Genomic DNA, 62,968 nt, shown 5'->3' with positions numbered 1-62,968 from the left:
CAGGACAGGGAGTATCGGTACTCCTTTGATGGGTACCAGTACTTCCTTTGTTATTTTAAAATAAACTAGTCGTTACTAGCCGTTGGGCCTGACCAGTATCGATACTACTATGTAAAGTAGTATTGATACTCCTTTGAGTATCGGTACCTATTTTTCATTCTAGAATTTGAGCCATTTGACAACAACTGGTAGTATCGATACTACCTAGAGAGTATCGATACTTCTCTTACCTTTAGCATCGGTACCACATGAACAACATTGATACTGTTCATATAATATCAATACTGTAAGAACATTATCGGTACTACGTTCGTAGAAAATTGTTTTTGCTCAAATCCTAGTTTTGTGGACTTTGAATTATTTTGAAAACTTTGAAAAATTTCAATTAAGTTCAAAAACCTTTTGCCTTAATTTGTTATATCAAAATATTGTAAAACATGTTTCAACCAGTGGCGGATGCATGCACTAAGCCTCCATAGGGGCCAAGTGCATCATATTATTTTCGAAAAGTGGTTAAATTTAAGGAAAAAAAGAAAAAAATTACAATTTTTGCATACTCAATATTTTAAGAAAAGAAAATTAAAATTTTGGACCTCCATTCTTAAATTTCTGGATCCGCCACTGGTTTCAACAACTCAAACTGTCATCAAAATTTTAACGGATAAAGACAAGATTGAAACATAATTGTTGACGAAAACGGGTAAAGAAAACGAAAGAATACGAGAATTTTACGAGGTTCGGCAATGTGCTTACGTCCTCGGTGCCTAGGCGGCGCTAGAAGTTTTATTCAATGATCTTTTAGGTCTAGGTTACATCTCTATTTATAATAGAAAACCCTGGTACATAATTACAAAATCAACCCTGTACCGTACCGCGGGGGATGCGCCCCCACACCCCCAACCCACATAATTCGTAACCCCACAACGAGACTTTTTATGAGCCATACATAACAAATCTCCACCTTGGCGAATATCCTGCCCCTTGGAAACTTCAATGTGGGTTGGGTTACCTTGCTTCTTTAACAACTCGAAACATTCAACAAGTCCAAGCAATGCTTGAACTTGTCTGTCGTAACTGGCTTGGTGAACATATCAGCGGCATTCTCATCAGTATGTACCTTCTGAAACAAAACCTCTCCAGATGCAACCAACTCTCTGATCTTGTGGAACCTTACATCAATATGTTTAGTTCTAGCACGATACACCTGATTCTTAGCCAAGTGAATAGCACTTTGATTATCACAAAGCAACTGAACTCCACCTTGTTGAACACCCAACTCCTTCACTAAACCAGTAAGCCATAAAGCTTCTTTTGCAGCTTCAGCCGCTGCCATGTATTCAGCTTCAGTTGTAGATAGTGCCACGACAGATTGAACAGTAGACTTCCAGCAAATAGGCCCTCCACCAAGAGTAAACACATACCCTGTCGTAGATCTTCTATTATCCAAGTCACCTGCATAATCTGAATCCACATATCCTACAACCAAAGGATTATCCCGCTGACTCCCAAAAACAATTCCATGTCCCACAGTACCCTTTAAGTACCGAAAGATCCACTTGACTGCATCCCAATGTTGCTTACCAGGTTTAGACATGTACTTACAAACTTGACTGACAGCATGAGCTAAATCAGGACGAGTACATACCATCGCATACATCAAGCAGCCAGCAGCATTAGAATACGGAACCTTTGCCATATTTTCAGCTTCCTTATCTGTCTTAGGGCACTGTTCTGATGAGAGCTTAAAGTGATTCGCCAATGGAGTGCTAACTGGTTTCGCGCTGCTCATCGCAAACCTTTCTAGCATTTTCTCAACATAACCCCGTTGAGATAGCCGCAGTTTCCTTGAGTCTCTGTCCCTGCAAATTTCCATTCCAAGAATTTTCTTTGCAGCACCTAAATCTTTCATATCAAATTCCTGACTCAATAAAGTTTTCAAACCGATAACATCATCCATGTTCTTCGCAGCAATCAACATATCATCAACATACAGTAATAGAAAAATAAAAGAACCATCATCAAGGCTCTTAACATAGACACAACAATCATACTCACATCGGTTGTAGCCAATCTTGATCATATAGGAGTCAAACCGTTTATACCACTGTCTCGGAGACTGTTTTAACCCGTACAAAGATTTCTTCAATCTGCAAACTAAATGCTCGTTTCCAGGTTGAGTGAAACCTTCAGGTTGCCGCATGTAGATCTGCTCCTCTAAATCACCATGCAAAAAAGCAGTTTTAACATCCATCTGCTCTAAATGCAAATCCCAACTAGCCACCAATGCAAGTACTGCTCGGATTGAAGTGTGCCTGACCACAGGAGAAAAGATTTCATCATAATCAACTCCTTTCTGCTGTGAAAAACCCTTCGCTACCAAACGAGCCTTGAACTTCTCCCCCTCTTTTTCTGTTACTGCTGGTTTCTTCTTATACACCCATTTGCAACCAATCGGCTTCTTACCCTCAGGAAGGGGAACTAACTCCCATGTGCGATTGTGATTCAAAGACTCCATCTCCTCAACCATGGCTGCCATCCACTTGTCGTTTTCCTGACTAGTAACGGCATCATGAAAAGTAACTGGATCATCACTGCTAACAGTAAGTGCAAAAGATACCAAGTCTTCAAAACCCAATCTGTTCGGAGGCTTTATATTCGTCCGTCTCACCCTGTCTCTGGCGAGACTATAATCCTGCAAATCATCCGTAGTGGAACCACCAGAAGTCGGTTGAGAAGTTTCTGGTTTCTCAACTGGAAACTGCTCGAAATCTACCACTGTCGTGTCTTGCTTCTGCTGCAACATAGACTGTTCATCAAAAACGACATCTCTACTAATCACAACTTTCTTCGCAACTGGATCCCAGAACTTGAATCCTTTGACACCTTTCTTGTAACCCAGAAAAATGCACTCCTTCGATTTTGCATCAAGTTTGGATCTCTCATCAGCAGGTACATGCACATAAGCAGGACAACCAAAAATCCGTAAGTTATCAAAACTAACATCATGACCAGTCCATACCTCTTCTGCAACTTTCCCAGCCAGCGATGCCCTTGGCGATCTGTTGATAAGGTAACACGCCATGTTAACAGCCTCAGCCCAGAAGTGTTTGGGAAGCCCCGCATTCAACCGCAAACATCTGGCTCTTTCATTCAACGACCTGTTCATTCGTTCCGCAACACCATTCTGTTGTGGTGTCTTGCGCACTGTAAAATGCCTCTGAATCCCATGCTCCTTACAGAATTGTAGGAACCGTGAATCTGTGTACTCCGTACCATTATCAGACCGCAAACACTTGATTTTTCGTCCTGTTTGGTTTTCTACCTCAGCTTTCCACAGCTTGAACTTCTCAAAAACTTCAGATTTCTGTTTCAAAAAATACACCCAAACTTTCCGTGAAAAATCATCAATAAAAGTAACATAGTACCTAGATCCACCCAAAGACGATGTCGTGGAAGGCCCCCATACATCAAAATGCACATAATCAAGAATCCCTTGAGTTGTGTGCTTCGCAGTCTTGAAACGGACTTTAGTCTGTTTACCAAGAACACAATACTTGCAAAAATCGAGCTTACAGCTTTTGACACCATGCAACAAGTTTCTCTTGTGTAATTCTGCCATACCACGTTCACTAAGATGAGCAAGGCGCATATGCCACAATTTTGTCGTATCATCACAGGACTCAACAGAGTGAACTCCACCTGCAACGGTACTCCCTAACAATCTGTAGATATTCCCTGCAGTCATCTTGCCTTTCATCACAGTCAATGCTCCTTTAACAATCCGAATGGTTTCCCTATCCTCGTCAGCCTTAGGGATAAAACCATTCTTGTGCAAAGTGCCCAAGGAAATCAAATTCTTCTTCAAGTCTGAGATATGTCGAACACCACTCAACGTCCGAACGGAGCCATCGTGCATCTTAATTCTGACATCACCAATACCAACAATATTGCAACATCGATCATCACCCAAATAAACCGAACCAGAATTAACCGGCCTGTATGTCGAAAACCATTCCCTATTTGGCGTGATGTGATAAGAACATCCAGAATCAAGAATCCAAGCATCCGTCAATTGTGTCGTTGAAATAGAAAGCATATCACCCTCACTGCAATCAGAAGTATCATCCTCGACCACGTTCACAGACTTGGATGAGCCATCACGCTTCTCATCGGTCTGCTTTTTCAACTTCGGAAAGTCTCGCTTCATATGTCCCTCCTCCTTGCACTTGTAACAGTGAATCGTCTTCTTATCCCTGGATTTGGATCTGGAATTCCGCTTCCCGGACCCTGCCTTCTCTGGCTTCCGTCCACGATCTCGATTACCCTTGACATATAAGCTATCGGCTTGAGAGCTTTCCCCTGCATTCTGTTTCCGCTGGTTGTGAGCCAACAAGGCTGCAGTAATCTCCTCAACGTTGATAGTCTCTTTCCCATATGTAAGAGTAGTCACCATGTGTTCGTAAGAGGAAGGCAACGAACACAACATAATCATCGCTCTGTCTTCATCCTCAATTTTCACATCAAGCCGAGCCAGATCAGAAACGATTTGATTGAAGACATTCACGTGTTGCGCCAAATCGTGATCGTCCTGCATCTTCAGCCCATACAGCCGCTGCTTCAGATACAGTTTTGTCGTTAAGGATTTGGACATAAACTGACTTTCCAACTTCCTCCAAATTTCGTCTGGAGACGATAGATGCATGACGTGATACATGACCTCGTCCGCCAAGCATAATCGTATGGTTCCTGCCGCTCGCTGCTGCAATTCTTCCCAATCTTCCTCATCCATCGACGCCGGCTTTGTAGGTCGCAAAGCCTTCAAGATCCCTTGCTGCGCCAATAGATCCTTCACCCTCGTTTGCCATAATCCGAAGTTACCCTGACCATCGAATTTCGCGACTTCGAATTTTGCTCCTGACATCTGATACCAATTGTTGACGAAAACGGGTAAAGAAAACGAAAGAACACGAGAATTTTACGAGGTTCGGCAATGTGCTTACGTCCTCGGTGCCTAGGCGGCGCTAGAAGTTTTATTCAATGATCTTTTAGGTCTAGGTTACATCTCTATTTATAATAGAAAACCCTGGTACATAATTACAAAATCAACCCTGTACCGTACCGCGGGGGCTGCGCCCCCACACCCCCAACCCACATAATTCGTAACCCCACAACGAGACTTTTTATGAGCCATACATAACAATAATTAATAGTCGGATGATCATTTTATAATTTTTAATAGTCAAGGGACTCAACAAAATAATTTCATATAACCGAGAGATCATTTTATAACTTTTAATAGTCAATAGACTCAATAAAGTATTATCCTATAGTCAATGGATCATTTTTGTACTTTACCCTTCTTTTTATTATCAATGGAAATTAAAAATGCTAAAGATTGAATTCTTTGAAAAAGATTTCGAATTCGAATAACTGCGTTATATATACATTATTAATAATTAAAAATTTTTCGAGCGAATATCATTTTATAATCGATCCAAATTATAAAGAAATGTATATATAAAAATAGACTTTAATCATATCTTTTAAAACCGTATGAAATCAAATCTTCGACCAATAATTAAGGTAAAAGAGACCAGGGACGTATCTAGGGGTCTGCCATGCCCACCTCATGCCATATATATATATATATATATATATATATATATATATATATATATATAATAATTATTAAACATTTATAATTAAAATAAAAGTATGTATAATTATTTTTTAAAAAAATTATATTGGTTTAGTTGATATATTTGTCTAGATTCACTTTAAATATATAATTATTATATTTTTAAATTAAAATATATATACAAATTATGTTAGATAAATCTTTAGGTATAATGTTAAAATTAGTTCTTAATATTTATCAAAATGATCATTTTGACATCTATTCTATTTTTCTAAATATATTAGCTCTCAACCTTTCATTTCAGGGCGAAAAGGCTTCTAATGTTTGACTAAATAGTTATTTTGACCATTTTTTTGAGTATTTAAGCTTTCAATATTTCATTTTAGGGTAAAAAGAAACTTAATTTTAGGGTAAAAAGAAACTTAATTTAGAACGTTAATCATTTGTTAACTAATGGTTTCCAGATAGATTTTTTAACTCAAAATTAAAATTTTGGAGGTTAATTTTAATATTATATATATATTTTTATTATATTTATATTAGCTCATCCAATAATTTTTTTCTGCATTCGCTACTGGAAGAGACTCTTATCATCTCACTTATACCCGTGGTTGCTCTAATCATTGGCGAATGCAATAAGGGCTAAGGGTGAGCATGTGTCCACTCTAAAATTCAAATTTTGTTCGATTAATTATCTATTTTATTGATGGTGCCCATCCTGAAAATTTATTGTGACCACCCTGAAATATGAAATTTCTTCGATTGTAACATATTTTGTTGATGATGTCCACCCTGAAATTTTTTTTATGTCTACCTCGTTCAAAAATTTTATATCCTTAATATATATGCACCCACCCTCAAAAATATTTGTGAATTTGTCACTAACTCTAATGTAATAGAAAAATTGTTTTAATTTTGTGTGTTCGGACGTTTCTAATAAAATAGGAAAATTGCTTTAACCTTACGTGTGTTAGGTTTAGACGTTACAAAATAACAGTATGCTATATTTTTTTTACGTAGGTGTTAAAGACACGTAGAATTACACGTAAAATAATTTTTTAACGTAAATAATAGTTAGTATAAATTTAAATTAAAAAAATCATAAAGACGAGTTAAAATTAATTGAAAATAATATATATATTCAAACTTTATATTAAAAAACAATATTTTATACATAGCAAATGATATATAATATTGGGCCATGAATAAATGATTTTAGACGATATTTGTGGTATGAAACTTGAATTTTTAAATTTTACGATCATATATTGAATTATTCTTTGTTAGTAGTTAATATTATGTAAGTTTAAGTGATAAGTTGTGTTAGTATTATTGAATTGTTTAATGTGTAAAGTTTACTTAAATATTCAACCATAAAAAATGTATATAAATTTCTCTCGGTTATCATGTGATCTGACTCGATTATTTTGAGTATTTATTTTATGATTATCTGAATTCATAGGTTGGAGCACGAATCGTTTTTAAACTATTCAGTTACATGAATACTCATATTTTTAAGTATTTGAAATGCATATACCTAATTACAAACACCTCTTATTTTCCAAATATGAAAATTATGGAATATTTTTTAAAAATAATATATAAATTTTAAATATATATACTATAAAATAGAGGTGAGAAAAATCATGAAATTTAGAATAAAATGGTTATTTGATAGAAGTAGCTGCATAAATTTTTGGGTAAATTACATATTCAGTATCTAAATTATCAGTTTTGGTTCTTTTAGTGTCTAAACTTTCAATTTTTTCAAACCATGCCTAACGTTTAGTTTTTGTTTTATTTTAGTACCCGCTGTTAAAAGCTTAACGCGTTTAGTACCTAAACTATCAGTTTTAGTACCTAAACTTTTAATTTTTGCAAAACTTACTGTTAAATTTTGAACAATGATACTAAAATGAATAAAAACTAACTTTAGGCATGGTTTTAAGAAAATTAAAAGTTTAAACACTAAATCATATCAAGATTAAGAGTATAGATACGATAGGCGCGTAGTTTGCCCTATATTCTTTAGCATCTAATAAAGTCGAAAGGAATTGGAAAAAGCCAGTTTAGCGGGTTGCTGCCGATAATAGTAATCTATTGAATGTCTTTTAAGAAACTAAAAAAAACAGATAATATAGTTACTATTAAAGTCTAACACGACGGCGTAGAAGCATCGTCATCTTTCATATATATATCTCTGGGATTCAGTTCCTGTCTTAATTATTTATCTTTTGAGAGGCAAAATTTGAACTTTTATTACAGAAAAGGAGTTGAAACTTCTTTCCTTGGTTCTTGATTCAAGTATTGAAGATTCGGTGGTGGGATAAATTTGAAGACCAGGACAAGTTTTTGTTTTTGTTCTTGAAGTTGAAGATCATATACTTCTGTTGTCTTTTATGCTAATGTGGTTTTTGTTTTGAAGATTTTCAAAGTGTTCATACGCTGCAGTTTAATAGTGTGCTGAAGTTTGGGTGGAATAAGTTTGATGACTTGGAAAAAAATTGTCTTTTTCTAGAAGTTAAAGGTCATAGATTGTGTTGTCTTTGTGTTAACGTGGTGTAAGATTAGTTTCTAAGGTGAGTTTTAACGGGAGTTGTTTGTTTCCCAAGATTTCGTGGGATAACAGCTTAAGACAGGAAAATCGTGTGTCCTGTTTCTTCAAGTTCGAAAGAAAGGCTTCATAAAGCTGATAATACTGAATAGGGTTATTTAAATGGTGGAAGGAAGTGGGGAGAACGATGAAGGAACACGGACACTGGCATTAAAGCCGACATGGTCTGTTGCTACTGTGCTCACCATCTTTGTCGTGGTTTCTTTGATCGTGGAGCGCTCGATTCACTGTTAGTTTTCTCAAAACAGTAACAAACTTGAAAAACAAAACAAACACCAAGGATTTTTGCAAGTGACTTTGTCATAATATCAGCACACTGATCTTCTGTGCAAACATGTTGAATCTCAATCATTCCTGATTCAACACAATCTCTAATGTAGTGGAATCGGGTATCGATGTGTTTGCTCCTCTCATGGTGAACTGAATTCTTACTCAATGCAATTGCAAACTGATTATCGATCTTTAGAATCACTTTCTTAACCTCGGTCTTTAACAAATCTGCCAATAGTCGTCCCAGCCACGCTTCTTGACACACTGCTGCACAGGCAGCGATGCTTCACAGGAAGATAACGCAACCACTTTCTGTTTTTGTGAACACCAACTAATAGGATAAGACCCAAGGAAAAATATTAAACCTGAGGTGCTTTTCCTGTCATTAGTATCACCAGCTAGATCACTATCAGAGTAACCGATCAGCTCCAAGCTTCCTTCATTTTTCTCATAAACGCAACCGAGGTTTAAAGTTCCTTTCACATACCGCAATATGTGCTTTACTGCGGCCATGTGCTCCGCTGTGGGCTTCTCCATGTATCTACTCACCATGCCGACAGAGAATGCCAAATTTGGGCGTGTGTGCAATAGATATCTTAAACTGCCAACAATACTTCGATACAGAGTTGTGTCTACAGGTGGACTTGTGCTTTCCTTGCTCAATTTCAGACGAGGTTCCATCGGGATTTGTGAAGGGTTGCAATCTTTCATACCACATTTGTCTAAAACCTTTCTTGCATATGCCGACTGGTTGAGTGTGATCCTTTGAGAATTCTGACAAACTTCAATTCCCAGATAGTAACTTAGTAACCCAAGGTCACTCATGCTAAACAATTTCTTCATCTGTGATTTGAACTTGTCTATGTCTTGAATACACTCTCCAGTGATTATTAAATCATCCACGTAGACTCCAACAATTAAATTCCCTTTACCTTGATTTCTCATGTACACGGCATGCTCTAAAGAACACCTGTCAAAACCGAGTGTCCTCAATGACTTGTCCAGCTTTGAGTTCCAGGCTCTAGGTGCTTGACGCAAACCGTACAATGCTTTGTACATTTTTAACACCTTGTGCTATTCTCCTTTTATTTCAAATCCCGGTGGTTGAATGACATACACTTCCTCTTTCAAATCACCGTTGAGGAAGGCTGACTTCACATCCATATGATGCACCTCCCATCCTTCATGTGCCGCAATAGAGATCAACAAACGTACTGTCTCTAGCCGAGCAACAGGGGCGAAAACTTCATCAAAGTCTATGCCTTGTCGTTGAACGTACCCCTTTGCCACTAATCTCGCCTTGTGCTTCACAATTCTGCCTTGAGTGTCATTCTTTAACTTGTAAACCCACTTTAGACCTATAGGTTTGTGGCTGTCGGGTAATGGAACGAGCTTCCAAGTTTCATTTTTTCGAATAGAGGAAATTTCCTCCTCCATTGCTCTTCTCCACATTGGATCTGCCTTGGCTTCTTCGAAATTCGATGGCTCCTCTTCTCCTAGTAAGCACAGACTCGAATACTGCAACTCTATGGGGACTTTTACATCGTACAAGCTTTTGATGCCATGCTTACCCCGTGGTCCTACTGATGAACTCTCATCAGATGTTAAGGGTTGTAGTGTTTCGGTTGATACTGATTCTTCAACCGTTGCTGCTGGAGTATAAGGCGAGTTCGAAACAAATGTTCTAGATCTCGTGTTCATCACTGGTGTAGCATACTGGTATCGGTCACCAGTTTATTCCTGTGTCGGCTGTGGGAAATCCATGCCAATGCCAATTCCAGAATCGCTGACACCCTCTTTATCTTTCTGATTTGTCGTTTCAGATGTGCCTGCTATGGTAAAATAGTGTGTTGTAAGAGTGTTCTCTGCTGATTTTGTTTCTGGAAATTTGCTCTACTCCCACTTCTTCTCCTCTTCGAACACGACATCCCGTGTCACCATACTCGTTTTGACTTTGGATCAAACATCCGATAGCCTTTTGTATTCAAATCATAACCAATAAACACCATTGGCTTGCTTCGATCTGCAAGTTTTGAAAGATGAGGTGTAACATCTTTTACGTGTCCCACACATCCAAAGATGTGAAAATGATCAACAGTTGGCTTACGGTTATAGTATGCTTCATAGGGAGTTTTGCCGACGATGCTTCTTGTTGGTGCTCGATTTAGGAGATATACGGCAGTTGATACCGCCTCTCCCCAAAATTCGCCTGGGACTCCCATGCTTTTCAACAAGCTCCTTGCCATGCCGACCACAGTCTGATTTCTTCGTTCAATAATTCCGTTCTGCTGAGGAGAATAAGGCGTCGTGAGATAACGCTTAATTCCCAACAACTCACAGTAAGTCTTGAATTCATTTGAGGTAAATTCGCCACCACGATCTGTGCGAAAAGCCTTTAACTTACTGTTTTCTCCATTTTTGTTGATGCTTTGATCTTCTTGAATGCCTCAAATGCTTCGTCTTTGTTTCGGATCAGCACCTGCCACATGAATCTAGTACAATCATCAACTAACAGCAGAAAATAACTCTTGCCTCCGTGTGTAGCAGGAGTTATTGCCCACACAAATCTCCATGCCACAGCTCAAGAGGTGATTCTGCTCGAAATTTCACCACTGCTGGAAAAGGATTTCGGTGTTGCTTTCCTATCAAACAACCATCGCAGATGCGGTCCTCATGCTCGATTATGGGCAAGCCACGCACCATTTGTTTCTGAATTAGAAGCTTCAAGGCATGAAAGTTCACATGCCCGTATCTTGCATGCCAGCGCCAAGCGTCTTCTTTGCTCCTTGCAAGAAGGCATTCGGGTAGGGCTGGTACTATGTTAAACACATATAACCAGTTCCTTGACCTGTTCACTTTTGCTAGTAGCCTTTGTGATCTGTCGAAGATAGACATTACTCCTCCTTCAATTACAACCTTGCAACCATTCTCTTATAACTGACCAAGGCTTATTATGTTGCTCTTCAACTTCGGGATATAGTAGACATTAGTAAGTACACGATGTTCACCTGTGAAGCATTCAAATAAAATTGAACCTCTTCCTTGTATTTCTATAGCCGAGCCATCTCCAAATTTGATTGACCCTTTAATGGTCATGTCAATTTCAGCAAATTTTATGATACAACCGGTCATGTGGTTACTTGCGCCGGTATCTAAATACCAAGCCTTGTCTTGGGTGTTGTTCATATTTGGCACCACCTTGTCTTCGTGTAGTAACACATGTTCGTTCTGTATTGCGTGGCTGAGAACACAAGTTTCAATCATCAATAATGTCGGTTCATCATCGGTTTGTGTTGTAACAAGATTGGCCTTCTCTCTTCGGTTTGGCTTGGGACACTCTTTTGCAAAGTGACCATATTCATTACAATTGAAACACTTAACCTTGGATTTATCGAAATTGCGTGGCTTTCGGTCTTCATTTTTGTGTTCACCATTTCCTCGACCTCCACCATTTCCACGCCCACGACCACGTCCTCTCCCCTGACGTCTTCCTCTTTTGTTGTTGCAGGAACCTTCATCTCTCTTTACCTTTGGAATTCTTGCCTCCCACTCGGCCTGGGTAAGGAGTAATTGTTCTCCACTGCTCTTTGAGTGCAGTCGTCCTTTAAGCCCTTCCTTGAAAGTTCTGAGACGACTGATCGCCTCTGAAACTGACATCATCTCAATATCGCCAAACTGCTCAATTGTTCCAATAATCTGGAGAAATTTATCTGGAACTGCGCTGAACAATTTTTCAATAACTTCGCTGTCATCGAGCTTCGTGCCCAACGAGCGAATCTCGCCCACCAGTATGGTAAGCTTCATGGAAAATTCGTTTATTGTCTCTGAATCCTCCATGTGTAACTTGTTCAGTTGCCGTTTCAACACCTGTACGCGTGCCTTCTTAACGCGATCTTCACCAACCCGCATCTCCCTGAGTGCGTCCCAAGCCTCCTTTGCCGTCTGCTTCTCAGCGATTGCCATCATCACGTCATCTGGCACGGCTTGAGAAATGGCTACCATGGCGCCTTGATCTTTGTCGTCGTCTGTGTCTCCATCTTCGATCACTGACCATACTCCTAGCGAACACAAGATTATCTTCATCTTGACAGCCCATATACCGTAGTTTGTTTCGCTTAACGTTGGATATTGGATCGGGAATGAAGCTCCTCTTGCCATCGGTTTGACCACTGCTAGTGTTTTTGATTGGTCTCCTACTTCATTGTCCATTGCTTTGACAACCTGGCTCTGATTACCAAATGTTAGTTTTCTCAAAGCAGTAACAAACTTGAAAAACAAAACAAACACTAAGGATTTTGTGATGCTCTACACACTGCATCATTTTCTGGTTTTTTTATTATTCAAGCAAATACAAAATATAACTGCACCACTAACATAACAGCCCACGTTTTCTAAAAAAATACTAACCATATCAACTTCACTTAAATAACTGCTACCCTACTTTAGTAACTGCTGACTCTAAAATTCACCCACCTAAAATATGCTTAAAATTCAAAAAACATACAAAGACAATTCCTGGAGACAACTAGATTAACTCAACATTCACCGCCTAAGCAATGTCGATAGCTATGTCTGTTTATATCTGCAATCTTTAAATTTGGACAAAGAAACTATGTTCCGTGTGGGTTCTTCAAAATGCAATGATAACATCTTATGAATTTCCTACTGTTCTGTTTCAATGGTTAAGGAAAACTAATAGAAAGCCTCTGCTTGCGGCTGTCGAGAAGATGAAAGAAGGTATTTCCGATTCCGAATATTTCGACCATGTAATTGCTGCCTAATGAGACTGATGAAAATGTTATTTACTTTGTTTTCTTCAGAGTTAATGTTGCTTGGATTCATATCGCTCCTTCTAACAGCAACGTCGAGAACCATAGCAAATATTTGCATTCCATCAAGGTTCTATGACGGTACATTTGCACCGTGCACCAGGTCCGAGATCGATGAAGAACTCGAAGAGGAGTCTTCCGACAAACGCAAGCTTTTGATTGTCTTTCACTTGTTTAGAAGAATGTTGAATGGCGTGAGTCGAAATACCTGCACACAGGTACTGCACCAATCCATATAGAAATACTTATGCTCATGATCTTTCATCTTAAATGAACTCTCTTCTCTGCAGGGTCACGAGCCATTTGTTTCCTATGAAGGTCTCGAGCAGCTGCATCGCTTCATCTTTGTCATGGCAATCACACATGTATCGTACAGTTGCTTAACGATGTTACTTGCTATTGTGAAGGTCTGTCTTCTGGTTGCATAAATTTTTGCAAATGTTGATCTTCTGTCTGTCTTTTAGTAACTTGGTAGGTTGTTCCGACTTCCGATACTCGGCATTGTTCTTTCTTGCTAGAATACTTTGCATTTTCGATGCAAAACCTCTTATTCCAAGTATCCAATTAACTGCAATAAGTGAAAACGAGGGTGCATACTGGTTTTGTTATAGGCAATGGATCAGAGAAAACCTTTCCCTTCATATTTTTGCAGACTATTAAGCAAATATGGGCCATGATACTCCTTCCTAGGGTTGAATTAGATATTATAGAAGTAGCTGGTCAATAATGCTAAGCGAAATACAAATGGTGTTTACTTACTGCCAGAGATGCTAACATAGAAATGTTTTCATTTGTGATGAAAGCATGAAGTAATGCTTCTAAGATGCTGCTATTTGCTTATTGTAAAATTGTAACTATTTGGTAGATTCATAGTTGGAGAGCATGGGAGGATGAAGCTCATAAGGACCGAAATGATTCACTAAACGGTAAGTCCGAACATTATCTTCTTTGTATCTTCAGATAACAACGTTCCTTTAAGTTGATTATGGTTTTCTGATAGAGAACTCATGCTTTAACATATGATTACCGGATTCACTTGATACAGAGAAGGCAAGAGAGTCGATATTACGAAGACAAACGACTTTCGTCATGATCCACACTTCGAATCCGTTGACCAAAAATAGTCTTCTTATCTGGGTGGTAGGTACAAGATATCTGTTATCTCTTTGTTCACTAGGGGACTTCATTCATCTATTCGTTGCGAATTCGTTTTAATACATTATTATATGTGTAATTCATAACAATCCCGGAGTTCTTTTGTGCTATGCACAACTTATGGCATACTTCTCTAATGGATTTATAACTCATCATGGAAAGGACATATAATGAACTGGAAGGGATGACAAGAGGGATTTATCCTAGTGCAAATTCATTCTCATTGCAAGCTAAATGAAGATTGAATTGTGTTAAGTTGCTTTAAGCAGGATATGGTAGTTCTAAGTTTTTTTTTCTGGTGTATTCTTATTTTCAACTTGCAGAGATGTTTCTTTCGGCAATTCGGGTGTTCGGTGGGTCGTGCTGACTATCTGACTCTCCGCAAGGGCTTTATCACGGTACATTTTCTTTGGAGTCTTATTCGTTGAAGTATTCGTATGTGCAATCAGTTACTACTATAATGTTCTTGTATCGGTTGCAATGAACCAGAGATGTTTTCTGGTGGACTACATGTTTAGTTTATGCCTTTCTGTTTTCCCTAATGATGGCAGAATCACAACCTGACGTCGAAGTACGATTTTCACAGCTATATGATTCGTTCTATGGAGGAGGAATTTCAAAGGATAGTTGGTGTTAGGCAAGTGAATATCTTCATATAAACCTTTCATAGTATTTTCAGATCATTAGTATACTGTTATCTTGTCTTTGCTATTGACGTGTTTATGAGGCCATCAGGGCCGGCCCAGGACATGTGCCACGTGGGCCTGGGCACAGGGCATCATATTTAAGGGGGGCATCATTCTAATATTTTGCCTTCCAGTTATTACCTCTTTTGCTTCTACCAGACACGACGACGCCCATTTTGCTTGTAAAACTGAATCCAAAATTGAGTTGTTTTCGGTTTCCGGTTGTTCGAGATCCTTCACACTATTCTCTGATTTACTTCGTGTTTGGATGCATTTCTGCTTTTCCGGTTCTTGCAGGTCAGCTTTCTATAATTTATGTAGTGAGACAAATTTCTTGGATCTACCTGGTTGATCTATCCATTCCTCTTCGAAATTCCCTCCTTTGTCTATTATATAATTCCCATTATTTATGGATTTTAAAGATATTATGGGTTTTTGTTGAATCGATTAGATACCTTATTGTATGACCGAGATTTTTCTTATCTGAATTTTGTTTAAATCAGGGGTTATTTTTAAATGTTCAATATGAATTTCCTGTTTGGTCTCACCGTCTTAGCATTGAATCGAAATTCCCTCCTTTGTCTATTTTTAAATGTTCAAGGAATCTGGAATGTGCCTCAATGTTTTTTACTTTGGGGCCTGTTTGTCTAAAGAATCATGTTCACTTTGAAGATTTTGGAAATGGTATTAGTTTGTTCTTGTCTAATGGTTTTAAGTTAGCCATTTGGTTCGATCGGGTGGGGCTTAAACCGGTTCCTGTTTTTGGAAAACGAAATGCAGTAGTCCGTATGCCATTTGATTTTATTTTTTGAAACGAGGCTTGACTAGTGAGTGCAGAATTTTAACATGCAGCAAATTATAGTTATGGAACCCAATTATTTTTCAACCAACCGGACCCAAAGATTAAAAGCAAATATAAAAGCGACGGGTTCATAAATAATTCAGACAAGCGTGAGGCTTGTGGGGATGAATGTTTGCAAGTGTTGGCTAATGTTTGCAAGTGCTTTCTGGATCTTGGATCATGAGATTGCATTTTATGTTTTGCTAGCAGCCTAGCAGTAGATAGCTTTACTGTTTAATTTATCTTCTTTTATTTTCGTTCAATACATTTTTTAGAGTGGTTCATTCTGATTATTTTGATTTCATTATTAATTTTTTAGATCAATTGATTGTGAGAAATAACAAGTCAACAACATAAACTTCGGTCACCGGTCAGGTTGTATCTTTCCTTGCTAATATACATGTTTTATTGTTTACTTGCTACTATATTTATTTTATTGATTATTTTTAAATATGTTACCTCGAAAACAACCATCGGGTGCCCAAAATAGAAAACGAAAAAAACAAGAACAAGAAATAGCTAATTCTTTACATGGGTCTTTAGATAGATTTATTATTAGACCGGTTAAACCTTCTAATAATCCGATCTTCGAAGAACGATGACTCAAGATAGATTGAACGGATTAGCAATTCTAAGCATCGAAAGAAAATTTTTACAAAGTCTTGATTATCGTAAAATAATTGAGGTTTTTGCTTCAAAAAATGCACGAAGGCATCATTTTAGGTGATATTTGTAGCATTGTAGGTTTTGGTTTGTATTAGCATTGATATTGTTTGACGTTAATTTTTATTACATTTTTATTTTAAAAAAATATATATTTTGTCTATTATACATTACAAGTATATGGGCATAAAATTATTTTCTCGCCCAGGGCATTAAAACTCATTGGACCGGCCCTGGAGGCCATATATAATATCTATGATATATATACATTTCGTGCGATTGCATCATGAACGATCTCGTTTATCGAAGGTGATTATTAACTTAAATTTACTAGCTTAGTCATGTCTATTAACTGATTGTTCGGGTTTATGCTCTGCCTTAAGATCTTAGGATTGCAGATTGCTAAAGTTCTGTTTGTTTGATATCATGCAGTGGTCCGCTTTGGGGATTCGTTGTCGCATTCATGCTGTTCAACATTAAAGGTACCCTGCAATGTATATCGAGATCAAATTATTATGCCTGTCGTGCTCTTGGCCATACTTTTATCTTAACAATGATTCCAAGATCGTTACCTGTCCAGTGAAGCATTTTGCTGGTTGTTTAAAGCACAATCTGAACTTTTCGAATAGTGGGGTACATATTATAGGCAGTTCTTCCAATTCAGTAGATTGACGACTCACCGGCTTCTTTTTTCTTCTAACAGGATCTAATCTGTATTTCTGGATAGCAATCATTCCCATCACGGTAAGCCTTTCGTCATTCCTTCTATATATTTCCAGGATGGCCTTCTAATCTTTCTTGTCATTCTGATTTATATGTTCATAACTTCATATGCAGCTTGTTCTGCTAGTGGGTGCGAAGCTACAGCATGTCATCGCTACCTTGGCAATCGAGAATACCGGCATAACCGGCTATTTTAACGGGACAAAGCTAAGGCTTCGAGACGAACTTTTCTGGTTTAAGAAACCAGAATGGTTGCTTTCACTTATCCATTTCATTCTATTTCAGGTTGTGGTTTACTGCAATTCGGTCCAAGTCGAAGATTTTTTGTACATTTCATATTCCTATTGCCTGTCGTAAGAGAGAGAGAACTTATGTACGACTTCCATTTCATGGAACTAATGTTCTTGTCTCATTTCTCTGCAGAACGCATTCGAGCTGGCTTCGTTCTTTTGGTTCTGGGTACTTCCTCTTCTCCTGGGCTATATTTTGTGACACCAATTGAGTGCTCATTGTAATTTCACTCTCATGGCACGTTAGTTACTGTGTTGATATCTTTGCAGTGGGGTACGGATTTGTTATCGCTCATAGTTCGAGTTTCATCGATCATAGGTCGAGTTTCATCGATCATAGGTCGTTAAGTTATCGTCCTCGTTTCATAGATTTATCGGGCAATTCATCTGTAGCTGCACCACCCTGCCTCTCTATGCTCTTGTCACTCAGGTAACATTCCTTTCAGTTGCTGTACTTCGTAATGACTATCAACGTCTGCCGATTCTTCGAGTTACATTTTCCAAACCTTAACCCGAAACATGTCATGTTCAACATGTGCTTACCTCAAAGGTGTCATACAATCTTATTTGTGTGCCTTTGATCTCATTTACAAACGGTTTTCCTTTTCAGATGGGAACAAACTATAAGGCAGCCCTGATTCCAGAAAGGATAAGAGAGACGATCCACGGATGGGGTAACGCGGCAAGGAGAAAGAGGAGACATGGACGTTTCATTGATGATTCGACTATACATACCGACACAAGCATGGTTATGTCGGTCGAGGAAGACGACCACCAGTTGATTGATGTTCATGAAGCCGGTGATGGTACAAACACCGAGATAGAGTTGCAACTACCAACTACGGCCTGATGTTCCATCTGGTCCGGCCCCGGTTGAAACTTTGAGTAGGGTTGGCATGCCTATACTTAGAACATCTACTACTATTTCTGCACCGACTATATCTAGGCTTCAGCACGAAGATTTTCGAAGATCATCCTCTATGCCTGTTACAAGAAAAAAAAAGCAATGCATATAATTTTTAAGTAACTTCAAGATATCGTAAAAGAAAGTAACCAGAAAGAGTCTTTTGTGTTTATTATCTTATTGATGTTGATTCGACAAGGCTTGATTGTAAACCTATAAACATCATTACTTTTGTATATTAGATAACATTATATGGTCGTTAGGGCTGAGTAACTGTGCCAATAGTCTTTGACATCTCTTCGGCAGCTTCAATGGCGGATTGTACAAAGTTTCCATTGCAATTGCCTATGTTACATCCAGGAGTTGCACTTCCTGAACCGTACCCCACGCCAATTCCTGATCCAACTCCACCATTTCCTGATCCGATTCCGATACCATATCCAACGTTGTTTCCAGACTGACCTCCTGACTGTCCAACTCCATATCCAACGTTGGTTCCTGATTGACCTCCCGATTGTCCAACGCCGTATCCGATACCCTTTTCATTTTCATTCCCAACTCCAATGCCATATCCAATATTGCTTCCTGACTGACCTCCTGATTGTCCAACGCCGTACCCAACACCTTCTCCATCTCCATTGCCAATTCCAATACCATATCCAACGTTGTTTCCTGACGGACCTCCCGATTGTCCAACACCATACCCAATACTATTTCCTGATTGACCTCCCGATTGTCCAATACCATACCCAACACCTTCTCCATTTCCGTTGCCAATTCCAATACCATATCCAACGTTGTTTCCTGATTGACCTCCCGATTGTCCAACACCATACCCAACACCTTCTCCATCTCCATTGCCAATTCCAATACCATATCCAACGTTGTTTCCTGATTGACCCCCCGATTGTCCAACACCATATCCGACACTATTTCCCGATTTACCCCACGATTGTCCAGCACCATATCCCATACTATTTCCTGACTGACCTCCTGATTGTCCAACACCATATCCGATACCATTTCCATTTTCATTACCAATACCGATACCATATCCAACGCTGTTTCCTAATTGACCCCCAGATTGTCCAACGCCGTACCCGACACCATATCCATTTCCAACGCCATATCCCATATTATTTCCTGATTGACCCCTCACTTGTCCAACGCCATAACCAATACCTGTTTGTATCTTATTCCCGCCATTTCCAATGGCATATCCAATGCCCGTTCCCATAGTGTTTCCCGAGGCACTATCAACACCAAGTTTTTCATCATTAGGGTTCTTCATCGGTTCACGGACAACAGGGTCCATGTTTTTGTAGACACGGTCGGCTTGGTCCAATAGGAACCTATTACCCGAACTCAACCCCAAGGATAAACAAACTGAGAGAACCATGCACGTAAACTTTAGTGCAAAGGATGAGGATGCCATTTTGTTGGTTTTCTACTCTTCTTCAATGTGATTCAAAGGGTATCACGTCTTTGCTTTATATAGTGTTGAAAATGGCCGCAAAAGAGAGAAGATTCGAGGGAAGTGCATTGCGTTTGCTTGCTTGTCTTGTTCTTCTAATACAGGATCATGGACCTTACATGAGTAGCCGTTTATGTGCCTTAATTTGATGCAGCGCCAATCGTTCATTATTCAAAAAAATGGTAAATTACGGGTTTAGTACCTAAACTATCAGTTTTGATCCTTTTTAGTACCTCAACTTTTAATTTTTTCAAAACCATACATGACGTTTAATTTTTGATTCATTTTAGTTCCCGCCATAAAAAAACTTAACGCGTTTAGTATCTAAACTATCAGTTTCGGTCCGTTTTAGTACCTAAATTTTCAATTTTTTAAAAAACTTAACGTTAGGTTTTTAATGGGTGTTAAAATGAAACAAAAACTAAACGTCACGTATGGTTTTAAAAAATTAAAAGTTGAGGTACTAAAAAGAACCAGAACCGATAGTTAGATACCGAACATGTAGTTTACCCAAAAAAAAACACATAAACGAAACAAAAAAGAAAAGAAAACCAGGCTTTCATGTGACTCATGCCTTCTCAACCACCCTTTCATGTGCTTCATCAGCTCCTTGATTTAATGCATTAAGAAGGATAATTAGTTAAACTCTTGAATTACTGGAAATAATTTTTTATTTTCACTTCAGGGTCATGGAATGATAAGACTTGACCTTAACTAAGGCTTTGAGCTTCATCTATTGGTACGACTATGAGGGTGATTTTATTGGACTTCATCGTCATAATATTTAACAAATTAATTAATTTGGTGTTTTTTTTAATTGTTTTTGAAAAATAAGCATGATGAGATTTGAATCAATTCAATTGTATGTTTAATATGAAAGGGGACACCTATGGTTCTCGAATCCAGGACCTTAAGGATACTTATCTTAATTCCGTTGACATATATTGAGGGATACAATCTTTAATTGAATACTCTTTTGTGTATCGAGTTTTTTGTCCCAACTTTTTAAAATATTAGTTGGAACTTTCAGTATCCTTAGATATTGAAAGTTCGATGAGACCTTACATCCAATGTATTCGAGTTATAACTATGTTTATAACATCATATATATTATGGTAAATTACACCGCTCTTCACTGAACTATATACTCCATTCTATTTTCCTCACCCAATTTTCAATTTTTCTATTTTGCTCACTGAACTTTACAAATTGAGTCATTTTGCTCACTCTCCCATTAACTCTCTAATGTTTTGATGATGTGTCATTTATTATTATTATTTTTAAGTGTAAAATAATTGAGAGAAAAAAACAGAAGGTGGTTGAATGCCACTGTCGGCCACCATCGACCGTCGTAGATGGTGGTTGTTCGGTCTCAAATTTCATGGGTCACTTTGCCTTGACATCGTGATTTCAAATCCAACCTCCATTTTTTCGGAATTTGCTTCTAAGTCCATGAATTTGAGATTAAAAGTGAGGGAGCCGAAACGTTTCATTCGAGATTCATGACTTTTGGGACATTTTCCGGTGAAACAAACACCAGATTCAGACTCAAAGGGTCGAGATGAACTGACCCATGAAATTTGGGACCGAACGGCCACCATCAACGACAGTGGACGATGGTCGGAATGAAAAATAACGTGGTGGCCGGCGGAGAGAAAATGAAGAAGAAAAGAAAAAAGGGCAAATTACACCATTCCTCACTGAACTTTACCCTCTCTCCTATTTTACTCACCAAACTTTCAATATAGGATTCGAAACGATGTCGTTTTAATGATTGTGTCATGTCATAACACCGTAAAATAGTTAACGAGACAGTGAGCAAAATGATTCAATCTGTAAAGTTCAATGAACAAAATATAAAAATTGAAAGTTGGGTGAGGAAAACAGAAGAGAGAGTATAGCTCAGTGATTACACGGTGTAATTTACCGTATATCTTATTATACAGATCTTGATATGTTCATATATCTGTGTTTTTATTATGTCCAAAATTACGACAGAAATCAAAATAAAATTTTACATAATTTTAAGATACAATTAAAAAGTTCTTAAAGAGAATCGTGATTATTATTATCTTATTGATATAATTCAACAAGGTTTGATTGTAAACCACATAAGCATCATTACTTTTTGTAAATTAGAGAACACTATATGACAGCTAGGGCTAAGTAGTTGTTTTAATAGTCTTTGGCATCTCTTTGGCAGCTTCAGCTGTGGACTGTACACAGTTTCCACCACAATTGCCTACCTTACATCCAGGAGTTACACCACCTGAACCATATCCTACACCAACTCCACTTTGTCCTGATCCAATTCCGGTCCCAACTCCACCCTCAGGTCCACCGCACCCGTTGTTCCCACCTGACCCAATTCCAACACCATATCCGACATTGTTTCCTGATTGACCTCCTGATTGTCCAATGCCGTACCCAATGCTAGTTCCTAACTGTCCTCCTGATTGCCCAATGCCGTACCCAAAACTTTCTCCTGACTGTCCCCCTGATTGTCCAATGCCGTATCCGATACTTTCTCCTGACTGTCCCCCTGATTGTCCAATGCCATACCCCATACTATTTCCTGACTGTCCCCCTGATTGTCCAATGCCATATCCGGTACCTTCTCCTGATTGTCCCCATGATTGTCCAACGCCGTACCCGATACCTTCTCCTGATTGTCCCCCTGATTGTCCAATGCCATACCCTATACCATTTCCATTGCCAATTCCAACGCCATAACCAACACCAAGTTTTTCATCATTAGGGTTCTTCATCGGTTCATGGACAACAGGGTCCATGTTTTTGTAGACACGGTCGGCTTGGTCCAACAGGAACCTATTAGCCGAACTCAACCCCAAGGATAAACAAACTGAGAGAACCATGCACGTAAACTTTAGTACCAAGGATGAGGATGCCATTTTGTTGGTTTTCTACTCTTTCTTCAATGTGATTCAAAGGGCATCACATCATTGCTTTATATAGTGTTGAAAATGGCAGTGAAAGAGAGAAGATTCGAGGAAGTGCAACTCAGAAAATGCCCCCATTGTGTTTGCTTGTTTGATTTGTTCTTCTAATATGGGATCATGGGCCTTGCATGAGTAGCCGTTTATGTGCCTTAATTTGCTGCAACACCAATCGTTCATTACTCACCAAGCAAAACATAAACGAAACGAAAAGAAAACCACCCTTTCATGTGCTGAATCAAGAAGAACAATTAGTTTAAACACTTAATTAGCTGGAAACAATTTGTTATTTTCACTTCAGGATCATGGAATGATGCAACTTGGCCCTAACTAAGGCTATGAGTTCCATCGATTGGTTAAAGGGTGATTTTATCATCAAACTCCATCTTCATAATATTTAACAACTTCATATTTTTTTACCAACATATCTTTGATATAGTGATTATTGGAGATGTAACATGTGTTTAATGTAATTTAGTAAGTTATTTAATTGTTTTTGAAAGTTAAACATACTTATATTTGAACTCTAAATTTATAGAATGTACTGTTTTATCAGAATTGCTTCTTGTTGATTATAATGTAATTCATTATAAACATAAAGATCAGAGAATACAAAAACACGATATCTTATATATCTCAAAACCCGATATATATATATATATATATATATATCAAAATGTGTCCCGAAACATTCTCTCAATACCCCAACAAGATTATCTCTAGTATCCTAAAATGTATACTAAACATGGATCACCAAAACATTCTATTCCTACACAAATAGTTGCGAGGAAAACCGCAAACTAGTTAAAAAAACAGTAATCCTCGTAAAATTATATTCAACCTGGTACAAATAGAAAGACGACGGTAGATTCCTCCTGATACGATGGAATAATTCAAGATTGCACTGGCAAAGATAAAACCGACAGTGTATCCCCACCTCGAAGTTGCCGATTTTGTACAGGTAAGCCATTTCTTCCCGTAGCTGAGCTTGTTCTTTCATTGCTTGTGCCTGCAAATTCATATGGATGGAGGTCAGAAAACGTAACATGCCCGGGGTTCAACAGATAGGCAGCAAAATGGTCACTAAGTTAGGAAGCAAAATGGTCACTAAGTTAGGAAGCATAAGAAAGAGCTAACCATTCCACTCTGCATGGCACGTTTCAAAGCTCCGACCTCTTCTTCCTTCTGCTTTTCACGAGCCATAAGCAGTTCTTGCCTGAACATGCGGAATTGAGATTATGAGCCAACAAGAATATATAATGCATGTAATAGTAACAAGCTTATCATTGCTAAAAAGTTCAAATTTACCATTCAAATTCCCATATAACAGAACTAAAGAGAGCAGGCATTCACTATTACTTTGTCCTCCAAAGTAGCAAAATATATTTCATGGTAATGTAAGAGCACTAAACCAGACACTACACAGTTTTGTATAGCATTTTACAGTTGAGATTTACAAACAACTATTGTTTGGAGTCAATGACATCATCGTCATAATTTGAACATCTCAGATACGTTATATGACGATGTAGAGTGCGACGTCATCCTTGCTTTGGACGATCAAGGGATGTGTAAAGAAACAAGCCATAAACTATTACAAAATGCAAAATCAGTAAGTTGACAAGAACCTTATAGTAACGAAATTGCATCAAAGAAACTCCCTCCATTAGAAGTGAATCTAATAATGAGTAATAACAGTGCTAATGGATACTGCAAATGACAGTTTTTACGCAAATATACCAATCAATTGTGAACTTGATCTAGAATAGAGCTTAGAAGAAAAAGAATGCATGAATGGTCAAATATAAGTCTAATTCAAAGAAAGTTGTATTCAAGAAAGATGCCAAAAAGTATGGCATAAATGATGCAGAGTACATAGAAACATACCGACGTTGTTCTTCATCATTGAATACTGTGCGCTCTGCTTGGAGAACCTTTTTAACACCCTTCTTGCTCTCTTTCTCCATTTGACGCTTATAATAAGCATCAAGGTTATAATATCTGAAATTGCCAATAAATAAGCTATCATGTCCATGCCTCCATGGTAATCCAACATACATGCCAAATTATTGTTATTTTACATCTTGGAATGCAACAAATCTCCAATAAAGAAAAGCTTAACAGGACGTAAAGTTTGGTGGGGATAAAGGTCTACTGACATCATTAACAGGAAAACGACCAAAAACATGTCGGATAAGAAAGCACCAATTTCCTAAAAAAAAATAGATGGTATACTTTAGCTCTTTTCTATTTTTCTAGGACTATCATTATTTATTTACCTAAGTAGACAGTAGAATACATTCTTTCAAGGTATGTTACTTGGAGTGTCAGACATGGACATGTGCCCATCACTGATACGTTCAACTTCTTCCAAAATTTTCATATATTTGGAGGATTATTATAGGAAGTTCATGTCCCAGAATTTATGTTCAGAACTTCAGATATGAGGTCAACACCAGTACTTCAAGAGAAATAGAGTCGAAGCAACATAGATTTCATTTCAAATAAACACGGGAAATGCGTGAAACTGATCCAAGTCGCCTTTTTTCTGATTAAGAATCTTATCACGCACATCCTTGTTGAAACATAAGTTATAATTCCATATGTTACAAAGCCTTACTTTTTGGAAGGGAAGGTGGCTGTGTTGTGATCTTCCATGAAACTGCAAAAATAAACACAAATTCTTAGACGTGCAAATCTAATTTAAACAATAAACAATTACATTTGCATGCATAATCATAGAGATCGCGAGAAGAGAATCGGAAAACAATTCAAATACTCTTTAAACAACTGCTTCTCTTCCCAGTTGGGCAAACTTTCCAAGTTTATCTGTGAAGAGAAATCATACATTTACTGTCAATAAACAATGCAAAAAAACAATAATTCATTACATTGAAAACCGGTTTTCTCATCACCATGGAAAACAAAAATTGTAACATCAAAATGATAGTGAGAAACACCAAAAAAGCTGGGAAAAAAAGATACCTGTTTCACTTCAGCTAACCATGCTGTGAATTCAGGTCGCTTATTCCTACACATTAGAGGAACAGTAATCATTATAATGGAGAAAAAAGGCTCCAAATTCCACATTCATGGAGATAATTTTCAATCTCAACCATAATAAAACCATTGAATCAGCACTTTTTCTAATTTCTTATAGCAACAGCCATGGCAACTGAGATAGACATTATACAAGAAAAGTACTTCCAACTCAAAACTAAGCTACAATTTTGATTTCAGCTTTCACATAAGAAAAGTTGTCTCATTTACAACAATTTCTCCAAAAAAAAGGTGAAAAATAAATGAAATTTACCACATATCAGTTTCTCTGATAATCCCATATTTTCCCCAGGAATTAGTAAGTGCACCTCTCTTTCCTTTCTCTAACTTGTCCTCCTTTTTCTTTGCTTTCCTCTCTTTCTCTTTCCTCTTCTTCTCCTTTTCTTTTCCTTCTCTTTCCTCCTCTTTTTCCTTTCCTTCTCTTCTCTCTCTCTTCTCTTCCTCTTTCTCCTCCTCCTCTCCTGCTCCGCCGAATCCGAGTACCCTGATTCCGATTCCGAATGCTCGGACGAGGACGAGGGTTCTGAATCTGAATACAAATCTTCTTCGCTGCTACCGCTGCTGCAGTGTCTTCTTCGTGACTTGGTTGGCCTTTTCCCTTTTTCTCTTTTGTTAAGGCTCCCTGGGTTTGTATCTTCAGACTCCGACACGGATTTGGATTTCGGTCTAGATACTGTTCCCGTTTCTTCTTCGGAGTTTTCTGAGAGGGAAATGTTTCGATCTTTGCCCATGTCCTCGCGTATTCTTTGAGGTTTTGAGAGAGGAGGAAGAAAGCCGGGACTTTAAATACTTTCGTAGTGTAGGTCGGTAAGCTGTGTTTGGTTGCAAGGAAAATTTCGAGCAAGAAGACTGGGTTGGGCTAAACTATATTCATATTATTTTAGAGCCCATAAAGTTAAACTATGGATAAAGTACACAAATGGTCCCCGATTAAAATGCATTGCTTTATTAAGTCTCTCAATTATTAAAAATTATAAAATGGTCATATAATTATATGGTGTTGTTCTGTTGAATCCCTCGACTATTAAAGTTACAAAATAATCACTCGATTATTCATTATGTGACAAACTTGTCCATTTTTGTTATAAAATCGACGATATTTTAAGCTAAACGTTAACCTGTTGATTGTGATATGATAAAATCTGATCCAAGAATCTCAAACGACTATCGTATCTCGGTCATCATGTTAACGTCCAACTTATACAATTGTCATTTTTAACAAAAAAGTATGAGTTTTATATAATAAATAGTCAGGTAATCATTTTGTAACTTATAATAGCCTAGAGACTTAATAAAATAATATTCTATAATCGAAAGACCATTTTATAACTTTTAAGAGTCGATGAACTTAATAAAGCAATATTTCATAGTTGTGATCATTTATGGACTTAATTCTTTCGTATTTGCCGATTATTTACATTTATTTTCGATCATGTCAAAGATTATGCCACCTTGTTAAGATATTTTTATATATAAATTCAGTGATTGATGTAATGGTTAAGTGTTAAACCATTCTTTCATTTAGTTTTAAGTTTGAATCTCATTATTATTAAATTGATAATATTTTTTTACTTTGATGAATGATATATTAACGAATGTAGATATAAGTGGTTAAAATTTAAGAATTTGATTTTGTAAAATTAAAGTTCGAATCTTATTATTATCATTTTTTATGGGGTAATTTATAAATCTTAATTGGGTCTTAAATATGTCGTGTCCTTAGACTGGGTGAACCCCTTGACCTAGACTCTATTGTATCAATTTTGTTTTCTTTGAAGTGATATTTTTTGATGAAACGATGTAATGATATGAATATATTACGTCAATAATGTTTATTTACATCTATGTATAGAGTTATCTTCATACGTTGATTACGAAACAACTAATTTTTTTTTAAATTATGCCTATATGATTTTAACTTTGAGAGGTGTCATTTCCTTTAACATTGGATCAAATGAAATGTCGGCTCTTGAAATTAAGGTAACGTTTACCAAAAAAGAAACCAATAACTAGGGGTGAGCAACGAAACCGAGAAAACCGAAAAATCGACACGAACTGAGTAAAACGGTTCGGTTCGGTTTGGCTTTAAACGGTTCGATTTTCGGTTCGGTTTAAAGGTTTCATTTTTTTGATTCGGTTCGGTTCGGGTTTTCCATATGGAACCCATTTGTTCCATATTGAACCGAATAGACAATTTTTGTAAAAACAATTATAGTTTCAAGTGATTTTTTTATTGAAAAACCGAAAAACCCGAACCATTAAAAAATCCGAACCGAACCGAAAAAACCGATTTCGGTTTTTTCGATTTTTTAACTATTCGGTTTCGATTTAAATATTGAAAAACCGTTTATTTCGGTTCGGTTCAATTTTTGATAAAAAACCGAACCGAACCGAACCGAATACACCCCTACCAATAACTTGAAAGAGCAAGTAGTTAAACATATTTGACAGTATAGAGTTGGAGTTTTGACTATGACACAACCTATCCCAATGCTTGACATAAGTGCATGAAAAAACTCCAATATATCTTTTTTCAAACACATATTTATGTCTAAGGGTAAAGTAAACAAATGATCCTCTGATTATATAGTACTATTGTATTAAATCCTTCAACTATAGAATATTATTTTATTAAATTTCTCGATTATTAAAAATTACAAAATGATCACTTGATTATTCAATATGTTTCAATCTCGTCATTTTCCCGTTGAAAAATTGACAGTTGTCTAAGTTACACGTTAAAATGATTATTGAGATATAATAGTCATTTGAGATTCTTCGATCAAATTTTATCATATCACAGTTAGTAGGTTAACGTTCAACTCAAAATACCGTCAAATTTTTAACAAAAATGAATTAACTTGGAACATAATGAATAGTTGAGTGACCCTTTTTTAACTTTTAATAGTCGAGAGACTCAATAGAACAACACTTTATAGTTGAAGGATTGTTTTGTAATTTTTAATAGTCGAAAGACTTAATAAAATAGTACTCTATAGTCGGGGAACTATTTGAGTACTTTACCCTTATATTTAACACTAAACGATGAAAATTACTAAATTGGGGACGGAGAGTTTCAGGATTCTCAAATCTCAATATGTGTCCATTGCCGAACTGGATTAATCCTTAGAATATTTTTGACAATTTTTAAAATAAAATATATATCATTTATCGACTGAAAATTGTAAGATCCAAATGTGAAACATCAAGAGCTAGTGGAAGTTAACAAAAGAAGGAACTGCTAGAAATAGCTTAACTTCCAGAAAAGTGACATTTTCTTACCACATCTACAAGAATCTCTCAACGCAGGTTATCAAGGTGGATTTGGGAACAGCACCAATCACTGCATCTTTCTTCTCCCCATTCTTGAAGATCATAACAGTTGGAATGCTCCGAATCCCATATTGAGTTGCAATGTTAGGACACTCATCTGTGTTAACTTTGTAGCATTTGAGCTTCCCGGCGTAGTCCTTTGACAGTTCATCGACTACCGGGTGAATCATACGGCAAGGTCCACACCATGGAGCCCAAAATTCAACCAGAACAGGCAATTCACAATCAAGAACAAGTGATTGCCATGCATCTTCCTTCAATGGTGCCACTGCAAATTTCGAAGAACAATCAATATATCATATATATATTTCATGAAGTATAAGTTCTAAACGCAATAGCAAGGTCAAATCAGCAAAGATCTACAACCATTGACTTTGAACTTGAACAGAGAATAATAACATGAACTCTCGGCTGTTCTTTTATCCTCTTTCATTTCTGAACAAGGAAAGAAAATAAATTTCAAAATCCCTCATTTTTGTTTCGAAAAATAAACCATGGACAGTGTTAACAATAATGTAGGCCAGTCATTACTACAAGACCATTAAAACATGGTTGGAAGGGCCTCTAATGGCTTTGCTATACCAGTCACATGGATCAATCCGGTACGAGGAATGAAAATTAAAAACACAAAATGGTATTTATATGAAATGTAATTCATAGGGATAGTTTTCTCATTTTCATTTCATTTGTAATTCGTAAAACGTCTTTTTAACTTAGTTTAGCTTTTGTTATTATAGAGATCCATAATTCTAAATCAGTAAACTTTGGAAAACAATAAACTATATGCTAACAAAGTTGTGAAAATCAGGAAGATAGCAAGTTGTGATAATAAAGTTTGCAATTTTGCTTCCAAGTTTCAACCTATAAGTTTCGGGCTCAAATCTCGGGAAAGAGAATTAAGGATTTATTGGGATGTAAGACAATTAATTCCTTTTTCTAAACCCTAAAACAAAAGTACGTTCTTCAACAAAAAGAATCAGCTAATTCTAGTAAGAAAACTTAGTTTGTAAACATCCGGAGTTTAAAAAGCTAAAATTAGCCAGTTTGCAGCTCTATAAACCAACTAAACTCTAAAACGATGATTTCACCCAAGAAAAGTTCGATTTCCATAAGAATGTGGTTATTCTCTCTCTCTCTTTTTCATTTCCACCGAAAAATTCCTTCTATTTTCTTCCACTTTCCAAACAACCAATCAAGCTAAAAAACTGATAAAAACAATAATTGAAGAAAAGACAAATTAATTTAACCAGGTGAAACAAACCAACGGAACTGACCATAAACGGCGGTCTCCTGGGCTTCACAAACAACACGACCCTGCAGACGCGAGACCCGGCTCACTGATCGGGAAAACGGAACCAACGACGCAGACCTAGATTTACTCTTGAGGCCACGAAACTCCGGTAACCCAACGGATATTCTCCGATGAGAAACGACAGAGGAAGGGGCTGAAACGGCGGCGGTGATCGGGGAGAAAGTAACGGTGGCGGAAGCCATGGGCGAAAACAAAAGAGGAGATTTTGAAGAGAGTGAGGGATTTGTTTGTACTGTTTTGGAGAGGTGGGTTGGATTTGGACTATAGCTAAGAACGGAAATAAATTAGATGACGAAAAGGGACACGTGGAGGACGATGGTTGATTTTCTGGAATGCGATTATCTGTGGACAGAAGTACAGGATATTGCCACGATGGCTTTTATAACTGTATTACATATAACACACGTGTCAAATAAGATAAAATACCAATATAGGATCCGTATCGAAAGATTTTAGGGTAAACCATACCCATGACCAGTTAATTATTATATTTTTATTTTGATTATCAAATTTTTAATTTTTTTCAATCAGATTATTTAATTATTTAAGTATTGTAATCAAGTCACTAATTGTTAATATTTAATGGTGGAGGTGACTTCACTCCGAAAAATTAGTATAATTAAATAATTGGTCATTAATATTTATATAATTTATTAATTTAATCTTATTTTTAATTCAAATAAATAAATTCACAAAATACCACCGAAAATACCATATCTTTAACAATTTTAGCAATTGCTTTCAGAAATTTTCCTTTATTAATGTAATTAAATTCACAAAATTCATGTTTAAGGATCAACTTGTCCCCTAAGCTAAGTGCCAAACAATATCAGACATCGAAGAACATGATTAAACTAAGTTTAGTCATTCAATATTCTTCCCATTACCCTCTGATCATGTCTTCTCTTACAGCCCTCGGCATTGCCGCTCTCTTGTTGTTCTGCTTGGTCGCGGCCAGCATCATTATTTCATCCTTCATCACCTTCGCCATTTACAAGCAGATGGTTGCTTACGAAGCGAGGATATGTAACCACGTCCAGATGCCGGGAACGATGATCAACGGGTCGTCCTCGGTCGTGGACAACGGATTCGTGTTGGATGTGCAGGTGTTGGAGAAAGTATTGCCTTCGATTAGGGACGATGAGCATCAGTTAAAATCAGGTAACCGCTCCATATGCTTGGATGACTATGTGGTTGGTGAATCTTGTAGGCGTTTTGCGGTGTGTAAAACACACGTTTCATTCGAGCTGCATTGAGCACTGGCTATAATTCATAAATTACAGCCCTGGACAGGGTTATTTTACATTCCACACCGTTGAATTTCCCCTTGAATTCCGCTCTTTTAAAGTGATTTCGATGATAAAAAAATTACCATTTTTTAAAAGTTTTGGATTCGAACCCCCCATAATATCAAGATGTGAACGTAAAATAATAAAATCTCCTTGATTTTTTCCCTTGAATTCCGCTCTTTTAAAGACTAACAATTAAAGCAAAAATCTTAGTCATTAACTCCTTCCTTTTCCCTTGAATTCCGCTCTTTTAAAGACTAGCAATTTGATGTTCTTATAATAATATGATGAATGTATAAACCTGGATGCATGTATTTGAATGTTTGAAATTTAAGTCCTTGAACACGTAACACTTACACATATGCTATTGTTGTTTAGTAGTCTTGTAGAATACTATTTTGGTATAACGATTCCTTATTGGTGCATGTTTTCGAATGTTAAGAAAATTGCGAAATAAGTTTAAAATAACTATGCTCCCAGTTAGACTTAATCTCAATTCTCAATAACTTTTTAATGCATTATCTTTATGCTATTGCAGTCCGAACGATCAGAGTTGCTTTCTCAAGTGAGAGCCCCGAATGTTGATTTTGAGCAATTTAAGACGATTCTGATGAGAAAAAGAAGGAAATAGCACCACTGCAGCAGGCTTTAGGCAAGCTTCGCAATAATAGAGATGTTGACGGCCGTGTTGGTACATGTTCATCTGAGGAAGAGCTTGATTTTATTGTATGACTTTACTATAAGCTTTTACTGCATTTAGATTTATGGCTTATCTTTTTGCTGCGGTTACTCCTTTTCTTCTTTCTTTTATTCACTTCATGGGAATTGTGAATCGCAGATCCATGGCTTGCAATATCGCATTCAGCATGAAAGCATCCCATTGACTGAAGAGAAGCAACTCCTTAGAGAAATCAAACAACTAGAGGGAACCCGCGAACAAGTTATTGTTAATGCTGAAATGAGATCAAAGATTCAGGACTCCTTAGTCCAAAAAGTCATTCAAGATCAAGTTAAAGTACTAAATTTTGATTTTGCACATTTATCCGTCAAAGTTCGATTTTCCCCTTTCCTTGTGAATATAAAACATCATAGCATTGCACACTAAAAAAACTTGGTTTATTGTAGCTTATGGGTGTTGATTTGAATGGAGTAAAGAAGGAGCAGAAAGCAATCTGGTCCAAAAAAAGGCAAATTAAAGGTAAATTGGATGTTATTGAGAATAAAATGGAGTCTTTACAGAAGGAGCTGGAAGCTGTGACCCAGACGAGGGATGAAGCATATGGAAACATTCAGGATCTGTGGAAAGAACGTGATGAAGGGGTATTATCTTTTCTCTCCTTCAAATCTTAAACATATCTGTTTCATATGCTGATGATGTCGAAACAATTTAATTCATACCTGAATAAGTAATGTCTCTTAAGATAGTCTTGTGTGCATTTCCGGGTTTTTCACAATGAAAAATGTTTTGACAGTTCTCTGCCTGTGTTATGGGAGTTGAACAATGTATGTTCTTGGAATCTTGTTGATTCATTTTTGTCATGCACCATAAGAGATTGCCATTTGCCAGCAAATCGTGTTTTGTGTGGTTGAATAGTCTTAACCAGGTTGCGTTTGTGTTTTGATGCTTGAGTTTGAATACAGGGGTGCTCGTACGTTGATCACTAGTGTTTTCTTTAGTATCATATTCACTGGGACATTATTTAATTATACTATCGATTAAATATTTAATCTCTCAACGAAATGAGCTAACTTTATATCAGTATTTGTTTTCACTACATCAAGAGGCCAAAGTTCCAAAGTCTGGACTTTCCGTATTACTATAGAACCCTTTATGTTGGTTCAGTGCATGAGAGCAAAGGAGACCTTTCGGGAAAGAGTGGCTCACGATGTAGAAAAATAACCGTATCGTAATCCTTGTGCATATAAAGATAGAAATCCTTTTTAAGATCTTCTGCTTCTTAATCTTTTTTGTAGATTGATAAATTGTTCCTGCATAACTTACTTTATACGGTTTTGTCAGTGCTTTTCATTCTATCTAGGATTAGCATGATGTTAAATAATACATAATATAGGTCAACTTTCACATATTCTCGTGCACGATATTACTAATGAATTGTCTTAATTACTTCTCGTTTCAAATTTTCAGAATGCTCCCTTTTACCAAAGTCGTTCAGCTGTAAACAAGGCTAAAATGCTTGCTGCGGGAAAAGATATAACGGCGCTTGAGGAGTTCTCGACTGCAGAGGTTTGTTGAGACTGCTGATTAGTGTTACATCCGGAGCATCTCATATCTTTATATTTGGCTACTCTCTTTATCTTTTATATTGCTTTTAGGTTGAGAAGTTCATGGCTCTCTGGAATGGCAAGAAAGCCTTCAGAGATGATTATGAGAAAAGAATTTTGCCATCCTTGGACACTCGGCAATTGAGTCGGGATGGCCGGATAAGGAATCCTGATGAGAAACCACTGGTTTCACCCGAGAAACCGGTGCAATCTGAAACGGAAACAATTCTGAGACCTAGTGTAAGACAACCAAAGGAAGAAGCCAAATCAGGTCCCCAACCAGATTCCTACACACCAAAAAGGTTTCGAAAGATGCCGAGACTAAACTAATGGAATTAAAATCCTCGTCAGAGTATAGTGTTGTAGCGGAGGAGATCTCGGGATCTGGCAAGTTGCAAAATGACACTTCTGCAGACAAGGAAGTCGATGAAGCCAAACTGAAAGAATTGAAGAGACAGCAGGAAATGGAAAAAGCAAAGCATGCCATGGAAAGAAAGAAGTTGGCTGAGAAAGCGGCTGTCAAAGCTGCTAGAAGAGCTCAAATGGAAGCTGAAAAGAAGCTCAAGGCAATCATTTGCTTCATTATTTGGTTTTTCTTATTCGTAATTAGTTTGTGGGTTGAAACTGAAACTCTCTTGATCTGTTTTTGCAGGAGCGTGAAAAGAAAGCAAAGAAGAAGGCAGCAGCATATCCCAAGGATTCATCCGAAGCTGTGGCACAGGATTCAGAAACCGAGAAGGTAGATTTCACTCTTGATGCACCTGTTACCGCTCCTGTTTCAGTGAAGGATAAAGTACCAAAGGAGAATAATGCTAGGTATAGGAATCGAAATAAAGGACTCGAGTCACTTCCACGAGTCATGCTGAAACGTAGGAAGTCGACCAACTATTGGATATGGGCTGCCCCTGCTGCGACAATGGTGCTGATACTTCTAGCAATGGGCTACTATTATCTTGTCTGAAGAAGTTTTAGTTTGACTGGAACTGGGAGTGATGGATAACATTTTTGGTCGATCATAAATGCTAGTAGCTAAGGCCTTAGTGGCAAAAGTTGATGACTTTGTTCTTTGCATCCCATGAAGGATGGACAAAAAAACTCATAATGTTGCTGGCAGTTCAAATTGAATGCTTTTCCGAGGGCTGATAATAAGATAGTATTTGTTCGGAATTTTTAACCTATTCACAACGCACACATTGCATACACAATTATTTGAAATTGAGCCTTCTAGAGAAAACAACGTTCTATTTTACCACCGAGTCTATTTAATGCTATACAAAAGTATATATATATATCGACATCATCAAAAGATCTTTAAAAAAGGCATTGCGAATATTTGATCAAAATCAACATACATAATATTTAATATAATTATGCATAACCACAATATCCAAACTCACACTTGACTCCAGGTAAGCATCGATTGTCACACTTGCCGCAGTTATCAACATTGTAGACAACATCCGTACAAACTCCACCACAACAACTTTGCCTGAACCGGCATCTGTTCCCGCATCCTGCGCAGTTATTCCGATCACGGAGAACGTTTCAACAATGCGTCTTGTAGCAGTACAGTATGCCAGCCCCTTTGTTCACAGAAATGCGATTGCATATATTTTGATAGGAGTCGAGTTCACAATGTGCACCTTTCCTGATCTTATCTTTCTTCGGTGAGGTCGTTAAGAATCGGCTTCTTGATTGAATGTTAGGGGCGATGAGAGGATGATCGACCACGTATTCTTCCTTTTCGTCGAAGTCTTCGATTTCGAATGGGAAGGTTGCTTGAGGATGAAGGGATAAGAGGAATGAGATGGTAAGGGAGAGAATGGATATAAGCTTGAGAATGTTATTAGAAGCCATTGCTTTCAAGTGAAGGGAAATTTTCATACAAAAAATTTTAAGCAAAGGGAGGGTGGAGAGTGTTTTAAGCTGCAAATTTATAAGGCTAAATTACACCAATAAGTAACAAATTTATAAGGATAAAGGTGACCCTTAAATGTGTATTAATTGACATAATAATAAAAATATTTCTAACGTTCGATAATAATGTAATTTTGATTTCTATAATTTTTTTTTGAGCATATTACTCTTTAACGTTTTATTCCTAGTCAAAAGATTATCACATTTAATGAAAAGTATTAGTCAATTAATAGTCACCGTCCATAGTTGATTCTATGTAGAGCGAGATAATAATGTGACGTGTCCACTTCAGAATAAGTGACAATCATATTTTTAGAAAAATAAAAAAATATATTTATATTAAATTATTTAAGAGGGTCGTCACTCGATTTAAAAATTTGACCTGATATTTTAATTTAAAATCTACATCATACTCGATTCGATCCTACCTAAATATATATAAAATTTGTTTTTATTAAGTAAAATAAAGATGTGATTGAAAAAAATAAAGATTATTATTGTAATTATTATTAAATATATATATGATAATTATAATATTACGTTATGTTGGATCAAATCAAATTTATTTTCATTATAAATCCAAATTTGACTCGTTCAAATCCTTAAAAAATTGACCCAAATTAAACTGATCAAAACCTAAAATTTTAAAATAAAACACCGGTGTAATCAGATCGGGTTAAGTCGGAATCAGTCGTAACCAAGTAAAATGGTTATCCCTAATTTTACCCAAACAATGCCACGTTACCTACCCATGTAAAATCCAGCCCAAACATGGGCTATAGCAACCCAACCCATTTACCATCCCCGGCCCATAATCCACCAACGTCTACATTTCACAATTTTAAATTCAAAATATAAAGCGCCTAATTTTCCATCTTCCCCATTCTTCTCCTGTACTTTTTTTCCGCCTCTCTTCAATGGCGACGGCGACCCCTACTCCAACAAGAACCCCAGGAGACAGATCCAAGAGATCTCACTCTCACCACCAATCGGATGACTCTTCCTCTTCCGTGTCCCGTTTCGAGGCCTACAACCGCCTCCAAGCTGCCGCTGTGGCCTTCGGAGAGAAGCTTCCGATCCCGGAGATCGTAGCCCTCGGCGGTCAATCGGATGGAAAAAGCTCTCTCCTCGAAGCTTTTTTTGGATTCCGTTTCAATGTGCGTGAAGTTGAGATGGGTACTCGTCGACCTCTCATTTTGCAGATGGTTCACGACCCTTCTGCACTTGAGCCTCTTTGTCGATTCCAGGTGGTTTAGGGTCTTCTTTTTTTTCCTTCGTGATTTCGTGTTGCATTTGATTCAATGGGCATTTATATTTTTTCTGTTTCATTTTAAAGTTTTTTGTTGATTTTGTTATATGCTGAATCGACCTGTGTTTATTTAATTTATAGGAATTGAATAACTGAATCTTGAATGGAAGAATTGCAAATTGCACAACGAAAAGAAGTACGAGGATTTTTGAAGAATTTATAATTGAATAACGTTGGGCTTTTCTTTACAATAGAATTTAGAGAGATCGAATTTGTTGGAAGTTAAATTTGGTGAAAATATCAATAATTAGCTACTTACCAAGGATTTAGATGGTTTTAGATGTGAATACTCTTGAATATAGCTTTAATTGTTTTTGCTAGCAGAAGGTTTTCTTTTGTTCTTTAGTATCTGGGTTTTCTTCATTGAATGCTCCACTTTTGTAGCCCGCTATGTGTTCTTTGTTTTGTTTTTCACTTTTTCATCGATACTTATAATAGACTATTGAAAACAGGAAGAAGATTCTGAAGAATATGGAAGTCCAGTTGTTTCATCATCAACAATTGCAGATATCATAAAATCAAGAAGTGAGGCACTTTTAAAAGAGACTAAAACTTCAGTTTCTCCAAAGCCAATTGTGATGAGAGCTGAATTTGCACATTGTCCTAACCTCACCATAATTGATACCCCTGGATTTGTACTTAAGGTAGGTTGCTAATTCATTTGAGAAAGAAAATTCAGGCTTAAATTGATTGAAATCTTCGCAATACAACGATTCTATTTATGAACGAAAATTTCGATTGTAAATTTATTGGCAGGCAAAGAAAAGAGAACCAGAGAACACTCCACAGGAGATTCTTTCCATGGTGAAGTCATTAGCTAGTCCTCCCCATCGTATTCTGGTGTTCCTCCAGCAGAGTAGTGTGGAGTGGTGCTCATCATTGTGGTTAGATTCAATTAGGGAAATTGATCCAACCTTCAGAAGGACGGTAATTGTGGTCTCCAAGTTTGATAACACACTCAAGGTACATATTTTGTTGCTTTTCTTTTTGGCTATGTCAACTACTCATCGATGAAACGCAACATTGAGCTGACACATTCACACTATTTTTTCATATGGCACATGAAATCGAGGGATTTAAATAATCCTTGTTACCTGGACTTGGATGTAAGTATTCCATGCAGGAAATGTGCTTAACATAGGCATTTTCAACTTTTCTCAAGCTTTTCAATGTATTTGGATGGTTCTTGGAGGGTCATATCCCTGTACCCATGTCTGAATAAAAAGTCTTGTGTTTGATATAATGTCACTATGTGTGTAGCTTGTGAGGAATTTGATTGTGGTAATTCAATTGAATGTAATGCAGGATTTTAGTGACAGATGGGAAGTGGATCGTTATTTGAGTGCAAGTGGCTATCTCGGAGAAAACACTCGACCATTTTTTGTAGCATTGCCTAAGGATAGGAACATTGCTTCGAATGATGAATTCCGAAGGCAAATATCCCAAATGGATGCTGAAGTTTTACGTCATCTGCATGATGGAATCAAGGGAGGCTACGATGAAGAGAAGTTCAAACCTTATATTGGTTTTTGTTCATTGAGGGAGTATTTAGAATCTGAACTTCAGAAGAGATACAAAAAAGCTGCTCCAGCAACACTGGCATTGCTTGAGCAGCGGTGCAGTGAAGTCAACATTGAGCCCGCGAGATTGGACTCCAAAATACAAGCAACTTCTGATGTTTCTCATCTTCGAAAATCAGCCATGATGCATGCAGCTTCTATCAGCAATCACGTGGTGAGACATCTATCACACAGATGTTCATTTGTTCCAGATAAACAGTGTCATAATTTTAGATTTTGCCTACTTGAGAAAACCATATGCACTTCAGGTGTATGTCCGACCTTTTCCCATTATTCTATGTATAATCATTTAGGAAATTGGACAGCATATATTGTTTGAATGCCTGAATTCACATATCAGATTTGAATTTTGAAGAATTTAACTGTCTTCATAGGCCTTTGTTTAACTACAAGAGACCTAATGGTACTGATTTGTTGCTTAAGGGAGTTTTGATTGATGGAGCAGCCGATCCAGCCCCCGAGCAGTGGGGGAAAACAACAGATGAGGAAAGATCAGAGAGTTGCATAGGGAGTTGGCCAGGTGTCACCATCGATATAAACCTGCTAATGCTATCCTTCAACTTTATGGTGGAGCTGCTTTTGAAAGGGTAATGCATGAATTCCGCTGCGCTGCATATTCCATTGAATGCCCTCCAGTATCAAGGGAGAAGGTAGATATTTCGAATGGAATTCGCCCCAAGAATATCATGGTTGAGCATTTGATTTTGAAAGTGATGAAATACTAAACAGATCCTTTTTTCCCCTGAAACAGGTTGCAAATATCTTACTTGCAAAAGCTGGTCGAGGTGGGGGTAGAGGAACAGAAGAGGCTGCTGCAGAAATTGCACGAACTGCTGCACGGTCATGGCTTGCTCCTCTCCTTGATACTGCTTGTGATCGGCTTGCCTTTGTTTTAGGCAATCTTTTTGGCATTGCTTTGGAGAGGAACTGCAGCCGGGAATCAGAGTGTAAGAAGCTCTTAAAGTTTCCTTTCTTTCCATAACTATGGTTGATAACCACAAATGTTTCATATTTATTTCAACTCTACAGATGGTGGGAAAGCTGGAGACATGGACGGTTATGTTGGGTTTCATGCAGCTTTAAGACATGCATACAATCGATTCATAAAGGGTTTGGCTAAACAGTGCAAGCAACTAGTTAGGCACCATCTTGATTCAGTCACAAGCCCATATTCTCAGGTTTTTTATGAGAATGACTTTCAAGGAGGCTTTGGCTCAAGTGCAAGCTCGTATTTCAAACATAACCAAGCTTCGGCTGGTTCATTTTGGCTTGAGCTATCCGATGGTGGTCAAGTATCGCGTGATGAGACGATGAGGGATCAAGAGAACGTACCTCCCGCAAAACAATGCAAGAAAACCACTCCAGGAAAGGGCACGGAAGCTCGAAAAGTCCTCCAAGAAAGCCAAATGACAGTGCCTGAGACCCCATCTCCTGATCAGCAATGTGATTTGGTCTACGCTGGTGGTGCTAAGGCTGAAGTTGGACCAAGAAAACGTATGGCAAGAATGACATACAATAGGAATCCTGAACAATTGATGAAAGTTCATAACGGCGGTAGTCTTTTATTCAGTAACGGCGATAGTAGTTCTACATCAGCTTACACTGCAATCTGCTCATCAGCAGCACAACATTTCGCACGGATACGTGAAGTTCTTGTTGAGCGTGGTGTGACATCAACACTAAACTCCGAATTTTTGACCCCATGGTAAGTTCTTTCAGTTCTAATAGTTATATATGCACAAGATTGCTGCCAAATGTTGAGCATACACTTCAGACAGGAACTAATGAACTTTAAAAAAATACAAGTTAATCAATTAAGAAAATATGAAGAATAAAGTATAATAATAAATTACTTAGTGTCACAGGTTGTGAATATAGTATAATATGATTTTATAGGTACTATTGTCATGTTATGGTGATTTTAAAAAAATGTTACGACGATATGATTATTCATTTTGATGATTAAATTTATTTTAATTTATTAAAATTAGGATCAAATTAAAAGAATATACAAGTTATAGGGATCGATTGTGAATTACAACAAAATGTTTTAACGGCCATGTCACTACCTCCGTTAAAAATTAATGGTCGGTGGCTTGATTGAAATATTTAAATAGTTGGGTAGTTTAATTGATTCAATTGAAACTTTGGTGGTTAAATTGAATTTTGATCATAGTTTAGTCATCTCCCGTGTAGTTTACCCTTTTTTTTAGCACCATCCAGTTTTGCAAAGATAAGGGGAAATTGGCGTTGTAATCACTTTTGTTTTGGTTTTCTGATTTTTATCAGTCAATTTTTATTTTTTAACAATTATATTTTAATCATTTACGTTGTCGATTTATCATAAAAATTAGGGCTGTAAACGAGCTGAGCCGAGCTCGAGTATTGCTGAGCTCAACTCGAAAACTCGTGACCCTAAAATTTTAAAGCTCGACTCAAACTTTAAATCATGAATTGAAGCTCGTGAAAGTTCAAAATGAAAAAAATATCTTAAACTTAACTCGATTGAAGCCTCAAACTCAAACCTGAATCTTAAATACATGAAAATCTTATATTGTATTTTTTAATAAAAAAGTCAACACATAAATGTTAATATTATTTTTTTTAAATCTTAATATATTATATTTTCGAGTTGATCACAAACTTTTTGAGTCAAGTATCAAGTAGCTCGTTTCGACTAGTTAAGAACTCGAGTCAAGCTCAAGCTTAAATCCATTCAAGTCAAGTATTTATCGAGCTTTGACCAAGTCGATCTTGAATATCTCATGATCTGTCTCGTCTCATTTACGGCCCTAATAAAAAGTATCACTTGAATGTTATCTCCACATTGATAATGTGACATGCTAATAAATAATATTAATTTTTAATTTTGTACTAAATTTTAGCTAAAATATAAATTTAATACTTTTTTATAATTCTTTTTACTTTAATATTATTTTTAATCTATATATAACTTTTTATAGAATTATTTTTAACAAATTCATATAATTAGATCAACTATAATGTCAATATTAACTTTATTTCCTTTTTATTAGTTTAGGGTAATTATAAACTAATATCCATTTAGAATTTACGTAATCATTGACAACGCGCACATTCCCTTTAGACACAACGGCTTAAACTTGAATCGTTTTGAAATAATAATATTTCATCTTAGCACTAGACAGTTTTGAAATAACAATATTTCATATGGAACATGGAATGGGAATTGCTCATATGTATGTATGCCATGTAAGTAAATAGAATATTGTTTATAATAAATGATTAGTATTGTTCAGATTACATGAAATTAAAAAAAAAAAACAGCAAAACTTTCAAGTATAGGCCACCAAGAAACAAAATTGTAAGAGAAAATGTAATCAGAATGGATAATAATAAAAATAAATACACAATTTCTGTACATTCAAATCAATAACAAATGCATGAAAGCAAACCCACAGAGAGATTAAATCTCACATTTTCCTTCAGGTTGGTATGAGATGACCATTTTTATGTTTGGCTTTGCCATCTGCATCACATGAGAAAAGAAAAAAACAAAATATTATCTGAATATGCATCAACGAGAATTATATATGTAAATTAATATCCATCAAATTCAACCATGCAAAACTATCTGAAGCAAAATCAAAGCAGATTGGGATTTTGGTTCCTAGCTGAAGCAATAGGGCTACTGCTTAGACTCTTCATTTTTCCTTTTAAGCACCGTGTTCGACGCTGGTGTCGAATCCGTTTTCAGACATAAATATGAGGCTATGGTTCTTCAAGGACCCCATAAATAAATACATGGGAAAACTTGAGAAAAAAATGAATAGATACATCATACACCACAAATACTTGCATCAGGAACTCACAACTGAGTGCGAGTAACATAGAATATGACTGATTTTCCAGAATAAAGAACGTTTAAGGGAGGTGATATTTCAACAAACCTAGAAAGTAGAAATCTAGCAAGAGGGCTCAAGTTGGAATTCGAAGGAAGCTCTTTATGCTGCTGCTTTTTTTGACCATCGGTTTCTAGGTTTGAATTTTGTGTTTCTTCAGGAGTAGTCTTTCCCTTATTGAACTTGTGAGCGGCTAGCTCCTGCATATCTTTCATGGAAGATTCCTTTGAGCTGCAAAATGTTACCTCTGCTTGAGTTTTGTCGTGTTAAAAGACAAAGACGCATAATCTACAAGGGAGACAATACTATGAGGACACAGTAAAAACTTTTAACCTTGCCAATCGTTCAAGCAACTTGCGAATAAGAGCTTCACAAGACCCAGGCTTTGCGCCCTCCATGTTTATGAGGGAATTTGTAACTGCATGCACAACTGACCCTTCTGAATCATCGGAGAAAACCTACATTGCATGCATTGATGAAACTAATAAGATATAGACAAATTTGATTCAGGCTTAAGAAAAGTTGATAGCCGATACAGTAAAACCGGAAGCCAACAGAGACATCATAGAACCATGTTCAGAAACAAGCTCTTAACATGAATTAAGACTTCAAAACACGCCTACATTTTTTCAGGTCAACTGCATCTAAGAGCACAGACAAGGAAAGGACTTTGTTTACTAGTTTAACCATCACCTGTTTGACTTCCTCACGAGTTTACTTGCATTAAGTTTCTCATCTACCTCAAAACATCCGTTACCGTAGATCAATATTCTAAAAGTATTTAAACCTCCTATCTCACAGTCCCAGATTTTCCAATCTTCCACCTTCAAAATTCCCTTTATCGATTACCCACTTACAGAAGTTGGTCAGGAAAACTGTTTCACTCGGATTGTTTTTGTAAATCTACTTTGATCCAGATGAATTAGAGTCCATACCAAGACTCAAGTTATATGTATAGCATACTTGACAATTGGTAAGCATCTTAATGCACCATCAGGGTTAAAGATTAGTTCTATAACGCTAATTGGCAAGGAAAAACTAAGCATGTATGTGGTACGCACCTCTTTTAGAGAAGGGATAAGTAACATTGATAGCGGCACAGATACCAATGCCATCTTAGCATTTTCTTCATCGTCACTTGGTTGGCGTGATCTTGGAAATACTCTTTGTGCATCAAGAAATTCACGAGAACCGCTGGAATTGAATTACAATACTTTAGAGATATAGGCGCACCAAATAGAGAAAAATTGAATATATCCATGTCGGAGACATAAGCATATTTGACACTCACAGTTGAGCCCGAGTAACATAGCTTTATCAGCTTACCTAGAAGAATTGGAACTGTTACTCATTTGGTCTTTTCTTCTATTTTCCTGGCCAGGATTACTAAGATTGCTCCTTCCAGACCTGTCCCTAGCATTTCCTTTCCTCAAACCTGCTTGAATTGCAGCCTTCGCCTGAATCAACATTAAAAGTTTGAACTTTTCAACAGAAAAATGATCGTATGCTCTCAATACAGAAGCTAATAATAAATTCAAATTCCATTGTGAACTCAGATTTCTACAATATAAATTTGCATAACCGATAATAGACTCATTATACAACAAAAAGGCTTTGTAAATATTCTATTTAGTTGGTATCCCTAAATCTAAGGGATTGTTTTTATTACTAGAATTAGTCTCTTAGTTTAGAAGTTACATGAGATAAGGCCTAGGCTTGTATATATAATTGTAAGTTTCCTACACGTTCAATAAGAGTGAATTACAGTAAAATTCATGGCTTTTGTCAGGTTTACAGTTAAAAACCACCTCTGCAAGATTTGAAGCACTATCTTCAACTGATGCACTCGAAGTTCTGTCTAGAATTCCTTGTCTGGATCTTGCGGTTTGAGGATCAGGATCATCAGCTTGGCCACAGAGCACAATAGTTCCATTGGTAGAAGCATCTTCAAAAGAAGCATATTCGCTGCTAGACTACACAACACATTAAAATCTAATAAAATCAATGACTGGGAGAAAAAAAAAGGGAACAGAAACTTTATCGACTTAATATTTTTCTGAAGACAACTTTGAAGAAAGTGAAGGAAGCTTACAAGAGAGTTTGAGTGGCGAAGCATTGTTGATGATTGAGATCCTCTAGGAGATCTTATGACCATAGTTCCTGACCCGCTGACAGACATATCATCCTGGGAATAAAGCGCCAAAAACAATGTCACAAGAGCTTAGCATAAAAGTATCATATCATTAGTGTTGTGAAGACACATGCCTAGACAGTTTTAGAAAACAAAGCACCTCAAGGCCGTTTCAGGCGAGGCACATTTAATAAGGCACATGCCTCATACTACCGGTACCAAGTACTTTTCAATAAGGTGATAAGCACAGAAAAGGCCAGCCTGAAGTTATCTTGATTTTCTTTTATATTTATGTTTTCTTCATTAACTGTACCTATAATAGTAAAAAAGAACAATATTGAACTCTCTATTTCTCAATGTGTAAGTATTCAATAATAAACTTGGGATTATAGGCAAATCATGCATTTTTACCAACAATGAAAAGAAAATTCTGCATGTTTTGCAGGACAGTTGGACAACTCTTCTGAGTTTAGGAACATTGTTATATATTTTAGCATATTTTGTATATATTCAAACATATAAATATTATGTCTTACTTCACTCAGGCAAGTGCATTTTTTGTGCCTTGCGTCTCACAATATAAGCTTCTATCACCTTGCTTGGCTTCATGTCTTTGACCTCAAGGCATATAGTAAGTATAACAAATGTTAAAAAAAGATTATATGAAACTGCCTCTAATCTAAAAAAAGAAAGCTTCTAGTCATGGTATTGGCAAACAAGAAAAGAATTCTTGAGAGGTTTAATCATACTTTTCAATGTAATCATATGTTTAACTCTCGTCACTTTCAGAAAAATGGAAGTCTTAGGAGTCACTAGATTATCCAATGCAACGCATATTTTTATTAAGGGCATAGGACAAAAGGGAAAAACTTATAATGCGGAAAGCAATGATGCAGTGCATAGTTGGACATTGCTGCATGTAGTGTGTGTGAGAGAGAGGGAGAGAGAGAATGAGAGATAAAACCTTACATCATTGTTATTATCTTGATGGTCATCATGATATGACTCTCTAGTGTCTTTTCCATAAAAAGCTTCCCGAGATTCATTAAGGGCATTACCACTTTCCGAAGTTCTCGATATTGCTTTACTATGTGAAGGTTCAAGTTTCCTTTCTCTAATCTGAGGAGGCCTTGCAAAACTCCGGACAGTACCTGTACTATTTGGTCCATCGCTGCTGAAGTCCCATCCAGCACTTTTGGATGTTTTCCCCGGATTACTGATGAGCAAACGAGTCAGTACAAATCCAATCAAGATAAAAAGGAAAAGTACTTCTAATCAACACAATCAACCCACCTAGCTCGAACAGTTTCATCGCCTCTAAAATCTTTTGTCACCTTTACAGTGTCAGTTGCTTCTCCTACAGCCCTGGAGACGTTTATGGGGGTTTCTCCATCATCCTTTAGTTGGTACTTTGAGCGCTCTCTATTGAGAACATGAAACACAAGCATCTTAACTACAATAAACAATGCAAGATTGATACTCTTCTCATGACATGTCAGAAACATAACTGATGCCATAAGCATATAGAGCACTCCAAGGCGCTTTGACATCTCGAAATCGTGTCAATTACAGATTCCAATCATATTTAGATTATGGAACCACAAGTTCAAGAAGGTACCTAATTCTCTCCAGAAGCTTCTGACTCTTCCTAGCACTTTTTATCAAACGATGCTTGAGAAGTTCCTTGGCACTAGATCTCTGAAATTAAATAGATAAAAGGAAAAGCAAAAGCAGTGTACAGCATTCAGAAATAATTAGGCCAATAAACCTAGGATCGCTTAAACACATCAGAAGAGTTTTAGACACCAAAATAGTTCATTTTACTAAATTAATACACCTTACCTACTGGTAGGGGTCAAACATAAAATCCATTTCCATGTAGAAAATGAGAACTTTTCCAAACACAGGAAATTAATGAGTGCCCAAAAGAAAAGAATGCTATTTCAAACATGATTTACCATGAATAGACACAATCATTTCCCCGACTATTAAAGTGAAAAAGTCTTTGTACCCATTACAAAGAAAATTGACATGAAAGAGGGGCAAGCAAAACGAAAACATAATTGTTTACCTCCGCAGGTATTTTCTTCAAACATAAGGAAACAAATTCCTTCATGGGGCGGGAAAAATGCTCTTCCAACTGCAGGATAGAAATTTTCAATTATATTTAAACCATAGAAATGATCATTCCATAATGAGAATGAGAACATAAGAATAAATCATATAAAATGAACTTATCATGAAAATAAAAGCTATTGAGATTACCTGAGGTGGATTTTCTCGAGGTATTATAAAAAGAACTCTCATAGGATGAAGGTCTGCAAGTGGAGGTTCTCCTTTGGCCATTTCAATCACAGTTATCCCCAAAGACCATATATCGGCCTGTATCAGCAAAGAGACCCAATGATGCAATGCTCATTATTCAAAAAGGCTTAGCAAAAAAATATTTTTCAGGCTGTGCATATGTGCTTAAGAGAGAGAGGATAAGCAGATGGATGGTGGGCAATAGCAGTAACTCGAGAAAATTTTGAAAGCACAGATTTTAGTACCTTTTCATTGTATCCATCTGTATTCTGAATAACTTCTGGTGCCATCCAGAAAGGTGTTCCTACAAAAGTCTGAACATTGTTAACCATATTAGTTCATTAATGATAATTATGACAATGAGACAACCTGTAATATTGTTTGCATAAAAAAAATAACTGCGGGGTAAATGGAACGCAGGCTGGTTTTAATCCTTCTATAAATATCATTTCAAATTTCTTTCCAAGACAAGAAGGGTTCTGGTGACACTGAATACATGGAGGTAAAGATCAAACAGATGGCAACTGGAAATAGTGCCACAATACCATGCTAAAGCTGCCATTTGGTAAAGCAGTTTACTTACAGAAGACAATTTCCGATTCAACAAAAGAAAGATGCAGATAAAAGTTGAGAAGGAGAGTACATAAAAAAAGAAGGTTGTAATCCAGACACTTGTATTCGTGACCAAATTGAACCCCGCCATTTCCAATTGCATGTCCAACTTTTAGTTTCAGAGCATACAAATATTACAACCTATTTCCATTCTTGCTCGCCTAAAACCTTATCTCTCATATTATTAGTAAACATCTTTTCATTTTTTTAATTCATGGACTAAAAAGCATTGAATAGTTTTCAAGAAATTAAATTCTAGTATAAAACTTTACACTGAAAGCTTTTTTCAAAATCTAGATGTTAAATCAAATGTAACCTTTGATTTAGAATAGAAAGGAAAAATAAAAGCTTCTGTTAAGAGCATAGATAGGGAGATGCACAGAGAGAGAGAGAGAGAGAGATCACAAAGTCACTTAAGGCATAAAAATTTTTCTCTAAAAATGCAGCAGCAAAGACAGAAAAAGGGCATTCAGGCTTACTGGAAAAATCATGTATCTTATACAAAATACTGTACCTTTCTCCGTGATATTGTCTTTGTTAATTGCGCTGAAACACCAAAATCTGCAACCTGTTGCAAGGCCATAAAATTAACTTCCATCAGCAAAATGCATACACGTTCACCCATTTTACACATACACTCGTAGCCACCCAATACAAAGAATACATGCTAGCTGTGAGCCCATTAAAGAGAAAAGAAGTACCTTAACATCACCATTCTCAGACAATAAAATGTTTGCCGCTGACAACAGAGATAGCAAAAATGTTGTCAGTTAAAAAAGTGTAAATCACTAAATTAATAAACTATTTTATACAAACTAAAAGAAGGGTGAAAATAAATGTGAAAAATAATTAAAAGCTGAAAATATGCCTATACAAATCTCTAAAACCAAATGTTCAAAATTTTGATATTGTCTTTATAACAACTATGTCTATAATTATAAGGGCAGGTAAAGAAAGAGTAACAATGAAAAAACACAACCTTTGATATCTCTATGAATCTTTCCTTCATTATGTAAATATTCAATTGCATGCAGTAAATCCCGTGAGATACATGCAATTGACATTTCATCTAGTGGAGGGCCTGACTGGAGCTGCACACAAAGAATCATCACAAGCTTTCAATAAGAAATAAAAATGTTATTCAGGAATTATAGTGCATCAAATCAGATAACAGTCATATGCCCCAACACAAATGTATGCAGACAACGATCAGTTCATATGCAACCAGAGAAGTACGAGGAAATTGGTGGTTGTATTGTACCCACAAGAAATCAAATCAGAGACTGACAACCAAGGTTTGCTAAGAAAATGGCTTCAAGTTGGAGGTAAAAGCACGGAAGAAAAGAAAAAATTTAAGTTACTAAAGGAAAGATGGTAGCGTTACCTTGAAAATCTTGCGATTATTATTACCTACATCAGTTCAGTTGACATTTAGCTATAAAAGATAGTTCTTGAGAATCTTTTATCACGACATTGACATTTTATTTTATTTTATTTAAAAAACCATTATTTTAACAATTCTCTTCCCTTGCCAACAACAAGACTTAGATCCCTATGGAAATTATAGTTGGGGAAATTAAAAAAGAAAGCTACTGAATTAAGTTCTTGGGCTCACTAAGTAAACAAAGAACTATAACAAATCAGCCCATTATCATTTATTTCAGTCTTTAACAATGACACTTCCTAATTTATTTCATGGTGGAAGTTGGAAGCAAAACTTCCTCCTTAATATTCAATCAAATTTCATGCACCAAACGTGTAGAAGCAAGTAATAGAAGACACTTACAAGGTCAGCAACGGAACCACCAGCCATGTATTCCATTATTATCCATAGTTTGGTTTGGTGAAGATAGGAACCATAGTACTCAGTGATGTATGGACAGCGGCATTGTGACAAAACAGAGATTTCCTGGAACCAAAAACACACATATGGAAGACTTAGAAATCTACTCATTAATTACAACGGATACCAGCTCACAAGATAATAAGGATTAACCTTCTGGATGTCCTCAATTTCATCCTCACTGCAAAATGCATTAATAAATTAAGCATACATAAGAAAGAGAAAAAATATTAATAGAAAAACAAACAATATGAATGGAAGTTGTTACATGCCACATCTACTTGCAGTAAATAAAGGCATCTACAAACTCCCATGCAAATTGATTATAAGCAAAATTGCTTTGCTGAACAAGAACAAACTATAGATTCATATAAATCATGAAAAAGTGGTTTTCTCATCAGAAAAACTCAAAAATATAAATAGACTGTGAGTATGAGGGAAAGATGAGGAAAAGAGAGCAAGTTACTAATTAAACAAATTGAAAATGAATGAAAGATCATAAACAAGACTTTCTTGCACATAGCAACCATCTGCCTTTGAACTCTAATAATAAGGAATCAATTAAACAAAAGTAACAAAGCTATTCACTTACGATTCCTCTAAATCAATAACTTTAATAGCAACTTCTTTGTTCAGTTCCTTATCAAACCTGCACATCAAAAAAGGCATCAGCTACCCATCTCATTTTCATCAATCATGGTTCATGATTTAAACAACCATAGCATGTCCAATGTGATTATTGGTAAGAACCTGTTCAAGATGTCTTGCAGTATAACTAGCATTTACATAGTAAAACAAGAAAAAGTACAATACATGCCTCACATGTGAAATATAAAGTCAATTCTCAAACTAATTTGAAAAGAATCATTGTCAGTACTACAACAATTACCAACAGACCGGTAGGCTAATAGTTTCAAATGTAGACTGCATAACTGAGATGCCGGCAACTTACATGATGTGTTCCCAGGCATTTGACAATCCATTAAAAAAATAGGAAAAAAAATAAGACAGTAAATGGCTCACTAGAGCACCCTGTTTCAAAAATATCAACCTAATCTATCTAATAAACTCAAGAAAAATGGACAAAATACCAGCTTGACTTGATAGGAAAAAAGAGAGACCAGTTATTACATAAAAGGGCTCTATTCCAAGCGAGATTGAAACGAGAACACTCTGCAACAAAAAATATCTAGTGAGAGAAGTTCCCGCTTCTCTCTAGGGCCCAGGTGTTTTTAAATTTAAAAGTGTTGTCTCATTCGTCTGTTGCCTGCTGGCCGCTGCCGCCGCCCGCCGCCTGACGCCGCCGTCAGCCGTCCACCGCCACACTCTGACCACCGTTTGACGCCGCTTTTTCCTAGGATGGTCGTCTGCTCACGGTGAATACAGATCTGGACTTGCATTTGCGAAAAACGCTGTCTTTAGTCGCAGATCTACACTCGCCCTCTGCAGATTTTCGAAGCCTCCAGCCGTCCGAGTTCGCCTCCGCCACTCAACCCAGCGCAGTGCCTAAACGTGACCTAATCCCGTCTTCTCTTGTGTCGAGCAGTGGTGTACAGCTGAGTATTCACCATGGAACCCCAACCCACGTCTCAACCCAGCCAACTTCGAGGGTTTGACTCAGCTGGTGCGGTGGCTGCTTCCTCCGTGAGGCCTCCTATTGTTCCTCCTTCTTCGTCTAGGAGTTCTCATCTCCCGCTTGAACCAGGCTGCCGTGTTGCAGCTGGTGATTTCCCCCTGGAGTCTGCCAAGGAATTAGAAGCGAAAGTGAAGGCTCTTAAAGCATTAGTGGCAGAGTTGAATAAGCGGGTTAATGATTTAAAAATGAAGGAAAATGCAGTTCCACGAGGCAGTCTTCTCAAGAAATCTGGATCCGCTGGTGCTGCCTCTTCATCTTACTCCGGTAAGGACAATCGTAAAATTGAGAATGAAAAGGAGAGGACAAGGTTACGGAAACCGCAAAGAAGAGTTTTTACCAGACGCTTGTTGGCCGGATTGAGACAGTTTGGTAACTTCTCTATTCCACCGAATGCTGCTAAGAACGATGTTTTGGCAGCCTTGGCACGTGAGGCGGGTTGGATAGTTGAGTCCGACGGCACCACTTACAGACACTCTCCTTCAACCCAAAATCAACAAATTTCGGGATCAGTTTCGGCGAGGTCGGGTGAAAGTCCACTATCATCCAGTCCTTTGAAGAAATGCTCACAAGAAGGGAAACATAGGAACGGAAAGCTGTCTTTTGTTCACGCAACACCAACGCTTCCTGTCGCTAATGTTGATCATGGTGGTGCCAAGGAAATCTATTCGAAAGGGTATTCCGATGCAAAATTTTCCGAAGTGGTGGGAAGAAGAAGAAATGGGTTTTATAATCGGTCGAAAGAAGGCCAACCAGATTTTCGCAATGGGTCCAGAAAGGAGTGTTACACGATTTTTATCGAAAACCTTCCAGAGAAGATCCATTGGAAGAAACTTGGATCCATATTTGGCTCACATGGTCAAGTTATTGATGCCTTCATTCCCAAAAAAAGAAACTCGAATGGGGTTCGTTTTGGGTTTATTCGCTTTGCTACAATTGAAGAAGCAAAGACATCGATTTCTAAGATGAATGGTTATCGTATTTACGGCAACAAAATTAGAGTCTCTTTGGCTAAACATAAACCCCGACAGTCTTACTGGCGAAAGTCCTCGAAAGTTGTTCATAGTAAGTCGGGGCTGGAAGTTTTTCCGACGATTAAACACTGTGAAGTTGAGGGTGTTGTGGACGCAGATAAACTTCATGTGTTGTCTAACTGTCTTGTGGGGTGGTGCAAGAACTTTATCAAGATTGGTAATCTTGCTAACCAAATACAAGCCAAAGGACTAGCGGGTTTCACGCTTATGAGAGCTGCTGGAAATGTAGTTCTAATGGTTTTTGAAGATTCTAATTCGTTGAGATGCGTGAAGGATGAAAAGTTAGAAACTCTTGCAGAATGGTTTTCCAGAGTGGAAACTTGGTCTGAGAGCCTTGTGGTGGAGAGCCGGCGCGTTTGGCTAGTTTGCGAAGGTATTCCTTTTCACGCTTGGAATTGGGATACTTTCAAAACATAGCTACTAAGTGGGGCAAGTTAATAGCAATCGATAACAGTTGTGAGTTCCCTTCGTCTTTTGATCGGGCTAAAATCCAAATACTCACAAACGCTCAAGTGAGAATTAATGAGTTGTTGGAGTTGAAGGTCGGGGATCATTTATTCAAAATCTTGGTGCATGAAGTTGATCCTTCCTTCAAACCTAATTCTTGGGTTCCTGAAGATTGCGATATTTCTTTAGAACTTGATCCTCCAATTGGGTTGTGATTGTTCGGCTGCTGTATTCAGAGGCGTTTTTAAGTTTGTGGTTGTAATTGTTGGTTTTTTGTTATGTTATCTTACATCTTGAGGTGATTTAGGGGCTTTTTGGTTGACGATGTAAGATTTCTAGGTGATATGGGTTGTATTGGTGTTTATTCCCGCATGTGGGTTTGGTGTTACCTCATGTACTTAGTATTATATTTAATAAAATATGAGGCACTCTTTTCTCCCTTCCTTGTTCTTCAACATACTTCTAAGTATGTGGAAGAATACGAAGGGAGTTTTTAATGAGACCTCCAACTTCTATCAAAAAAAAGAACACTCTGCAACTATTTTTAACATAAGATAACTAAAACTCTATTTCTTGAGGACCCGCAATATTTGTAACCTTGCAAATCATTTCAGTAGTTCGTTGAACATTAGTGATGCTCCTAAACAGTACACAAGTTCTTTACTTCTGCACCAGTCATTTTCCGACCCTATTTTACCATTACATAGACTAACTAGATATCTCCATAAACTCAATTTATGGCTCATTCAGAACCCAACAGCCCTTGAGGCTCATTTTCTTCCCCATTCACAGGAAGATATTTTTTTCCTTTACATTTAAATTAAAAATTCAAATTCAAATTTTAGAATCATGATATATTTTCAACTTGGACACTAAAATATATAAATTCAACAATAGCATTGGTACTATTTACTACTATTCCACTAATTTACTCCTACCAGGCACCAAGCAACTCCTGAATTAAACAGGAGTAACAAAGTAAAAACATGCGCAGCATATAACATTCAATCAAGAGTAAAACTATTACAATGCAAATATAGTAAAGCAGTGTGATAACCAAAGAAATCGATATAGACTTACGCCTTATAGACATCGCCAAAGGCTCCTCTACCAATCAACTCGAATTGACTAAATCTAGACCCTGCTGCTTCCTGCAAACCTGCTATATCATCCATTTTTACAGACAAACCCCTTTGGCATCAAAAATCAAAACCAGCCCAAAATCCAATCCCTCAAAACATTCACATTCCACCCATTCTTCAATCACAGTTCAATACCCAGTTCCATATTGCCAAAACCAGCCTCGAGAACCCAATCCCTGAAACATAAATTCAAAACAAAACCCATCAATATCCTCATATTAAAAAAAACTCTGTAAAAAAAAGCACACGCCAAGAAAATCCCACATTTCAAGATCTAAAGACCCAATTAAAATGAAAATCTTTTTTTTAACAAAAACTGAAATCAGAAAATGCCCATAAGCTCTTACAGTGAAAGCAAAGAGGCACCTCAAACATACACAGACACAAAAACACACAAAAAATAAAGATTTCATCTTCTATTAAGTGAATGAAAGGATCATATTAAAGCGACATGCGAACAGAAACAAAAAGAATCCTTAACAACAAATTTAAACAACCACCCATTACAAAATCTCACTCTCTCCTGATGGAGATACCACAACATCCACATTTATCTTACGAAAAACACCACAACAACGACAGCAACTTTGTTTTTCTCCGCCCCCCCCCCTACATTACATTCTTTAATTCGTGTTGGAGAAATGTTGTTTTCTCTTAAAATCTTATCTCTTCTCTTTCGCTAATTCGATGATTGTCTCTCCCTGTTTTTATCGATCGAGAGAGAAATGGACTATTTTTTTTATTGATTTCAGAGCTCTCATTGAGATCGAAGAATAAAAACAAGAGATGTTCGTTAATGGAGGACTTCGCTTTGTAGTAATTGCCTCTCTTTTTGTTACGGGTAAATTTGATTTCTTGAATCTTGATGAAGCAAAACGCATCGTTTTAATCAGTTTTCATTTTTAGACTCAAAAGAGCCCTGGATGGGCGTGGGTCGGGTCGGATTTTCGGTCCACCCGACCCGATCCGTAAATTATAAATCCTCCATTCTATCCGAATCCAACTTAGAAAATACACACCTTCCACTCGATTCGAACTCGATCCGATTTTTGAGATAAAATCCGGACCCAACTCGAAGTAATATATTTATTAAAAAATATTTTTTATTTAATAAAATATGAATTAAATATATATATGGGTATTATTGTAATTATTTTTAAATATATAAAGTAAATTATATAATTTTTTCAAGTCAGATATTTTTCACCCTAAACTCAAACTTGATCCGACCAATATTTAAAAAATTTGAATCGAACCCAATTTTTTTTAAAGAATCATATCCGATCAGGTCGAGTTGTTACATATCGAGTTTGATTTTGATGCCCATCCCTAGCCATATTCCTTAACTTGGGCTGACCCATTACCCACTTATGAGAAAAATCATTTTTTAACAGGAAAAAAATATGGTAAAGTACATAAATGATCCAATGTCCATACGATATTATTTTATTGAGTATTAAAAGTTACAAGATAATCATCTGACTATAGAGATTTACTTTGTTGAGTCCTCTAACTATTAAAAGTTATAAAATGGTCACCTGGCTATTTATTATGTTCCAAACTCGTCCTTTTACGTTAAAAATTTGATGGTAGACTGAGCTATATGTTAACATGCTGACTGACATATGATAAAATATAATATCATAATCTCAAACGACTATCATACCTCAGTTAACAATGTTAACGTCCAGCTCAGATGTCCGTTAATTTTTAACGAAAAATGACAAATTTGGAGCGTAATGAATAGTTAAGTAATTATCTTATAACTTTTAATAGTCAATAGATTTAATAAAATAATTTTCTAGAGTCAGATGATCATTTGTATATTTTACCCGAAAAAATAATAGTAACCTGAACTTATTATTATTATATTAATTCGATCGATATGATGATTATCATAATATTTAGTAGGGTGTGTATGAAATGTCATCCAGCTCAGTTAGTAGAGCACAAGGTTTTTAACCTTGAGGTTGTGGGATCGAGTCCCATGGAGAGCATTTCATAATTTGGAGGTATCCTACGGAAGTTGCTCTCAACCTAATGTTGGGGACAGTCTACTATCTTACCTCTCTTTACCCCATTACATATGTGAACAAGGGACAACCAACCATTTTAGTAGGGTGTGTATGTTAATAATATTTTGTAGGATGTGATTCACTAACTCTGAAGATCTCGAGTGTTCGAATGTTTATTTTCAATGTCTCGATATAGTCATATAAAAAAATATTTATTCATAGACTGAATCATATATGCATATATTTTCAATATATTAAAACAATAAATAAATATCATCTCATTTTATTTAAAAAAAATAGAATGCATCCTAAATTCAATACTCTCTTTTTTTTTACTCCAAGCCGTGGACAGATTTGATCGGAACTTCTTTCTTTTATTTCACAATTATGTTTCTCATGGGCCAAGATGGGTCAAGGCCCTGTTTTTAAAAATTCAAAACTCAGCCCAACCTACCCAAATTATTTAAAAATGTGAGTATAATTTGTGTTAAAATTTATATATAAAAATCTATATATTACATAATTTATTTCATTTGAATCCATAAAGTGACATCAATAATAAAAAGGAACATTTTGAAACTAAGACCTACTATTTCTCATCTATTTGTTGGTTCAGGTAGTGATCTTAAAACTAGGTAGATTTGGGAGGATTCAAGTGTTAAAGTTCCAAAGGTTCCATGGCATAGCCTAGTTTGGTTTCCAAGACGTATTCCCAAACACAATATCATTGTGTGGATGGCTATTTTAAATAGGGTTCCTACCCGGGTAAGACTTTTGAGAATGGGTTTAAGCATCGAGAATGATAAGTGTGTGCTCTATGGTGCTGAGGCTGAGACTAGAGATCATTTGTTCTTTGATTGTGGTTTTGCGAGGGAGTTGTGGGTGATATTCTTACTTTGTGTGGTGTGACTCGCAGAGTTAGTTGTTGGGATAGGGAGCTAGCATGGGTTGTTCATTGCTTTAAAGGGAAATCTCTTCTTGTGAGGGTGTTTAAGCTTGATTGGGCTGGTCATGTGTATGACATTTGGAATGAGAGAAATAGTAGGCCTTTTGGAGGTAAAGCTAGATTGGTGGGTGATGTGTTGAAGGAAATCAAGGAAGCCATCCAGATTCAGCTGAAAGGATGGGCTATCAGCAAAACTGATCTAAGGAACGATTCCTTTTGTGTGAAGTGGGGTATTTCTTAACTGTTTGTAATGGTTGTTTCCTTAGCTGTTTGTAATGGTTGGAGTTAAATTGTTGTTTATGTAGCAGGTTTCAGCTTTTCCTGGGTAATGAAATGGAATTATCCACACAAAATAATAATAATAATAATAATAATAATAATAATAAAAGGAATATTATTCTTCCTAGAAGTCTCGGGTTTCAGTGGTTGCGTTTACAAAATGTATGTACGTTATCGATTACTAAGAAAAATTCTAAACATATACAATATTATAATCACCTCAAACTAATAAAAAATGTATTTCATCTATACTAAACTCGACCAAACCAATCAGGGATTAAACATAATTTAGGCAAAATGGTCACTTTTGCCCTTGTAGTATATACAATTTATCGTTTTCGTCCCTATTGTATTTTCGTATCAATTTAGTCCTCAAAGTTGTTTAATTACATCATTTTATACCCTAATCTTAACTTAAAACCCTAAATTCTAAACCTTAAACCCCTAAACCATAACCATAACCTTTAAACGCTAACCTTTAAACCCTAACCTTTAAACCCTAAATAAAAGTAAATATTTTAAACATCGATACAATTGAACAACTTCGAGGGGATACAAAAATACGTTAAGGGAAAAAATAAAAAAAATTATTCGGGGTAAACACGCCAATAATTTATTTGTATCCTATCCACACAAAAAACAAATGAATCACAACCCATCATAAAAATCTTCACTTCCTTTTTTTTCTCCATGTTAAAAACATGTTGGAGAGGGACAAGTGATGACATGGAAGTATAGCTTTCAGCATGTTAAACATGGAGATGGACAGCTTTAGAAATCTTCATTTCATTCAAATGTTTGGTGACATTAAACTAAAAATGTTGAATTTGGTTGGTGGGTACTCATTATTTGATCCAATTTAATAATTTTGGATGAAATTATTAAAGTATAAATGTATAATCAAATATGAATTAGGATATTAAAATTTTGTATAATAGAAAATACTAATGCATCAAAATTTCGTTGTTCATTTTTAATAATGTCGGTTTCTGGTAAAAATTTCCAAAAAAAAAATATATTTCAAACTTGAACAACTCAAGGCAGCTGTTGTGAGTTGAATAACAATAAGGGTAAACTACACAAGATACCATTGAGTTTTAGGTAATGTATCGTTTATACTACTGGACTTTCAATTTTATCAATTATAATACTGAACTTTGATTTTCGTTTCAATTATACCATTGGTCCATTAAATCGTTAACAGATGGGTCAAAACGATGTCGTTTTAGTGAGGTGTCTACATCGGTAGGCATTAGCCACGTCATCATGCCGTTAACGTTAAACAATTTAATGGTATAATTAAAGAGAAAATCAAATTTCAGGATTATAATTGGCAAAATTAAAAGTTTAATAATATAAACAATATATCGACTAAAGTTCAATTGCATCTAATGTAGTTTACCCTAATAATAATTTCCTAATTCAACCAAATTTAGTGTGTCCAAAAACTTTGATAGTGAAAGACCTATCGAGAATGTCTTGTGATCTCATCCATTCCTAACCTTTTTGTCTCTTATGTATCCTTAACTTTTTAATGGCTTAAAATATCATTTCTATATTCCACAATCTAGGGTTGTTCAAATCTATCGAGAACTATTAACCATTACTGTTAATTGATATAATTATTATTATATTTAACAGGTTAATTTATCAAACCGTAATACTAAATAATTTCGGTTAATCGAGTTAAAAATTATGATTAACTGTTAATTTTACGAATTTTGATAAATGGTTAACAAAAATATCCAGAACCGTTATTAAATTAAATTTATAATTATATTTCTAATTTATTATATCTTTACACAAATAATAATTTGTTATTATTTCTAAATTATATATATATTTTTAATAAAATTTATACACAAGTAACTTAACATATATATTTTATTACTTTTAGTTTTTTATTTATTTGAAAATACAGAAACATACTTATATAAATGTAATTAGGTGTTTATTGTTAGGTATCAAAATATTGACAGATGTATATACTTGCACTGGTATAATTATATGTTAAATGTTATACTTTTTTATTCACTTACACCAGTGCAAGTATATGTTAAGTTCAATATTTTTTAAATATGAATTATAATTTTTTTGACAAATAATTATAATAGGTTAATTGTAAGTTAACATGTAATCGAACCGTTAATAACGATTAATCGTTAATGGTTAATCATTTTTTAATGACTAAGTTATTATTAAAAAATATCATAAGCATTATAACGATTAACTGACCTTTTAAACTAAACAGTACAATTAATCGTCCATGATCAGTACTACCACAAGTGCACAATCTATGTATTCGTGCTACATTTATGTATTTTTACATATTTATATAATTTTCATTCCTCAATATTTCATATTTGTATTATATTTTATATTTTAAATACCTTTTTAATAATTATTTAAAATTAAACATAAAATTTAATGTCAAACAAGTCTTTATTTTCATGTTTATATATCTTTTATGATTGTTGATTGTGTGAATGAATTAACGGAAATAGCATGGCGTGAAGTAGGTCTGTAAATGAACTGAACGTTCAATGAATCATTCATGAACCGTGCGGCGGGAAGTTCGTTTATGTTCGTTTATTTATTAAATAAACGAATATGAACAAGATTTTGCGTTCGTTTAATTAAATGAACGAACATGAACAAAGGGTTCGTTCGTTCATTTACGTTCGTGAACGTTCGATTACATGTTCGTTCATTTATGTTCGTTCATTTATGTTCGAACAGAGGGCAAGTTGAATATGTTACGAAGATTATTGAAGTTATTTGGATTTCAAGAAGATTTTTTATTGAACAAATTAACTTTAAGACTTTATTGTGTTCATATACCTTATTTATGATTTATGTATGTTTTTTTCGTATTCGAACAAATTAACTCTAAAGCTCTAGGTTATATTAATGAATTTTAAGTTGTTATTCTTGTTGTTTACTTTTATTACATTCATTTGTTGTGTTCGAATAAGTTTGTTTTTTTGTGTTTGTGTTGTTCGTTTATGTTCGTTTATTGTGTTCGTTTATGTTCATTTATGTTCGTTCGTTTGTGTTCGTTTATCATTTAAATGAACGAATATGAACAAGCTATATTCCTTAATGAACGAATATGAACAAAAAAATTTTGTTCGTTTATGTTCGTTTATTTATTAAATGAACGAACATGAACATACCTCCGTTCGTGTGCGTTCGGTTCGTTTAGAGGCCTAGCGTGAAGTATTCACCTGATTATTTTTAAATTTATTTTTTTCGGTTATTAATTTATTTAATTAATTGTATTTATTCTATAATTTTATTTATGTTTATCTCATAAAAATTATATATATATATATATATATATATATATATATATATATAATTTCTGAATCTATCACTTGATGTAAAACCCTTTCCATTTTATTAACACTATATTCATAAGCTTCAAACATAAAACATTAAAATAGATATGAATATTATATGATACATACTATTCATAAATTATCTTATATTATTAATAAGCTTATATTTATTTTAATTGTTAAATAAAATATTATTATTTTACTTGTTTAATTAGTGAAATATTGTGTTTTAAAATATTAAGATTAAATAGGATAAATGATATAATAAACACAAAAATTGTCTACAACGGAAATTATCCATAGTTGTTGATGGCTTTGCTCTATTTTTTCCTCTGTCTTTTATAATTTTAAGACCAAATTGAAAGAAAATCACATGGATCAAAATGAACATTTTAAAAAATATTATAGTAAAATTACATGTATCAAAATCTTATAAATAACTACAGATTTTTGTAACAAAAAATCAAACTTTTAGGTACGACATATTAAAAACGGAACAAAATTAATGATTTAAAATTATCAATAAAACATAAAAGTTCAAAGATTAAATGATAAAATAATGTTTTTCATAACGAAAACAATGGCAAGGAGTCTTCAATTTTTGCTAATGCGTTATAATATATTAAACGCATAGTTGATTAAAACATTTAAATAATGGGTGGTCTTATTGATCAAATCAAAATATCGGTGGTTAAAATGATTTTTGAACATAGTTAAGTGGTCATTCGTGTAGTTTACCCTAAAAATTAATGTAATTAATATTATATTTTAAATAAATTATATTTAGATTTTCAACTAAATTATAATTATACATAGAGTATTTTATAATTTAACGTTTTAAGAATTAATTTATCGATACTCGTCATTAACGTTCATCAATACTCATCAAGCATAGAAGAATCATCCTACTTTAATTCAATTAAATTGAAAAATTACAGTAATTTCACGACAAGCAACCATTAAACCGTCACTCTGTTTTGTCCTAATTGTGTATTATAATATTACAAGTACGTAACCTTAAGCAACTTTGTAGGGACGCAAAGTGACCACGTAAACATGCACTGCAAAATGTTTTGTTATATGAGTTTAAGTTTAAAATATTCATCGATTATTGCTTTTATATTTTAACATCGAAAAAGCTTTATAAGATTCCCAACTGTGTCATGTTAATGCATCTACTCACGTGATCATATGATTTGTTTAATTGCTTCGCCATTTTATCTTTAATTTTTTAATAGAGGGTTCTTCATAAAACTACTTTTAGGTTAAAATAATTTTGTTTTTAAATTAATTTTGGATCGGATCGTATCAGATTGATGGATAAGGTCAGTCTGTTGTTTCTATGATTTTGCTGCTGTCCTCGTCCAGTTGAACTCTTCTTTCCAGTATACCGTATACTGTTTTTTTTATGTATTTTCTGATTGCAGAAATATACATATGATTTTATTTTTTTTAAAACGTAAAATTTTAAAGGTATAAAAATAAATCATTAAAAATTCTAAAAATACAGCTACTTCTAGAGTCCCTTGATCTATCCCTATGGGATTGTAAGGACCAAACATCAAACTTTGATAACATAAAAATATATACTATAGGCATCAACTAGGAATCATTTAGATTTTATTTTTCTTCATAAATCAAATTTATTATTTTAAAATTTCAATGTAATAAATTCCTATTTTTTCTAACCTAGTGTTTTTTTTTCTAACCTATTTTTTTCCTTTATCTTTGATTTTTGTTTAACCGACGACGGCGACAATCTTAATATTGATTGTCAACTTCCGTTGATTACTAGTTCTCTTATTTCTTAAACTATGACATTTGTTTTGTTTTCTTTTTAAGTTTTTTTTTTTAAATTTTGAATAAGAATATTCGTTCATGTGACATGTTTTTTAATTAATTTGGAGTAAGTACAAGACAATAGTTGTTCATAGATAACCTCTCAACCTTTCGAAAATGAATGCTCACACCCCTGACATTTATGGTATTCAAACCCGAGTCTCAAAGAATAACAACAATTCCTTTACCACAGAGACCACTCGGAACAAACTCGTTGTGACATGTTTTTCTCTGCTCTTGTGGCACATATTTTCTCTGATCTTGTGGCACGATCCTCGTAACTTTTGGTACGTTTTTCGTAAACCTTTGTGGTCATTTTGTTGCTCGCACAAACGATATTTTTTCTGATTGGTTTGTCGATGATCAAGTATAGTCAGATCCACTCTTTGGTAAA

The 62,968-nt window shown here is 35.8% G+C and overlaps 4 protein-coding genes and 5 pseudogenes across 4 annotated transcripts; 3 read left to right on the top strand and 6 right to left on the bottom strand.

The window, feature by feature from the left end:
• Nucleotides 1–8,741: 8,741 nt before the first annotated feature.
• On the bottom strand, nucleotides 8,742–9,581 carry LOC120205327 (uncharacterized mitochondrial protein AtMg00810-like). Its single transcript, XM_039205232.1, has one exon. It carries the CDS (start codon nucleotides 9,579–9,581, stop codon nucleotides 8,742–8,744), a length of 840 nt encoding a protein of 279 aa, XP_039061163.1.
• A 3,575-nt stretch (nucleotides 9,582–13,156) lies between these two features.
• Nucleotides 13,157–18,725, top strand: LOC120205326 (annotated as a pseudogene).
• A 147-nt stretch (nucleotides 18,726–18,872) lies between these two features.
• LOC120205325 (glycine-rich cell wall structural protein 2-like) lies at nucleotides 18,873–23,007 on the bottom strand. Its single transcript, XM_039205231.1, has 3 exons — nucleotides 22,817–23,007; nucleotides 19,730–19,841; nucleotides 18,873–19,390 (listed from the first exon to the last, which is right to left on the bottom strand). Exons 1-3 carry the CDS (start codon nucleotides 22,997–22,999, stop codon nucleotides 18,873–18,875), a joined length of 813 nt encoding a protein of 270 aa, XP_039061162.1. The 5' UTR covers nucleotides 23,000–23,007.
• An 806-nt stretch (nucleotides 23,008–23,813) lies between these two features.
• Nucleotides 23,814–26,843, bottom strand: LOC120205324 (annotated as a pseudogene).
• A 2,489-nt stretch (nucleotides 26,844–29,332) lies between these two features.
• On the bottom strand, nucleotides 29,333–31,007 carry LOC120205244 (thioredoxin-like). Its single transcript, XM_039205155.1, has 2 exons — nucleotides 30,712–31,007; nucleotides 29,333–29,705 (listed from the first exon to the last, which is right to left on the bottom strand). Exons 1-2 carry the CDS (start codon nucleotides 30,929–30,931, stop codon nucleotides 29,392–29,394), a joined length of 534 nt encoding a protein of 177 aa, XP_039061086.1. The 5' UTR covers nucleotides 30,932–31,007; the 3' UTR covers nucleotides 29,333–29,391.
• A 1,542-nt stretch (nucleotides 31,008–32,549) lies between these two features.
• Nucleotides 32,550–35,439, top strand: LOC120205243 (annotated as a pseudogene).
• A 183-nt stretch (nucleotides 35,440–35,622) lies between these two features.
• Nucleotides 35,623–36,196, bottom strand: LOC120205194 (annotated as a pseudogene).
• A 933-nt stretch (nucleotides 36,197–37,129) lies between these two features.
• Nucleotides 37,130–40,836, top strand: LOC120205242 (annotated as a pseudogene).
• A 2,138-nt stretch (nucleotides 40,837–42,974) lies between these two features.
• LOC120205323 (germinal center kinase 1-like) lies at nucleotides 42,975–54,327 on the bottom strand. The gene is made up of 19 exons (XM_039205230.1): nucleotides 54,093–54,327; nucleotides 50,491–50,547; nucleotides 50,052–50,079; nucleotides 49,842–49,964; nucleotides 49,035–49,146; nucleotides 48,757–48,794; nucleotides 48,570–48,623; nucleotides 47,689–47,757; nucleotides 47,405–47,521; nucleotides 47,211–47,279; nucleotides 46,758–46,837; nucleotides 46,433–46,561; nucleotides 46,109–46,355; nucleotides 45,101–45,193; nucleotides 44,817–44,981; nucleotides 44,335–44,465; nucleotides 44,070–44,202; nucleotides 43,342–43,466; nucleotides 42,975–43,239 (listed from the first exon to the last, which is right to left on the bottom strand). The coding sequence occupies exons 1-19, from the start codon at nucleotides 54,185–54,187 to the stop codon at nucleotides 42,975–42,977; spliced, it is 2,130 nt and encodes a 709-aa protein (XP_039061161.1). The 5' UTR covers nucleotides 54,188–54,327.
• Between the last annotated feature and the right edge of the window lie 8,641 nt (nucleotides 54,328–62,968).

The sequence above is a fragment of the Hibiscus syriacus genome, unplaced genomic scaffold, assembly GCF_006381635.1.
Source record: "Hibiscus syriacus cultivar Baekdansim isolate YM2019G1 unplaced genomic scaffold, ASM638163v2 tig00012370_pilon, whole genome shotgun sequence".
Lineage (NCBI taxonomy): Eukaryota > Viridiplantae > Streptophyta > Magnoliopsida > Malvales > Malvaceae > Hibiscus > Hibiscus syriacus.
Note: the sequence above shows the minus strand (reverse complement) of the source record. Positions and strands in the feature narration are given on the sequence as shown.

Bases quoted from the DNA above. Each gene is read 5' to 3' on its own strand.
- LOC120205327 (XM_039205232.1), bottom strand. From the start codon at position 9,581: ATGTACAAAGCATTGTACGGTTTGCGTCAAGCACCTAGAGCCTGGAAC.
- LOC120205325 (XM_039205231.1), bottom strand. From the start codon at position 22,999: ATGGCATCCTCATCCTTGGTACTAAAGTTTACGTGCATGGTTCTCTCA. The intron at 19,842-22,816 runs GGCGTTGGAATT...ACTATGGGAACG, and splicing joins AAAAACTTGGTGTTGGTTAT to GGCATTGGATATGCCATTGG. The intron at 19,391-19,729 runs ATGGATATGGTG...ATGGTATTGGAA, and splicing joins TATGGGATATGGCGTTGGAA to TTGGCAACGGAAATGGAGAA.
- LOC120205244 (XM_039205155.1), bottom strand. From the start codon at position 30,931: ATGGCTTCCGCCACCGTTACTTTCTCCCCGATCACCGCCGCCGTTTCA. The intron at 29,706-30,711 runs GTCAGTTCCGTT...CGAAATTTGCAG, and splicing joins CCAGGAGACCGCCGTTTATG to TGGCACCATTGAAGGAAGAT.
- LOC120205323 (XM_039205230.1), bottom strand. From the start codon at position 54,187: ATGGATGATATAGCAGGTTTGCAGGAAGCAGCAGGGTCTAGATTTAGT. The intron at 50,080-50,490 runs GTAAGTGAATAG...TGCATTTTGCAG, and splicing joins GTTATTGATTTAGAGGAATC to TGAGGATGAAATTGAGGACA. The intron at 45,194-46,108 runs GTAAGGTTTTAT...CTTTATTCCCAG, and splicing joins ATCAAGATAATAACAATGAT to GATGATATGTCTGTCAGCGG.